Source organism: Sphaerodactylus townsendi, linkage group LG04 (genome assembly GCF_021028975.2).
Source record: "Sphaerodactylus townsendi isolate TG3544 linkage group LG04, MPM_Stown_v2.3, whole genome shotgun sequence".
NCBI classification, from domain to species: Eukaryota; Metazoa; Chordata; class Lepidosauria; order Squamata; family Sphaerodactylidae; genus Sphaerodactylus; species Sphaerodactylus townsendi.
Window position 1 is genome coordinate 155,200,339 of NC_059428.1, and position 71,388 is coordinate 155,271,726.

The 71,388-nt window shown below is 48.0% G+C and overlaps 1 protein-coding gene across 2 annotated transcripts; it reads right to left on the reverse strand.

The window, feature by feature from the left end:
• Nucleotides 1-2,571: 2,571 nt before the first annotated feature.
• On the reverse strand, nucleotides 2,572-47,465 carry CPPED1 (calcineurin like phosphoesterase domain containing 1). Of its 2 annotated transcripts, none has more exons than XM_048495278.1 (4): nucleotides 47,304-47,465; nucleotides 39,822-40,040; nucleotides 14,295-14,717; nucleotides 2,572-2,755 (listed from the first exon to the last, which is right to left on the reverse strand). In XM_048495278.1, exons 1-4 carry the CDS (start codon nucleotides 47,359-47,361, stop codon nucleotides 2,577-2,579), a joined length of 879 nt encoding a protein of 292 aa, XP_048351235.1. In that variant the 5' UTR covers nucleotides 47,362-47,465; the 3' UTR covers nucleotides 2,572-2,576. The 2 variants fall into 2 exon arrangements, with proteins under 2 accessions (XP_048351235.1, XP_048351234.1); XM_048495277.1 differs by lacking the exon at nucleotides 2,572-2,755 and adding an exon at nucleotides 4,555-5,010.
• Between the last annotated feature and the right edge of the window lie 23,923 nt (nucleotides 47,466-71,388).

Below are 71,388 nucleotides of genomic sequence, written 5' to 3' on the forward strand. Positions count from 1 at the left end.
CGGTGATGAATGGCTCCAGAAAAGAAAATATTAGCATTTGCGGCAGGAGCCAATGTGGTTTCCGGTGTGTGTCGACTCCAGGCAAAACTTTGCCACCCTGCCTGTTGTACCCAGAGAGAACCTTAAAGGCTGGTGTATGTCCCTGATTTATGTGATTCTTACGCAGACCCAATTTGGAGGCGGCAGAGGGATACAGGTTGCTTAGCTCCATCCTAACTGCGTGGCCTGTTCTGTGTTGTATTTGTTGCAGATCAGGTGTTTTATTGTCTCTTCACTCTAGCACACAGGTGTCAAACTCGCGGCCCTCCAGCTGTTATGGACTACAGCTCCCATCATCCCCTGCCAGCATGATGCTGGCAGGGGATGATGGGAACTGAAGTCCATAACATCTGGAGGGCCGCGAGTTTGACACCTGTGCAAATAGGGCTGAGATGTCTTGTTCTGCCCTGCATGCGCACGTGCCACCAAGGGAGAACAGGGTGGTAAGCTTTGAGTTCCCCCTGTGCACAAAAGTGGGGTATATAACTACAAATAAATGTGTCCAGCGAGGCCCACCTAGCACCCTCGGCCGAGCCAAAAACACCTCTTTTCACCCAGCCTTTGAGCTGAGGAGTTCCATCAGTTGGAAGCTGTTTTTATGGTCTCCTTTCAGCTGGTTTAGTGGGTGATTTTAGGCTGCTGAATATTGTTTTAGATGGCTTCCTTGCCTCTGGCTCGTTTTTATGGCTTGCTGGAGCAGCCATCATTCTTGTGACGCTTGTAATGGCGTTGTTGAATCTTTTTCACTCCGAGAGGCTCCTTGAGCGGTTGCTGGAGAAGCCTCGTATGTTTTCTAAATAATAATAATAATGTGGAAGGTACTGGGCGTAATCCTTGACATCTCCAGCCACAGATGTGGGGGGGGGGAAATCTTCCTCTGCCTTGATTTTCATAGAATCATGGAGCTGGAAGAGACCCCAAAGGCCATCCAGTCCAACCCCCTGCCATGCAGGAACACACAATCAAAGCACATATGTTCATCCAGCCTCTGGAGCACCTTCCCTATGAGGAGAGGCTGCAGCGTTTGGGACTCTTTAGTTTGGAGAGGAGACGTCTGAAGGGGGATATGATTGAAGTCTATAAAATTATGCATGGGGTAGAAAATGTTGACAGAGAAATTTTTTTCTCTCACAATACTAAAACCAGGGGGCATGCATTGAAAATGCTGGGGGGAAGAATTAGGACTAATAAAAGGAAACACTTCTTCACACAACGTGTGATTGGTGTTTGGAATATGCTGCCACAGGAGGTGGTGATGGCCACTAACCTGGACAGCTTTAAAAGGGGCTTGGACAGATTTATGGAGGAGAAATCGATTTATGGCTACCAATCTTGATCCTCTTTGATCTGAGATTGCAAATGCCTTAACAGACCAGGTGATCGGGAGCGACAGCCGCAGAAGGCCATTGCTTTCACCTCCTGCCTGTGAGCTCCCAAAGGCACCTGGTGGGCCACTGCGAGTAGCAGAGAGCTGGACTAGATGGACTCTGGTCTGATCCAGCTGGCTTGTTCTTATGTTCTTCTTATGTTTAAAAACCTCCAAAGAAGGAGACTCCACCACACTCGGAGGCACTGAATTCTGGGGAGCTGCTGCCAACCAGAATATACCGTGTTGAGCTAGATGAACCAATGACCAGACTATACACATAAGGAAGCTTCCTATGTTCTGACAGCTTCAGATACTTTCTTTATGACTTGCAAGATGAGGCCAGCCCCTCTGAAACCCCCTCCCATGTTTATGATGACTTCTGCCCAAAGAAAGGAGCCTCGTGGCTGCAGTGCTGCGGTCAAAGGCCCACTCACGACCTGAGTTCGGTCCTGGTGGAAGTCGGTTCCAGGTAGCCGGATCATGGTAAACTCAGCCTTCCATCCTCCCAAGGTGGGTAAAATGAGGACCCAGCTTCCTGGAGGTAAAGTGTAGGTGACTGGAGGAGGCACCTACCTGTAAACATAGCCTGCCTAGTAAATGTTGGCCACCCCACGGGTCGGTAATTATCCAGTGCTTCCCCCTTCACTTTTACCTGTCAATACAGCAAAGCCAGAAGCTATCTCTCCTTCATTTAGTGGACTTTTCTGAGATCAATCAAGAGCCAGTGTGGCGTAGTGATTAAGAGCAGGTGCATTCAAATCTGGAGAACTGGGTTTGATGCCCCACTCCTCCACCCGAGTGGCAGAGGCTTATCTGGTGGACCAGATGTGTTTCCGCACACTGACATTCCTTCTGGGTGACTTTGGGCTAGTCACAGTTCTCTCTGAACTCTCTCAACCCCATTTACCTCACAAGGTGTCTGTAATGGGGAGAGGAAGGGAAAGGAGCTTGTAAGCCACCTTGAGTCTCCTTACAGGAGAGAAAGATGGGATATAAATCCAAACTCCTCCTCCTCCTGCTCCTCCTCTTCTTCTTGACCTGCTATACAAGGGATCAGCCTCCCCTCCCGCTCGTGTGATATCTGAACAAGGAAAAAGGAAGATAGGAAAAATAAAACAGGAGCTTTACTTTTCGTTCACATGCGAAACAGGTCAAATGGCCATTCATTTTATTCTGTTCGAAACTGCTCCGGCTCCACCCGAAACAATTGCTGTGGTATCGCGGGAAGCTTCATATGCACATTTTTAATAGATTTCCTTTGCCAGGAGAAAAGAGCTCTGGTTTTTGTTGCCCTCTCGGTGCTCAGGTGTGGACTTGCATCAAGCGCAGGAAGCCTGGTTTTGAAACCTTATTGTAAAAAGTGAATATGTTATGCCGGTTTGCAAGGGGATTAATCTCTGCAGCGCCTGAGCCATCCCAAAAGGATCCCGGTTTTTATCCAGCTTTTTTTTGGAGGGGGGGGGGGCTGGGATTGCTGGCTTTTAAAGTTTAAAACGCCGTCCGTTTTCTGCCTCGGCTTCCCCGAGCCCGGCAGCACCTTAGAAGGCTGACAAAATTTATTCCACCGTAAGCTCCAATGAGTCAGACCTCTCTTCATCCGATTCATCATCGGCAACAGTATGTCCTAGAAGATTAAAACGTTCCCCCAGCATTTTAGGACAGACTGTTGCTGATCTAAAGGTTACTGTTCTCTTACAACAGCACTTACAGAAAGTGAGATTCCCACATAGGGGCTGAATTAGTATCCGTCTAAGGATTCTTTTTTTTCTCCTTCTTCACCGGGTTTGAATAGGGACTGAGATTTCCATCTTCATCCTAGGTACTAATAGGTCTTTAGAGATGCGAATTGGTTTATCGTGTCTTTTTTTGCATGTATTCTATCTCACACCGCTGATTGCCTGGTTCCCAGACTTGTCTGGCCTTGCACTGCAGGAGCAAGCGCAGCAGTGCAGCCGGCTCTCTTTGCATGGGGCAAAATGGTGGGCTGGCTGCCGCTGATACCCTGGGGGGGTCCCAACCAGGATGCAGAGCAACAGAGAAAGTTCCCGGTCCAGGCATGGCTGCAGCATTCCTTCCCCAGAGCAGAACCTAGCAAAAAGAATAGTGCGATACACTTCTTCCTTGCCAATGTGGTGTAGTGGTTAAGAGCAGGTGGATTCTGATCTGGAGAATCGAGTTTGAGTCTCCATTCCTCCACCTGAGTGGCGGAGGCTTATCTGGTGAATCAAATGTGTTTCCGCGCTCCTACACTCCTGCTGGGTGACCTTGGGCTAGTCACGGTTCTTCGGAGCTCTCTCAGCCCCACCTGCCTCGCAAGGTGTCTGTTGTGGGGAGAGGAAGGGAAAGGAGCTTGTCAGCCACCTTGAGTTTCCTTACAGGAGAGAAAGGGGGGGGGGGGAGAAATCCAAACTCTTCTTCTAATGCGATGCTCATTTGTCCTTTTTAAGGAAACCCGGATTATCCATGTTCTCTCCTGCTTCCCCTTTAACTCCCTTGTTAAAAATCCCTGCTTGAAAGCCGGCGAAGTCTTGGGATGTGAGCCCCCCAGGAAACCTGTAAGCCTGTAAACCCCCCACCCCACCCCACCCCAGAGTTAGACAGTAGCAGTCAGCAGGCTCACTTCACTTAGCGCAGGGGTCAGCAACCTGCGGTCCTTCAGATGTTCATGAACTACAATTCCCATCAGCCCCTGCCAGCATGGCCAATTTGCCATGCTGACAGGGGCTGATGGGAATTGTAGTTCATGAACATCTGAAGAGCCACAGGTTGCTGACCTCTGACTTAGCAGAATCAGGGCCACATGCACTCACCCAAGGCTAGAAGGTTTTTTATACAGACATACCCCAAACAGCTCAGGAATCGCAGGCACATGCTTGGCCTCTTGCACAAATTCCAGTTCAATTCCCCGGTTCAAAAGCCCTGGGATGCAAGCCCCCAAGAAACCCCGAAGGCTACCCTATATATCCAGCATTATCTTTGAATGAGCTGGCGAACCATTACACCACTAGAGATCTTGACTGGGCCCGTGCAGCCTCTTGTATGTTGAGTTGCCCTCCAGGCAGAGCCGTCCACCCGCATTTGTGAGCCTGTTTATTCTAACTAGACGAGGACAGGGCAGTCTTAAAACATCACAACTACAAAATCAATAGCACTGCCGTTACTTTTATTGTACAACTCAAGATTTACATACACCACAGAAGTGAAACTGAACTCTCTTTTCTCAACCTTCTACACTAGTGTTTAGGGGGATAGATGCTTACTGGTTAGTTAGTTCCTAAGGTATTAAACAGTAGGGTGGAACAGAGTGGAACTATACAGCTGAATTACCCTGTCTGGACTGGTCAAATTTGTTTTGGCACAGGAAGAAAGGGACTAATTGTGCTTCATTAGATCCATCAGATCTTTCTCGATCCCTTGACTGCTCAGTTTGTCTAAACTGTAGTATCTGTGGACAATCTTTTCAGCAGTCACCACCACCACTCTGAGACCGTGGGTGTCTTCTCCCAGCTGGCATCCTATAGCAGACGAAACAACCATCTCGAGATCTTTGTAGGACCCTCCAGCATTTCGGTGGTAATGCCCAGAAAACACGGCCTTAATGCCTGTTTTTTTAAAAAAAGAGTTGGTTACTAGGCACGCTCGGACAAAAGAGATTATTTTATACTTCATTTTATGCTCATAATGTCACCATGTGACCCCGATTCAGTGTTGGCAAGGCACTTGCACAGCCTCTAAAATTTACATCAGTTGCTTGTGACAATTTGAATTGACATCTCTAATAGCCATTTGTGAGTCAATCTGGATGGCTTTAAAAGGGGCTTGGACAGATTTATGGAGAAGTCGATGTATGGCTACCAATCTTGATCCTCCTTGATCTGAGGTTGCAAATGCCTTAGCAGACCAGGTGCTCAGGAGAGGGAGCAGCAGCAGCAGAAGGCCATTGCTTTCACCTCCTGCCTGTGAGCTCCCAAAGGTGGGCCACTGCGAGTAGCAGAGTGCTGGACTAGATGGACTCTGGTCTGATCCAGCAGGCTCTTCCTTATGTTCTTAAGGCCATTGATTTCACCTCCTGCAGGTGAGCTCCCAAAGGCACCTGGTGGGCCACTGCGAGTAGCAGAGTGCTGGACTAGGTGGACTCTGGTCTGATCCAGCAGGCTCTTTCTTATGTTCTTATGGATACCTAAATGCATTGATTAGGGCTATGATGACAGAAAGCAGATTTTTCTCCAAACTTGGGGCATACATGAGAGGGTTTAAATCTCCCAACAAAAGTGTTATGTGTACATGTGTAGACAACAGACAGAATAGTGCAATATGCTGCTTTCCTTGGTGAAGCGGGGCTCATATGTCCTTTCTGAGGACTACAGGTGTTCTCTTCTGTTCTGCCTTTAATTCCCCAGCTGAACTCCCTAGTTAGAAGTCCCTGCTCGAAAGCCCCAGCGTAGAAGCTCTTGGGATGCGACCCCCCTCCCCCAGGAGTTAGACAATAACAGTCAGCAAACTCACCTCACTCAGCAGGATCACAGCCACATGCATTCACCAAAGGCTAGAAGATTTTCATATATACATACCCCAAACAGCTCAGCAACCACACAACCTCAAGTCGGCACACAAATTTTGCAATGATGGCTCTGGTGGGTTTTCCGGGCTGTGTGGCCGTGGTCTGGTGGATCTTGTTCCTAACGTTTCACCTGCATCTGTGGCTGGCATCAACAATGCCAGTCCTAAGGATTGAGGGCCTCTCTGGGACACAGGGTGTGACAGACTTTCCTCTGGGATACACCTCTGAAGATGCCAGCCACAGATGCAGGCGAAACGTTAGGAACAAGATCCACCAGACCATGTCCACACAGCCCGGGAAACCCACCACAACCGTGAAAGCCTCTGCAGTGATGGTTTATGTAGCAGTGACGGTTTGTGCAACAATACCATCTGTTGGGGTGAGCCAGCTTAACCCAGCAGAGCCTCAGACAGAGCACAGGGATGCCTGCGCCATCTGTTGCCCTCTGGGCAAGTGAGCTCACCTGTCACAAGACCCCCGTGACTCACGGTCATGGGATGCCCTGGACAAAGGGACAAAAGGTACATACCCCGAGGTATGGATTAGGCCCAGACAGGAACGTACGCAGCCCCCATGAGTCATGTACTGTACAATATTCTCCGGCTCTCCCGCTCCCTTGGGAAACCCTAATAAAAGGTGCCAGGGACCAGAGCTCGGCAGATTAGCTAGATTGACCTGCCGCTGGCTTCTCTCCACCGGACCCTGATATCGCTGCATCCCTATTCCTTGTGACGAACGTAATGACTTCAACCATCCCCTTCCCCCCACCGGTGCCTTAGTCCAGGAAATGCTCTTCCTGACTGGCCATTTTTTAAGTGTGCCTCTGTCCAGAAAAATCCTGTGTCTTTGAAAGGCTGCCTGGGGGGAGCCAGATCGGCATTGTAGCTCCTTTGTAATTGCAAGAAGTAGCCACAGAATATATAAAAGCCGTGTTAACGGGAGCAGTGAGCACGGCTCTGACAGGTAACATTAGTCTTGTCTCAGCCAGCTATAAAGAACCATTTTCCCACTTGACAACCTTGAGCTTCAGAGACAAAGTGGAAGAGGGGGAAGCCTTTTACTGGGTCGCCGTCCTTTCTGAACGAGCTAATGTCTTCGCCGTTCCTTCTCGCCTGCATTCTCCAGGGCGGAAGCTCTTCAAGCCGCCCAACTGCTCACCATTTGCGCAGCACGTTACAGCACATTTAGACATCCCAAATCAAACCAGGGGATTTAACGCCAAGTTGACGGCTCTCTTGTTTCCTGGTGTGCAGCGTTGGGCAGACGCTGAACGTGCATGCCTCTGTGTTATCAAAATGCTAGAAATTCTCAGTGGGCGTTTAGATCAGGGGTCTGCAACCTGCTGCTCTCCAGATGTTCATGGACTACAATTCCCATCAGCCCCTGCCAGCATGGCCAATTGTCATCCATGAACATCTGGAGAGCCGCAGGTTGCAGACCCCTGGTTTACATGGATCTAGGGCAGTGGTTCTCAACCTTCCTAATGCTGCGACCCTTGAATTCAGTTCCTCATGTTGTGGTGAGCCCCAACCCTAACATTTATCCATTTTACAGATGGAGAACACTAATGCAGAGAGTCTTAGGTGACCCCTGTGAAAGGGTCGTTCGACCCTCAAAGGGGTCCCGACCCCCAGGTTGAGAAACACTGATGTAGGGTTTATTTTAGCGACGGTTGATTCGCCAATCTAGCATTTGGTTCCTCGATGGTTACTCCGGCCTTGACAAAATGCTCATTTTGCCACCTTTCGTCCGGCCTGGTATCTGCATAGCTGAGAAGTGGCACAAGGGTGCGGCAGGGGATGCCACATTTGTATTGCCCCTCTCTCTCACCCGTCCCCTTCTCTCTTTTTGCCTTCTAGTGCGAGGAAAAAGGAGTCAGAGGATGAGTGTCGGAAGAAGAGGAGCGACTTAACATGCATGTGTTAAGAGCAAGAGCCGGGGTGCGTTAGAGTGAGAAGGAGCAGTAACAGAAAGCTCGCAAGTGAGAAGAAGAGAAATGGTAAGAATGAAAATGGGGAGGGGGAAGGTGTGCGGCAGCTTGGGAGCGCAAGAGTGAGAGCTCTTTGCATGATGCACCATACTTCTGACCTACTTATGAATAGGGCTGCTGACTGTGACTTGGGAAACTCCTGGGTAGAGCCCTGGAGGGCAGGATTTAGAGAGGGAAGGATATGATGTAATTCCATCGAGTCCACTCTCCGAAGCTGTTAATTTTTCCAGGGGGGCTGGTCTCTTAAGAACAAGGAGAAGAGTTTGGATTTATACCCCACCTTTCTCTCCTGTAAGGAGACTCAAGGTGGCTGACAAGCTCCTTTCCCTTCCTCTCCCCACAACAGACATCTTGTGAGGTAGGTGGGGCTGAGAGAGTTCCCAAGAACTGTGACTACCCCAAGGTCACCCAGCAGGAATGCAGGAGTTCGGAAATACGTCTGGTTCACCAGATAAGCCTCTGCCACTCAGGTGGAGGAGTGGGGAATCAAACCTGATCCAGATTAGAATCTGCCTGCTCTTAACCACTACGCCACGCTGGCTTTCTTACAAATAGTTTGGAGAATTTGTGAACCTAGTATGGAGATCAGTTGCAGTTCCAGTTGTTCCGGTCTCGCCTGGCCGTTGGCACACGTGCTCAGTTGGCCATGGAAGCTGGAACCCTAAAAGAGGCCGTTCCATGGTGCAGAAATAAACGGTCCGTATCATCCTTCGTCAAAGAATTCTGAAACTGCGGATCCTCAGCTGCAGCTCACCTGAACTGGGCTTCCAAACCCACGGTTTGTGCTTTATAACCCAACAACAAACCAGTTCAGCTATCCCAGCAGAACATCTAAGGCCAGCTTCCACCTTTGAAATGCATCTCCTACGGTTCCTACCTGAAGCATCTGAGCATCAAAGGAAACTGGTTTCCTTAAGAACATTTTTCCAAAGAAACTTTTCTCTGTCCCTCCGTCACTGTTGGCCTTTCAATAATAACAAGCCCTCTAACTCTAAGATTACTTCTTTTTAAAAAAATTCGACACCAGACGCTTATCTTTATGGCTTAACGATGAAAATGAAGGAAGCGCAAGATTTTCAAATTTATAAATATTTATGATAAGGACACAATTTTTTTATGTTTAATTAGCCCAACTGTTAGGGACACTTCTAAGTGAGAAATGTAACTCAGCACTTCACACCAGATGTAGACTCGGCAGCCCAGGATTTAGATCTGTGGCTTAAAAATGAACGAGGAGCTGGAATCAGATGGGGGAAGCATATCACACAACCAATGTTTTAATTGCAAACGAGGGTTAACACTGTATTGTCGACGGCTTTCACGGCCGGAATCACTGGAGTGTTGTGGGGTTTCCAGGCTGCGTGGCTGTGTTCCAGTGGCATTTTCTCCTGACGTTTCGCCTGCCTCTGTGGCTGGCATCTTCAGAGAAGCAGAAGATGCCCGCTACAGAGGCAGGCGAAACCTCAGGAGAAAATGCTACTGAAACACGGCCGTACAGCCCGGAAACCCCACAACACTCCAGAGAGTAACTCTGACTATACTTGACGATAAAGAAGGGGGGCAGGTTCTGCACATAAATGAAAACCCCTTCCTATAGACACAATTGTAGGCGAAAGGTTCCTGAACTACCCAGTAAGAACCCTTCCCCCCACTTCCGATACCTTCTGAGCTGTAGAAATTTAAAAAATAAAGTTTAAAAGAACCCCCTCACGCATTTAATGTTTAGGGCCTCGGCGTGGGTCCTACCGCTTTGGATTCTCCTCTGCAACACTCCAATAAAAAGGCAAATCCAAGACAAATAGTTTAACCCATCCACCACCACCCAAAAAACACCCAAAGCATGTTTAGCTACTGCCTAGAACAGTGATGGTGAACCTATGGCACGGGTGCCAGAGGTGGCACTCAGAGCCCTCTCTGTGGGCACACGCAAACAGAGTCCCCCCCCACCCCAATCTAAGGTGGCCTGGGCCACTGGGCTCGATTATTAACATTAAACCTAAGACCTAGTTTTGGGGAAGCAGTGTAGGTAACCCTGTTAAAACCCACTGATTTTTATGCAAAGAACTAAATCCTTTACCTGGGAGTAAAGCGATCCTTTATCTGGGAGTAAGTCTGGTTGCTGGCAATGGGGCTTGCTTCTGAGTAAACCCTCCTAGGGTCATGATTCACCCATTGGAAGAGTTGCACGGTTGCTTCAAAGCAAAGCCACCAACTACCACCAAGCTTACTCCCGAGTAACGCATGCCCCGGAGCCAACCGTTTTTTCTAAACTAAAACCTCAGCATTCAGGTTAAATTGCCGCGTTGGCACTTTGCGATAAATAAGTGGGTTTTGGGATGCAATTTGGGCACTCGGTGTTGAAAAGGTTCACCATCACTGGCCTAGAAGAATAACCCGGTTATCACCTAGCAAACTGCGATTGTTGACCAACAGTGGATGTTTGATAGCACGGCACCATTGTGGAGAGAGAGGTCCTCCGGGGGTGGTTCTATAACTGAGGATACTAAAATGGTGCAGTACTTAAAGCGTCGGACTTGGGGGACCAGAAGTAATTCCCCATGCAGATGTCAAATTCCCTCTTTTATAGTGATCAGTTCAATTTTAACTTTGGATGTCTAAACAGAGAGAAAGGGTAGGGCTGACCCTATTTCAAAGGACAACTTGGAGCAACCGAAGGTATAATTTTCCTCCTCCATTCCTCATTCTGTGGACTCAGATGGCTACAAACCTTTAGCTTAACTGTAATTGAAAGCCCATGGCCAGATGTCTGTGACTAATGTAGTAATCTTTCCCCATAATTCCAAAAATCTCCTGGATAGCAGTTAAATGACTGTACTAAGATAAACAAAAAAAAAAGGGGGGGGGGACTTATTATTATTATTATTTATTATTATTTATTCCACTTTTATACCGCCCTCCCTCAGAGGGCTCAGGGCGGTTCACATCATAATACAACAAGTGGGTAACAAATAAAATACTAAAAATTCATCAGTTAAAAACAGCGCTCCTAATTCAGAAACCACTAAAACAGATCGCGCTCAGCTATTAGCTCCCCAACCCCCCTAAGAGGGGGACAGCGGATCTTAATGTTGTTAATGTTAATGGGCACCTATCAGCAGCCGGCCTCCCCAAAAGCCCGGCGGAATAACTCAGTCTTACAGGCCCATGGAATGCTTGTAGGTCCCGCAGAGGTCTGACAGTTGCTGGAGGAAGAGTATTCCACCAGGCAGGGGCCAGGGGCCGTAAAAGCCCTGGCCCTGGTGGAGAGCCAGCCGCATTGCATAGAGGGGCGAGGATCTCCAGTAGGATTGGCCTCCTCTGCCCTGACGCAGAGAACCGACGTGGGACATATGGGGGCCCAGACGGTCCCTAAAGGTACGAGGGTCCCAGACCGCTGTAAGGCCTTAAAGGTTAACACCAATACCTTGCAGAAGACGCATTCCGCAATTCAACTGGGAGCCGAAGTGCGGGCAGACGGTGCATGCACGGGCGGTGCATGTGATCTCTAGAGGCACCCCACCCGTGAGCAGACGAGCCGCCGCATGCTGGACCAGTTTCAATTTCCGGATCAGTCTCAAGGGTAGGCCCGCGTAGAGCGAGTTGCAATAGTCTAACCTGGAGGTGACCGTTGCATGAATCACTGTGGCCAGATCCGCCTGGGAGAGGAAGGGGGCCAGCCGCCGGGCCTGGCGAAGATGGAAAAACGCAACCCGGGTTACATGGGCCACCTGGGTCTCCATAGAAAGAGACGAATCCAGGTGGACCCCCAGGCTGCGAACTGAGGGGGCCGGTGCCAATGAGACCCCCTCCCACACCGGCGGCTGGAAGCCCTCCGCTTCCTACGCACTCTAGCCAAAGGACTTCCGTCTTCGCTGGATTCAGTTTTAACCTGCTCTGCATCAACCAACCAGCAACCGCCTCCAAACAATGCTGTAGAGCTGCAGGGGCGGCGTCTGCTCCCCCCTCCATCGACAGAATGAGCTGGGTATCATCACTTACCTAGAGGAAAATAAATAAACTTTCATTAAAGAAAGCCAGTCTAATTTCCTTACCTTGGATTCAGAAGAGAGGAATAAATATTAAGGTCTCAGAAGTTTGACCTTCTTAAATAGCAGGAGCCAGATAAATAAAAACAAACAAAAATATATAAAAATGTACTGGAGTAGATTAAGGTTTTGTTATTTACCAGATTAAGCCCTCAGTTTCACAACCAAGAATACACTGAAATTTAAACTCTGTGATCAACATATAACAGTGATGGCGAACCTTTTTGAGACTGAGTGCCCAAACTGCAACCCCAACCCCACTTATTTATCACAAAGTGCCAACCCGGCAATTTAACCTGAATGCTGAGGTTTTAGTTTAGAAAAAACCGGTTGGCTCCCTCTTCCTCCTCCCCACCCACTCGAGTAGGGGCCAGCCTGCTCTAGCCTCCAGCAAGTCTCACATGCACCGCTCTGTGCCTCTCTAGCATCTCTGCCTCCTCTGCCCCCCCTTCAGGCAACAGCCACCCGGAGCATAGGCACCAGGCCCGCCAGCCAAGTCCTCCCTGCTCACCGTGGTGCCCGCATGTTGTACTCAGTGGCCCAGGCCAGCCTAGATGTGTGTGTGGGGGGCGGGGTTGGTTGGTGATTTTCCACCCCCACATGACAAACTCTGTGTGCGCGTGCCCACAGAGAGGGCTCCGAGTGCCACCTCTGGCACCCGTGCCATAGGTTCGCCATCACTGACATATAAAGAAAGGAGAGAGTGGCCGCTCTGGGTTTTCGGGGCTGCGTGGCTGTGGCCTGCGTGGCGCACCTCTGAAGATGTCAGCTGTAGTTGCGGGTGAAACGTTCGGTGCAAAAACTGCTAGCCACACAGCCCGGAAAACTCACAGCATCCAGTTGATTCCGGCCGTGAAAGCCTTCAACAATACGTGAAATGACCAAGTCACCGAGCAGCTATGTATTGGTCCTGCAATATTTATAACGTTGAAAATTGAAAACATCGTGCGAGCCCACGGAAAGGTTCTTTAAGCAATTTTTTTTAAAGGGAGGAAATAAGAAAACGGAATGACTCTGTTGCTACAGAAGCTGAGCCGGGCAGAGTTAGCAGGGTTTTTTTTTTTTTAATCTGGGATTATTTCATCACACATTTAGCAAAGCCTTTATCTGGGTGAAGTGCTGAGCACTTCTGTTCTTCTTTTGGTCCGTTTGTTTAATTAATACAGACGTTTGACTGAATGGATACCTGAACACCAGAACTCATTTTGTACGGCAGTCCGGTTTCTTCACTCTGCCTCTTTGCTACCCACACTGTCCTGGAACTGCCTCCCGCAGTGGCGTAGGAGGTTAAGAGCTCGTGTATCTAATCTGGAGGAACCGGGTTTGATTCCCAGCTCTGCCACCTGAGCGGTGGAGGCTTCTCTGGGGAATTCAGATTAGCCTGTGCACTCCCACACACGCCACCTGGGTGATCTCGGGCTAGTCACAGCTTCTCGGAGATCTCTCAGCCCCACCTACCTCACAGGGGGTTTGTTGCGAGGGGGAAGGGCAAGGAGATAATAAACCCCTTTGCGTCTCATTACAGGAGAGAAAGGGGGGATATAAATCCAAACTCTTCTTCCTCTTCTTCAAACCCAGTTTTTCCCGGAAGCCGTGGGCCCAGGGCCGTCAACACTCTCTCTCCCCTAGTGAAACCGGCAGCCTCATCCACGAGACGGGCGCCCATCCATGGTGCCGCAGCTGCCGCTCCAAAGAGGCTTCCCGGCGGCGTGGGGAAGTCAAAGAGCCCCCCTGCTGCCCAGAAGCCACAATGGGCCACTCTGGACTTACACCAGCTGAAAGACTGGCTTAAACACAGACTAGGGCCGTGATGGCGAACCTTTGGCACTCCAGATATTGTGGACTACAATTCCCATCAGCCCCTTCCAGCATGGCCCATTGGCCATGCTGGCAGGGGCTGATGGGAATTGTAGTCCATAACATCCGGAGTGCCAAAGATTCGCCACCACTGGACTAGGGCCCACTGGTGTAGTGCCAGCAATTGGCCATGCAATTCGCCACCACTGGACTAGGGCCCACTGGTGTAGTGCCAGCAATTGGCCAATTGGCCATGCTGGCAGGGGCTGGTGGGAATTGTAGTCCATAACATCCGGAGTGCCAAAGATTCGCCACCACTGGACTAGGGCCCACTGGTGTAGTGCCAGCAAAGGCTGGAAGGGAACCAGTTAATGTTGGCTCCTCCTGTGGCTTGCCCCTGCTATGCTGGCGGCGGTGGTGCTGGGGCAGCATTCAATGCCACGTTTCAGCCCTGGGGGGCACAGCGCACCAAAACGAGGGAGGAGGCAGTACCTGCTTGGCGGAACCTGTCCAACAACTCCTGTCGGACCGACTTCTCCAGGTTGAAGTAATCCTGTTCTTCGTCAGGCGACTTGAGGAACAAGGGGATGTGCTGGAACACCACGGCGTGCTTGCACGCTCTCTTCCCTGCCAGGGCGAGCTGCTCGGCCAGCCATGCATCCTGAGCCTTCTTCTGTTCCGGGCATTTCGAGTGGTCGAAGTAGAGCTGAGAATTCAAGACAAGGAAGAAAACTCCCCCCACCCAGAAGGCAAAGTAATCGTCTCCCCACTGTCGGCAATAATCGTCAATAGTTTCCGGAGTCGGCACGTTCCCGAGGTCGTGGTTACCGCTGACAAACACCGCCGGGACGTCGCGACGGAGGCCTTTCAGAACGTTTTTCAAGTCACGGGTCTGCGCCTCTCGCCAAGGAGTCCCTGCAAATCACAACGATTAAGGCGTTATTTCCAGGCTTTTCGCTTCTTCCGGCTGCCTCGCAGTCGTGGACACCTGCCATGCAAATTATGCAAAGGGCTTGATTGCAGCGGCCAAACAAAATAAGATCGCCTCAAAGACGTTACCGTTCGGCAGCAACGAAGAGAAGCATCTTATTTGCGAAGGGGTTTTTAATAAAGTCGGCCGGCCTCCTCTTGGGAGGGAAACTGCAATAAACCAACACCAACACCCTCTTCCCAACTGCCTTGAGGTGATGTCAAGACAAACTTTAGATTGGAATTTTGTAGCATGGAAGGCTTTCAGCCTCATAGGATAGCCTGCATAGCGGAGGAAAGGAGACAAAATGAGATCTACCAGGAGGTCATTATCTTGCATGTACAACTCTGGTTAGTATTTGGATGGAGGACCGCCAAGCAATACCAAGGTTGCTATGCAGAGAGGCAGGTAATGGCAAACCCCCTCGGCTAGTGAAAACTGCATTAGAATCATAGAGTTGGAAAGAGACCACAAGGACCATCTAGAGGACCAACCCTCTGCCATGCAGGAATACACTATCAAAGCACTCTGGACATATGTTCATCCAGCCTCTCTTTTAAAACCTCCAAAGAAGGAGACTCCGCCACACTCTAAGGCAGTGTATTCCACTGTTGAAGAAGAAGAAGAAGAAGAAGAAGAAGAAGAAGAAGAAGAAGAAGAAGAAGAAGAAGAAGAAGAAGAAGAAGAAGAAGAAGAAGAAGAAGAAGAAGAAGAAGAAGAAGAGGAGGAGGAGGAGGAGGAGGAGGAGGAGGAGGAAGAGGAGGAGGAGGAGGAGGAGGAGGAGGAGTTTGGATATATATCCCCCCTTTCTCTCCTGTAGGAGACTCAAAGGGGCTTACAATCTCCTTGCCCTTCCCCCCTCACAACAAACACCCTGAGAGGTGGGTGAGGCTGAGAGAGCTCCAAGAAGCTGTGACTAGCCCAAGGTCACCCAGCTGGCGTGTGTGGGAGTGCCCAGGCTAATCTGAATTCCCCAGATCAGCCTCCGCAGCTCAGGCGGCAGAGCGGGGAATCAAACCCGGTTCCTCCAGATTAGATATACGAGCTCTTAACCTCCTACGCCACTGCTGCTCCTGTTGAACAGCCTTTACCATCAGGAAGTTCTTCTTGATGTTTAGGTGGAATCTATTTTCCTTGAACCCATTGCTCCTGGTCCTCGTCTCTGGAGCAGCAGAAAACAAGCTTGCTCCATCTTCAACTTGACATCCCTTCAAATATTTCAACATGGTTATTATGTTTCCCCTTAACCTTCTTTTCTCCAGACTAAACATACCTAACTCCCAAGCCTGCTCCTCATGGGCCATGCAATTCAGACCTTTTACCATTTTGTTCGTCCTCCTCTGGACCCATTCCAGCTTGCCAATATTCTTCTTGAATTGTAGTGCCCCGAACTGGACACAGTATTCCAGGTGAGATCTGACCAAATTCCAAATAAAGTGCTACTATCACGTCCCTCGATCCAAACACTATACTACTATTGATGCAGCCCGGAATTGCATTGGCTTTCTTGGCTGCCGCATCACACTGCTGACTCATGTTCAGTGTGTGGTTTGCTAAGGCTCCCAGGGTTGCAGCAAGTCAGCCGCAACTCGACAACGCTTTACACACACAGACACACAGGGTGAAAGAGCACAGCAGAGCAAAGAGAAGCATTTGAGCTTAGCTTTATCCCTTACTAGCTGCTTTTCCATTTGTGTAGATTTTTTTTCCCCCTGTGAGTGCCCATCTGCAATCTGAAGCAATAATGCTCAGACACATGCTGGTAAATTCAATACGAATTAGGCTGCTCTGTTTTAAACCAGGGGAGAGGACTTGGTAATCACTCAGCCATCCCCAAGAGTAAAATCTGAACTCCCTTGACATTGTAGTATACATTCTGGCCACTATAGCGTAGGAGGTTAAGAGCTCGTGTATCTAATCTAGAGGAACCGGGTTTGATTCCCAGCTCTGCCGCCTGAGCTGTGGAGGCTTATCTGGGGAATTCAGATTAGCCTGTGCACTCCCACACACACCAGCTGGGTGACCTTGGGCTAGTCACAGCTTCTCGGAGCTCTCTCAGCCCCACCTACCTCACAGGGTGTTTGTTGTGGTGGGGGAAGGGCAAGGAGATTGTCAGCCCCTTTGAGTCTCCTGCAGGAGAGAAAGGGGGGATATAAATCCAAACTCTTCTTCTGTGGCCAACTCTGCTCCCCGCAGATGTCCCATTAAGGGGGTATATGTGTCTGGGGGGTGAGAAGGAGAGCTAGGAGGACCAGGGATTCCTCACGTGGTCACTGAGGTTCAAAACCTTGTCTCATCTCTGCCCGAACATCTGCCGCTTAAGAAATAATCTCCCTCTGTGGGCGCAAATAAAATCTCAAGGCGGGAATTGACTGGCTTTTCCCGACCGTCGGCAGAAGTGGCCCCCATAGATTATTCTCCCCGAGCGATAATCCGTTTGCTAATAATCCAGTTTTTTAACTGACCTTGGCCACGCTGCAGAGGGCACGTGCGTAAGGGGGAAAAACGCATTCATAATGCATTAGCTTCAGATACCTCCATGGAGCCGTGCCTATCTCTGGGCGTGCGGGCGTGCGCTGGTGTTTTAATTTTAAAAAGGGGACTTGGCTTGAATGGACAAGGACTGCTCTTCCATTGGAAACTGAAGCCCACCTTCTCTGCCGCGTTCAAGGATAACGAGGCATCGTGGTTGGGGTTCATGCGGCGGTTTTTTTTTTTGAACACCTTGTGTAAATTACCCCTTTTGGATCCTTACAACAACCCTGCGCAGCAAACAGTATTTGGGAAAGACCACATGGACATGAGAACGGCTCACTTAAGGGCCGCCGAACGAAGAAGAGTAGTAGTAGTAGTAGTAGTAGTAGTAGTTTGGATTTATATCCCCCCTTTCTCTCCTGCAGGAGACTCAAAGGGGCTGACAATCTCCTTGCCCTTCCCCCCTCACAAAAAACACCCTGTGAGATAGGTGGGGCTGAGAGAGCTCCGAGAAGCTGTGACTAACCCAAGGTCACCCAGCTGGCGTGTGTGGGAGTGTACAGGCTAATCTGAATTCCCCAGATAAGCCTCCACAACTCAAGCGGCAGAGCTGGGAATCAAACCCGGTTCCTCTAGATTAGATACACCAGCTCTTAACCTCCTACGCCACTCTCTCTCACACGAATCTCTGGAGGTGTCGCTTTCACCAGAGATCTGGGCCAGGCTGATGATCCACTGAATCCACCAGCCTGTTCCACAGAGTGGCCAGCCAGATGTCCCCTGGCAGGCAGGGAGGGCTGAGGTCTCCCTCTGGCACCCCCAGCAGCAGCATTCAAAGGCTTAATGCGTGTGAACACGAAGCTTCCCATTTGTTGCCATGGCGAAGCATCAAAGGACCTATCCTCCATGAAACTGGCTAACCCCTCACTGTCCAAAGCAAACTGTACTACTCAGCGTTAACGGATGATACGCAAGAATGTTTAGAAGGGTTATACCCACCCACGCCCCCGCAGTGGATTGGAGGGGAACAGAAAACAAAAGTGAGCCAGTGCGGTGCAGTGGATAAGAGCAGGTGCACTCTAATCTGGAGAACTGGGTTTGATTCCCCGCTCCTCCACCTGAGTGGCAGAGGCTTATCTGGTGAACTAAGTTTGTTTCCCCACTCCTCCACGTGAAGCCTGCTGAGTGCCCTTGGGCCTGTCACAGTTCTCTCAGGGCGCTCTGAGCCCCACCTACCTCCCCAGGTGTCTGTTGTGGGGAGAGGAAGGGAAAAGCTAGACTTGGTTTCATGAGTGAATTTAACTTATAATGCAAAGCGGAATCATGGAATATAATTCTGCTTTAGCGTGAAAAGTCGGAAATTAGCTCACAAGGCAATAGCGAATTATTCAGTTTGTGCTAAGTATGAAGTAGTGGAGACTTGGGCCTGTGCAGGCAGCAGAATGAAGCGCTGGGAGAATGTTGCCAGATCTTTGTAGACAGAATGTACACAGATCTTTGCCTAATTCCATAATGATACAACTGAATTTCAACTAAAAAGCTGTTAAAAACATTTTCCCAGCTACAATTGTAAGGGGAAAAGATACGCTTCAACTCAGAGGTGGGATCCAACCAGTTCTCACCACTTCTCCAGAAGTGATTACTAATTTTTTTTCTGGGTGCTGAGAAGGGGTTATTAAAGCAACCTCCCTGCCCAATGGGGACTGGAGGTGCGTGTGTGCGGCGGCGCCACTGTTTGAATCCCACTCCCATCGGAACCTGTTATTAAAATTTTTGGATCCCACCACTGCTTCAACTGCATACCACAATCTCTCTCTCTCTCTCTCTTTCTCTCTCTCTCTCTCTCTCTCTCTCTCTCTCTCTCTCACACACACACACACACACACACACACACTCTCTCTCTCTCTCTCTCTCCTATCACAGCAAAAAAAGAGATTAGAGCAAAAATAAAAAAGCACACATCAGTTTTTTGCAGAGCAGTTCGATGCATTTGCTTGTACAAACCAAGTTGATATTGGGCAAAACTGTAAACTAATGCCTGGGCTGTATTTCATGCTTCTCTGTCTTGGCCTGATTGGCACAAATTAGATGTTACACTAAGCTGGTTGAAATCACTCTATTGGATTTTGCAGCAGCCGGATAATTGCTGCCAAGTGCTTGCGTATGTGTGCGTGAGAATGCAGCGAATCGACAAAAGGAGACTTTTTTCTTGTTTCCGGTGGTATCCGGGACCCCTTGCTGAATTCTACCCTAGAAAGACAACTGGCTCGAATCCATATTGGAGTGGCGAAGGCCTTCATTTTGTTTTATTCATTAGTTGTAGCCTGACCTTCCCCGTAATGGGCTCGGGGCAGCTTACGAAAATATTCCCTAGTTAAAATTCCGCACTCAGTTCTCATCATGCTTCCTCCTATTTTCAGACCACTCGATGGAATAAGGAGGTTCAAACCTTTTCCAGTAGTGAATTTGGACAGCTTGCTTTCTCTCTGTAAAAGCACCTGTTTTTTTGGGGGGGGGACCAATTCAGGATGGAGGGCGCCAACCGGGATAGCCCACGCTCGCCCGATCTCATCTGATTTCAGAGGCTAAATGGGTTTGACGTTGGCTAGCATTTGGATGGGAGACCTCCAAGAATTAGCAAGGTCATGACCCTGAGCCAGCCAATGACAAACCACCTCTGTGAGTTTCTTGCCTTGAACCCCCCCCCCCCCACACACACACCAGTGGTCTTTATAAGAGCCAGCGTGGTTGAGGCCCGGTGGCGTAGAGCAATCACCTTAACTAGGTGTAATGCCCTGCCTTCTTCCTTTAGCCTTGGACGCCACCTTGGAATTCCACATAAAGAAAGGAAATGCCCGTGTGGCATGGGTTCTGTGGAAACAGTATCTCATATGCTTTTTATGAGATAGATAGGAAGAAGCACATAATCCCCTTCCTGCATGGAAGAGAAGGCATTAAACAGAAGGTTATATATCTTTTAAACAGCCACAACTACGAGCTGTTGGAAGCAGTGGCTAAATTTTTAAATGGTGTTATTTTAGCTCGTCAGAAGTAAAGGCTGTTATTATCTTGCAATGTTAATGTTAAACTATTTAAATGCCATTAAAGGTATTCGAAATCGAAATCGACTATAAGAGCCAGCGTGGTGTAGTGGTTAAGAGCAGGTGGATTCTAATCTGGAGAACTGGGTTTCGTGTAAAGTATCTGCTCTGTCTCAGCTTGTAAAGTTGGGTGCTGGATCCTAAGGACTGGTGAAGGTATCTAAAATGAGTCCAAAGGTTAGAAAAACAGTTTATAACTCTGGGATGCTTTCCTCCGTAACTTAAGTGTGAAATTTTATCAGTTTGAGCACCTGGTCTTTGCAGCCTTGATCGAAGAGTTGGAAGGAGAAGGGAAAAAGCCACGCTGAGCTCTTTCCAACACAGCGCTTCATCGGAACCCACCACATACCAAGATGCCAGGGTCTCAATTTAGCTGGCAATTTTGCAGAAGGTGCGGGAGGCAAATATGGTTGGCTCTTCCACGGATGTGCACATTAGTGCTAATATAAAAACCCTAAACAAATGCACTAATGTCAATAAACTAGACCACAGGTGTCAAACTTGCGGCCCTCCAGATGTTATGGACTACAGTTCCCATCATCCCCTGCCAGCATGATGCAGCATGATGATCTGGAGGGCCGCGAGTTTGACACCTATGAACTAGACAGACACAATCTAGAGGACAAACGGGGCAAGTCACAGCGTGTTAAATACCGGCATAAAAGTTATTCTAGGGAAAACGTACACTTAAAAACCTATTCCATTTTCGACCTGAATAACATTCTATTCGTTCAAAGCAGAAATTCCCCTTCGTTAAACGGTGACCTTTTTGGTCGGGGAGGGGGGGGGGTCCTTTCCAATCGCAGCGCTTCTGTTTCATAAGATTGGCCGCTTCAGCAAATGCTCCCTTGAGCGATAACCCCCCCCCCCCCCCCAAGGGACTTTCAGCCGGAGGTGGGAGCTCGGCGACTTGTGCCGTAAAGTGGAAATGTTCTCTTGGAGGGTGTTTAAAAGTATCAAGCACTCTTTTACGGTTTAAGTGTGTCATTTAATGGAGACAAGCTTAAAAACACGGTATCGAAAATGCTGCTGGTCTATGAATTATTCAGTTCATGAATATGTAAACAGCATATCAGTGGCCTTAACACAGTTTGTATTTTATGTGTGTATGGATCACTTCACGTACCAAACCTGCTATCTACGAGCGTGTGGGTGTCAAGTGCCGCAGCCAACTTATGGCAACCCAATAGGGTTTTCAAGGCAAAAGACTAACAGAACTGGCTTCCTCTGCAAAACAACCCCAGACTTCCTTGGTGGTCTCCTATCCAAATGTTAGCCAGGGCTGACCCTGCTTCTAAGATCTACCCAGATCAGACTAGCCTAGGCCGTCCTGGCCAGGGATAACTATAGAGTGGGCCAAACTCCCGAATCACTTCAGTGGTTGTTCTTAGGGGAGGTCTTATAGGCCTCTTCCGCACATGCAGCATGACTGACAGACAGACAGACAGACAGATGACCTAGCTGTAACTGCTGCAGATAGGTAGGTAGGTAGGTAGGTAGGTATTTAATTTATGTACCGCCCTCCCCCGGAGGGCTCAGTGCGGTGCACAACACAATAAATAAACAATAACATAGCAATATAGTAGGACTAAACATAGTAACAATACCATTTACAATAGCCCTAACAATAAACCAACAGTTCAGCAGTTCAATAAGTATACCAATTCTATACCAGGTTAATAAACTTATAACAAATTAATAAACTTATAGCAACAGCAGCATAACAGCAGCATAACCTTTCATGACAACAGGGGCATAACAACAATACAACAACAGTATAACAGCACGACATTCCATAATAGCATAACAATAATACATTAACAATTTCAATGCAACGTAACAGTCTCACAACAACCAATGCACTTTCAATCCACTTTCAACCCACTTTGCAGCTGGATTTTTACTGTGCAGAATAGCCAAATCCACTTGCAAACGATTGCGAAAGTGGATTGAAAGTGCATCATTCTGCATGTGCGGAAGGGGCCATAGCTCAGAGGCAGAGCACCTGTCTTGCACACAGACAGTCCCAGGTCCAAACTCCAGCACCTCTCATCAAGGAAACATCAGATTCAAGGGGCAGGAAGAGACAGAAATCCCATCCAAAACATGACACGTATGCAGGCCTGCAACTGAGCCAATACAGACCAGATTTCTACCCACTCTTTCTTGCGCAAGTGTGCAATGTGTAACTCCATTCAGTCCAGCCCATTTTTATCTCACCCTTCCTCCAAGGACCTCAGGTGTAGTAGTGCACTGCCGTAATCTCCAGCAGCTGGTGGTAGAACGTGCTGGGGACGCTAACGGACCTCGGGCTGCCTTTGCCGGTCGCATCGCGACCCTCCCCACTCCTCATCCCCCCATGAGTCACGGGTCATGAACTGTCTGGCTCAATCACCGGGCGCAGGGACAATGGTCTCGCCCCCAGGTGAGGATTAGGCTTCAGACGTTGCATGCGACGCCTTCCTCCGGGTGATCGTAGCTACAGATAGAGACCTGTACATCGCTATGATGATCTCCCCGACCTCCTCGGGCCTCCTCGCTCTCCCGAACTCCCCCCGGTCCTCCCTCCTCATGTTCCCACTATAGAGTAATACCGGAATAAAAGGTGCCAGGAACCGGCAGACGGGAGACTCGCTAGGGAACACGGACCCTCCTGTCTCCCCGGCTGCTGGCGCATCTCCACCAGATGTTATCTCCGCGTCTCGTCTCGTTCTTACGCTGACCGCGTGGGTCGACTACAAGCTGGTGCCGAAACCCGGGAATCCTCGAACCTCCACCCTGCTCACCGTCGGCTTGGGAAGGGTCACGCTGATAACCGAAGTCCGCTTTGATCGGCGCGCATCCAGGGACCACCGCGCTTCGGTATCGCCTTCAATCCTCTGGATCGGGCGCATCCAGAGACACGCTGGCCCTAGGGACACTCTCTCTCGTCCGGACGGAACACCGGTGAGTATGGGAGCTTGCAGCAGGGGCTTATGACAAGCATCGCTGATTTAACTGAAAGCTGCTGGACGAAATGCGCAGGGTCCCTCGTGAAGAGGAGGAGCTGGCGCAAATTGGTTGAGGAGGATTGAAGCTCAGTGTCCATGGTACCCAGAGGGGGGTACTGGAATCTTAAGCGACTGGGAAAACATCGGCGACTCTTCAAGACAGAGCCTCGCCACGCCGATGTCGCCAAGCTACCTGACGTGGAGACAATGTTTTGTCGCCATCAGCCTGCAGAGACCTATGGCTCCCTTGCTGTAGGTCACTCCTCTCGTAATCTTTCACCTCTTCCAATTTCCAACCCCGGAATTTTCTCTATCCACTAAATTGGACACTGTCCCTCCTTCTGCCCCCCTTGCTCCCTCACCCATTTTCAAACTCTCCCGCTACTCAGTTCCCTCCCCTTGTTCCTCGCCACTTTCATTTTCCTGGGCCACTGCATCCGCCACCACATAATGGCGCTGGTTTCCAAAACTCTCAACAGAACGTATTAGCCACGATCTGCAGAATAGAAAGAAACCCTGACGGAAGATCGATGCCGTAGATTCTTGCATTGTGCCCCTCGGCCCACTCTCACAGATACTGAGGGGAGGGTATGCCATTCGGGCGGGTTGTCGAAAATCGCCCTTTAAGCTATAACATCCTCACTGAGCTCCTCAGCAGCAAAGCAATGCGCGGGACGTAGGGAGCCACTAGCCCCTACGCGGAGAGGCATGCTGGAGGCCATCGCAAGGGAACCACCTAATGGTTCCAGATTCCACTGGAAGACCACCTTTCGTGATGCCCTCTCAGCCCTGCACAATTCTAGGGTCTGGGAAAGCGAGTTCCGCCAGCAAAGTGTTTCAACAGAGTAGCCACCTCTGGCGGCGCTCTCTTTACACAGCCGCTTCAGCTTTAATGGTTTGGATGCCTTCGCCAACCCCAACGCATCAGATTGTCCTGCCTGAGGTACACCCCACGGGTCGCCTCTGGAGTGCTTCATATAAGGCATTTGTTAAGGTCCCCAACGCCGGCCAGCCAACCCAGAGTTTCTCCTCCATCCGTAAAACCCCAAGAGCCCCATGCCGAGTTTGTGAACAGGCTCCAGGAAGCTTCAAGAGGGGCAGGTAGGATAGCCAGGGAGGCCTAAAACGAAGCTCCTCATGCGCCTCTCTCGCAAAGTGAGAACGCTTCCACGGAGTGCCGCAGGGCGGTATCACGGGCCTGGGCAAAAATCCTGAACTGGCCGACATGCTAAAGGGTTTGCCAGGACATCGGATCCTCCGCTCACTAAGCTTGCCACCTCACAGCAAAATTCTCCACCGGCGGGAGGCAGTCTCAGGATGACTGTTTTAACTAAGGTAGATCCTCGACACACTTCCTAAGGGAGTGTAGGTAGCCCGGTGGGGCTTCCAGCAACCCCGGGCTGGAGGGAGGGTCCTCCCCCCAGGAGGAGAAGGCCACCTAAAACCCAGTGCCCGCGCTGCCAGAAAGGTTTCCACTGGAGAAACGCATCGCCCGTCTTGAAACTCCCCGCCTGGCGTCTTCCCAGCCCAGGACCAAGGAGTGGAGAGTACCAGAGCAGACCCAAAACACCAAGGGGCCCTGCCTAAACCACCCCCCTCTCGTGGCATCTCGCTCGCATGCACTCTCAGCCCATCTCCTTTAAGCTCCCCCACGAGGTTCTCGCCGCCTCAACTCCAGTATGACGAGCCCTTCCTTACCGCGACTACTGGGTTGGTGCTGCTAACGTCCTCTGCCGCTGAACAGGGACTGTTCATCGTCCCCGGAGTGATCGACTCCACGCACTAAGGGACCCATCCATCTCCAGGTCTGGACAAACATCCCACAGGAGTTGCCTGTCGGAGCCAGTCAAGGCTCAGTTGGGATCCTCTTGCCCCCATGCGCTGCCCGCTGCCGCACCCAATAAAGGCTACGGTGCCCCAGTAGCCAACAACATGGCGCAGGGCCAGCCTACACCAATTGCCGCGGTGGAGACGGGCCTATCGGGAGCTCCCGCCTACATAATTGGAGAGCTCTATAGAAGGATGTAAGTTCAAGGGCCTGGTGGACACCGGGCGCTGATGTTACTCTCATCAGGGCAGCCGAGGGTCTCACCCAGTGGCCGACCGGTATTTTGCCCGCACATCTGGGGGGTGGGGGGGAGACAAACCGCTAGACGGAGCATCCATCACTCACGGTCAAATAAGTCTAGGCCTCGAAGCGGCAGCTCGGCAACCGCCCCATCATTTTAGACATCCACGCCAATCTCTGGGGAAGGGACCCCATGAGTCAGGGTCAAAACTAATTTGGTCTGGGATGTGGTAAGTACATCACGGATCATTGATCCCAACTGTGACCCTCAGAAGTTCACTCTCTATCTCCGTAAGGAAACTGTTTCCCTCTCCCCTCCTTTTCTCTTTCTGTTTTTCAACCAGTAGAGGCGGGAGGGCCACTTGGCTGACTGGCCCTCCCTGGATTAAAATCTCGGCCCGTCCTGATACCGCAGCACTGTCAGGACAGGCCCCAGCTTAAGGGGTTGCTGCAAACACAGATCCACTCATGATTTGGGTGGGTGGTAAGCTGCCCAGCGCTTCACGGCTGTGCAAGGCCAGGCGTCACGTCCGAAGCCGCCCCTTAAGGAGCGGTCTCAAGGACGGTAATTCCCCAAGATAATTCGATTGGCTAAAATTTTAGCAATTCATCCAGCTTCCTGCATTAGCTACCAAGGTCACGGTAAGTGCAAATCCCTTTGCAAAGAACCCCCCCCCTTTTCTCTTCCTTTGTGTGGGCGGTGAATTTGGCTTCTAATTGCCTGATTGTTTCATTCCTCGGATGCACTCCATCCCCCCCAAAAGGTGCTTCCTAGCCCCCCTTTGTGTTGCTGATTAAGCATGGCATACTCCACAATCCCCCCCCAGGGACCAGCTTCTGTTCCTCTCTCCTCCCTCGAGGGCTCGGACCCTCACCTTGACGCACTCCTGATGACGCTCTTGGAAGCCACTCTCTCATCTCAGTCGCCTACCTCCTGCCCTCCCTGTCAAACAACCAGCAAAGAGGAGTAGGCGTCTCCCAGGGAGGATTGCATCTAGGAGGATTATTGCATTGTGCAACCTTCACAGGCTGCAAAACAAGTCTTCTTCCTTCTTATATATTGGGAATTCTAAACACTAAACTCGGGATCCCGATCTCCCGCTTATCCGCTTTAGAACTGAGCCTCATGGGACTAGACCCCCCCCCTGTAACCTGGGAAAAGGGGTGTGTGTTTCAGTCCCTCTTCCTACAGGTTCCTGTGGACTCCGATTCGCCCAAGTGACAGGGCTAACCCATGGAATGGCAGCCAGGGAGGAAACCAACCCTAATCCTGAGATGGAACGCATCTCTCTAGAGGGATCCTGCCTAGCGATCTCAACAGGAACGCTGTCACAATGCCCAAAGACCCGAATGACCTGGGGAGACGCTGGCATGGTCACCACCAGCTAGGCTCCTAGAGTCGCTGGGCCAGTAAGACCACCCCGAGACACCCGAGAACCTCTGTGTCAGCTCTCTTATGTATCATCACCGGCCAACTCAAGGCCACCGTCCTTTTCCTGCTGTTGCTCCCTCCTGTCACTGTATGCGATCGGCCACCCCCTGACGAAAGGCTTTCACCAGACCCACATCTCGGAGCACCTTGCTGCCGCTGCCAACGTCCCCATCCTTCTGCCTGGGCCAGTACCTAGGAGTCGGGAGCCTGCTAAGCTCCTGCCTGCTCTCTGTCCCAGAAGCGCCCGGAGACTTCCTAGCGGAGTCTGGGCTAAGCCCCTTCATGAATGCCTCATCCATCAGGTACTCTATGAGCGCCGACTGGGGACCTGTCGTCCAATGATGAGCCAGCGTGGGTGTAGTGGGTAAGAGCAGGCGGGCTCTAATCTGGAGAACCGGGTTTGATTCCCCACTCCTCCACCTGAGTGGCGGAGGCTTATCTGGTGAGCCAGATGTGTTTTTGCACTCCTACATCCCTTCTGGGTGACCTTGGGCTAGTCACAGTTCTTGGGAACTCTCTCAGTCCCACCTACCTCACAGAAGGTGTCTGTTGTGGGGAGAGGAAGGGAAAGGAGCTTTGAGACTCCTTGCAGGAGAGAAGGGGGAAGGGGAAGGCCAAAACAAGAGGTCTGTCCGCCTTTACAACCGACACAGCCAGTCACTAGGATAGGAGGATATTTTTAAGCATTGCCAGCCTGTTGAGAAGCGGCCATTGTTTCTCTGCTTTCAACGCAGCATCCGATTAAAGCATAACATCCAGCCCGGGGAAGTGCTAATAAGGTGTCAGGCTCGATAACAATCGCTCATGTTTCCTGTTACCAGACTGTCTCGGCCCGGGCAGCGCGGCTTAAACCTAGCGGGGTTTTCGGCATAATTTCTCCCATCTGGCTCCTGTTCCTTTAACTATAGCTAGCTTTTTATGTCTTTAAAAATATCAATTTGTGTCATTTCTACTGAGCCGTATCATATTCATTATAGTTAGCAAATTGAGGTCTTGGAAGTTATCCTGGCAGGTTCGTGAGCGGCGGGCTCGCCCGGCAAAAAGCTCTGCAGCCAGACGGAAGCTAGAAACACTTGTTTCCCCAGGAAGTCACCTGTGTTAACAGAATGTGGCAATCACCATTAAAGGTATTTGCTCCACTTTGAGGTTTGAACATTGGGAGATGGGCCAGGATCTCAAATCTGAGCTGTCAGCAGAGACAGCTTGCCTTTGCAACCGGCGCTACTTGCAAAATATCCTTTCTAATAAAGATTTAGCTTCTCAGGGAGTGCTAGAGTTCTACTGAACTATGGCCAGTCGTCTTGGGGAATTCCTAGAGCAGTGGTTCTCAACCTGTGGGTCACGACCCCTTTGGGGGTCGAACGACCCTTTCACAGGGGTCGCCTAAGACTCTCTGCATCAGTGTTCTCCATCTGTAAAATGGATAAATGTTAGGGTTGGGGATCACCACAACATGAGGAACTGTATTCAAGGGTCGCGGCATTAGGAAGGTTGAGAACCACTGTCCTAGAGATTCAGGTATAGCCTGAAGAAGAAGAGTTTGGATTTATACCCCACCTTTCTCTCCTATAAGGAGACTCAAGGTGGCTTTTAAGCTCCTTTCCCTTCCTCTCCCCACAACAGACATCTTTTGTGAGGTAGGTGAGGCTGAGAGAGTTCCCAAGAACTGTGACTAGCCCAAGGTCACCCAGCAGGGATGTAGGAGTGTGGAAACACATCTGGTTCACCAGATCAGCCTCCGCCAGAGGAGTGGGAATCAAACCCGGTTCTCCAGATTAGAATCTGCCTGCTCTTAACCACCACACCATGCTGGCTCTCCAAGGAACACAGAGTTTGTGGAAGGGAGAGAGAGGATAGTGGGGACCTGCCAAAACTGCCATTTTCTTGAAGGAACTGATCTCTACAGTAGAACTGTAGTACTTCAAGGAACTGATCTCTATCATCTAGTTCAGGGGTAGGGAACCTGCGGCTCTCCAGATGTTCAGGAACTACAATTCCCATCAGCCCCTCCCAGCATGGCCAATTGGCCATGCTGACAGAGGCTGATGGGAATTGTAGTTCCTGAACATCTGGAGAGCCGCAGGTTCCCTACCCCTGATCTAGTTTATCCTTGTCTTCTGTGGCTGGCGATAGTGCTTCATGGCTAATACCCATCAATCAAGGTCTTTTAAAGGGGAGATCTTAGGAATGGAAACTAGGGCTTCCTCCATGCAAAGCTGGTCTCATACGACTGAGAAGTGCTGTGGTGTGTCTAGACCAGTGATGGCGAACCTTTTCGAGACCGAGTGCCCAAATTGCAACCCAATATTCATCACAAAGTGCCAACCCGGCAATTTAACCTGAATGCTGAGGTTTTAGTTTAGAAAAAAATGGTTATCTCCCTCTTCCTCCGCCCCACCTGTTCAAGCAGGGGCCAGCCTGCTCAAGCCTCCAGCAAGTCCCACGCACACCACTCTGTGCCTCTCTAGCATCTCTGCCACCTTTGCGCCCCCCCCCCCCCCGCATCTGGCAGCAGCCACCCAGAGCACAGGCACCAGGCCTGCCAGCCAAGTCCTCCCTGATCACCGCAGTGCGTGCACGTCGTGCTCAGTGGCCCAGGCCAGCCTAGATATGTGTGTGTGGGGGGGTGATTTTCCTCCCCCACATGACAAACTATGTTTGCGCGTGCCCACAGAGAGGGCTCAGAGTGCCACCTCTGGCACCCGTGCCATAAGTTCGCCATCACTGGTCTAGACAGATCGCTGGACTACCGAAGCTCAGTACTTTCTACACAGCTTGGCTCTCAGACAGAAATAAATCTGCCCCCAAACCCAAGGTCCTTCAGCTGGGGATCGAACACAGATCTAGGGGGGCTGCCCACACCCTTTGCAGAGAATTCACTCACTGGGTGAAAAGTACAGCCCCTTTTCTTTTTGGCAGCCAGTGGATCAGGTTGAATATATAAGCAGAATTATTGTCTTTTACTATTTGGATGGGAGTCCGCCCAGGATATCCAGGCAGAGGCGTAGTGCCAAGGGGGACGGGGTGCACACGATGCACCGGGCGCGCACCCCTGCGGAGGCATTCCGGGGGCGGGATGGGGCATTCTGGCGGGTGGAAGGGGGTTTGGAGGGGCGCAGGGTGCGCACACCCGCCACACTTCCCCCTCGCTCCGTCCCTGTATCCGGGGTTGCTAGGAAGAGGCAAGCAACGGCAAACCACTTCTGAACCCCTCTTGCCTTGAAAACCACGACAGCCTTGAATTGACTCCGACTTAGTGGCTTTTCCCGCCTCCGCCAATTACTGACGAATTGTGAAATATAGCCATTTTAATCTTGCCCGAGCAGTTAACAACCATTTATCAGGCATAATCTCAGCACACCTGCGCACGATCTCGTAGAACCATACTGAGAGCCAATCACTTATCTGTAGAGTCATCTCATGATAAAATTATAATGATGTTTGAAGATAGGGAATGTCACTTCGCCTATAAAAAGTGTCACACGGAAGAGTTACTCAGGGAACTCTTGAGTGGTGTCTTGAAGAAGGTAAGTGAGTTGGGTAGAGGGCTAAACCTAAGCCCTTTACAGCGTTCCAAGTTAGTGGTTTGAAATCTGATCAGCATTAAATCCCGTTCATTCAATCATGCTTGAGAAATGTTAGTAGAGCTGATTGACTGTCAGTGATCTTTAGGGGTTGCTTGAGCACAGGATTGTCTGGAGCCGCCATATGGTTTGCATTGTAGAGTTCTCCTGATGTTTCGCCTGCATCTGTGGCTGGCAGGCGATACATCAGGAGAAAATGCTAACGAGAAAATGAAGCCACACGGGCCCGAAACCACACAACTTCCCTGTGCGATCGGGCCTCGTCGTGAGCCTCTGACTAAATACATTCTGAAAGTTAGTTGGTTGTGGTGGGCTCTTTTCCAAGCTGTTTGGCCATGAAAGTCTAGGTATTAGCAGCAGAGGTATCTTTGCGACATCAGATACAGGACCACAATTGTCTATCAGCCCCGCTAAAGCACGGCCAATTGGTATATTGTTATAATGCTGGCAGGGGCTGATGGGAATTGTAGTCCATAACATCTGGCGTGCCAAAGGTTCGCCACCACGGGTCTAGTAGATCTTGTTCCTAACGTTTCGCCTACATCTGTGGCCGGCATCTTCAGAGGTGTTTCACAGAGAGAAGTCTGTTTCACACTGTGTCTAGTGAGAAGGGAAAGTTTAGTGGGGTACATTTCCTCTGTGATGCACCTCTGAAGATGCCAGCCACGGATGCAGGCGAAACGTTAGGAACAAGATCTACCAGACCACGGCCATGCAGCCTGGAAAACCCACCACAACCAGTTGAATCCGGCCCTGAAAGCCTTCGACAACACATTCTAGGGTTAATTTGCTCTCTTTTCTATTTTTTTATGCTCTTGTCTGAAAAAAAGAGATTGGTGTCTTTTCCCAGTAAAGATGATTAGTTTGCTGGAAGCTTCTGCCTGGTTTGCTGGCGCCTTTCCCGCAGGCCCTTATACGCATTGATCCCTTGAAGTCTCCGACACGGCTCGGCTGGTGAGGATAACATAAGAAACTTCAGCCTCCCAACTTCTTTATTAAAACCTCCCGTTTTTTGACAGCTGAAAAGCAAAATTCTGCCGCTGCATATGGATACAGCATTCACTCTGTCTTCCGGCACATACTTCATCAGAATTAAATCGGCGTTCACTGGATGATTTTCCAGGGGTTGGACTGAGAAGATGGTAAGGAGATTATGAAGTGATGCCTATCATCCGAGTAGAGCTCCCCGCGCAAAAGAACGTAACAGATTCAATTGCATTAGCCGAGCATGGCAAATGTTTTTGGTCCGTGGGTCAGCAGTGAAATCTTCCATGAAGGACAGCAGAAGGGAGAACATCAAAGTGTACCCTGGGAAAAGTCAACCTCTATCTAGCATAAAAAATATTTTGGCACTACTGATCATGCAGTCCAAGATTTTCATAGAATCATAGAGTTGGGAGAGACCTCAAGGGCCATCAGGTCCAATCCCCTGCAACGCAGGAACACACAATCAAAGCACTGCTGACAGATGGCCACCCAGGCTCTGTTTAAAAACCTCCCAAGAAGGAGACTCCACCACACTCCGAGGTGGTGCATTCCACTGACAAACAGCCCTGGCTGTCGGGAAATTTTTCCTGATGGAAATCTCTTTTCCTTCACCTTGAACCCATGACTCCTTTTCTGAGTCTCTGGAGCAGCAGAAAACAAGCTTGCTCCTTCACGAACATGACATCCCTTCCGATATCTAAACATGGCTGTCATGTCACCTCTTCACCTTCTCTTCACCAAACTAAACATCCCCAGCTCCCTAAGTCTCTCCTTGTAGGGCATGGACTCCAGACTTTTGACCACTTTGGTTGCCCTCCTCTGGACCCAAGTTTAAAGCGCTGGAAGTCTTTGGCAAGCGGGCCAGTCATTTTGGACTTCAATCTCACTTGAACCTTGATTGTGCCAAAGCTTTTGCTTTTCTCAGACCCATTTCTAATAAGTATTCCGGATCTAGCCCAACAGTTAGTAACCTATTTATAATTCCGGTTGACCCTAATGGGTATGGGACCAATGCAAGTAAAAAGGGAATTAAGCCAGTAGGATTTAGGCCAGGGGTCGGGAACCTTTGTCACCCAGGGAGCCATTTGGACCCATTTTCCACAGAGGGGAGGGCAACCTTGGTTTCCAGATACTTTGTTGACATTTGAAAATGAGGATAGTTCCTGTATATGGGGCTGGCGGGTTGCCTTTACACTTTCTATAGAGTAGACAGTTGTAGTGTGTTGCTTGTGGAGTCCATGAGGTGCTACAGAGAAAATTGTATTTTATTTGTGTAGAGAACACATTTTGAACATTTTTTGTAAAAGTGGTGCGTGACTCGTGGGTGGATTCTGGCGCACTGGAGGGAGCAGAAGATGTGGAGGGAACCTTTTTTGTAGCCGGATGGCTCAGTGGCGGAAGCTGCATGCCTGCTGTGGCAGTCATTAGGCCACAGTTTGCCTTGGGCAGTTGGGTGAGACTTGGGGACACCAGGACCTCTTGAGTTGTCTGGCACGAGTGCTCCCCTCTTCTTGACTTTCCTGGCACCCACCTTCTCCTCCTCCGCTTTCCTGCACCTCGCCCTTTTCTTTCTCCTGCTTTCTCATGTCCTTCTCCTCTTCGTCTCGGCCACTCAGCACACTGACCTCTTCTCCAAGGCAGCCCTCCACCTTTTTTATTCTCCTCCAGAGCTTGCCAAGTCCCTCTCCACCTCGGCTCCCGTCTGGGTGCTGGGTTCCTCCTCCCAAGCTTCCCTCCCTCCTCCTCAGCCTGCCTGGGTCCAAGGCCAGTTCCAGCGCCTGCTGGTGCCCTCTTATGGCTGTGGCTGTCGTCCCGCTGAGCTGGCGCTGCTCTCCTGCCGCCCACCGCCTCTAGCCGATTCGCCAAGTCTAACGGGCTCCCACACCTTCACGCCGCCGCCAGCTGCCCTGTCTCCTCCCTCTGGTCCCAGCCAGCTGGCTGGGGCCAGGCTCGGTAGCTGCCTGCCGCTCCCTGCTGCTGTCGACCTTAGCAGGAGGAGGGCTGCTGCCAGGCCGCCGCCCCTCCATGGTGCTTCTCTACTCTGCTGGAGCCTTCCGCAGTCGGGGATGATGACCTCGGGTGAGGTCCGGGGAGTGGGAGAGTCCCTGTCTCCCCGACAGCTGTGTTGTGTCCGAGCCACTGTGCAGGGCTGGGAGCCCCGAAATGCTATCGCCATCGGACCTCACCCCTGATTTAGGCGAAGTGTCAACCGCCTACAATCCTTACAAAGTCAAAGGAGCTGGGCGGGGGGGCGGGGGTGTTAGAGGAAGCTTATAGACAGAATGCCATTGTAAAGTAAAGTTTCCCCTTCAGTCATGTCCAACCCTGGGGTACCCCTGCAAGCAGTGATTTCATAGGAAAGCTGCTTTTGTGGGGTAGTTTGCCATTGCTTTCCCCGGCAATTCTTTACCCCCTAGCTATGTGCTAGGTCCGTGGTGGCGAACCTTTGGCACTCCAGATGTTATGGACTACAATTCCCATCAGCCCCTGCCAGCATGGCCAATTGGAATTGTAGTCCATAACATCTGGAGTGCCAAAGGTTCGCCACCACGGTTCTAGGCAGTAGCTAAATGTAGCCAATTGGCCATGCTGGCAAGGGCTGATGGGAATTGTAGTCCATAACATCTGGAGTGCCAAAGGTTCGCCACCACTGTGCAAGGTACTGAGTTGACCATGAGCCAGCTGCCAGGATATCTGACCCACAGGGGGCTCGAACTCCTGACCATGTGAGTGGCAGTGCAAGCACTTAACTACTACGCCACACGGCTCCTAAACGCCATTGTACACAGGGCTAAACCAAGGATGGGGGAGGGTCAGCAAAATTGCCCCCATTTCCCTGTGACATAGGAAGCCGGGCAAAGCAAGTTTTCCGTTCTCACAAGCGGGAGGGATGACATCACCCCACGCTTCCCCCCACCCCACCTTGCTGCAGATTTTATTCATATGCCCGAGAGTGCGAAACACTTTTCACATCTCCAATGCTCCAGTGGCAAAGTGAGAATGTGTCCCCTTCTACGCCTTAACAGACAAGCGACCATCTTTCCCGATTGTCAACAAGTCTGAGGCGCCGCGCTCTAAAGCTGTCTGAGCAGAAGCCCCAGCCTCTGGCATCCATTAGCACATTATAGTGATCCCGTTCTGCTGGTCTTTTTAAAAATTCTCTCCCCCCCCCCCCCTTGGAGAATCCGTCTCGCTCAGCCATTAGTGGCTTCAACAAATCGTTCACCTGGCGATAAATGAACACGGCCATGGCATGCACTTGTATTCATACTTAAATCTGCCAGTCCATAAAGCCGGGGCAATTTGTAAAAAATAATGAAGTGCCTGTCCTAAAGGGCATGCCTTGCGCCAGGGCTTCCAAGACAACATCTATGCTGGGAGGCAGACGGCATGCTGACAGCACATCAGAACCGTCCTGTGCCAGTTAGCAGGCGATGCTCTCACGCACGTAATGTGAGCTGGGGGTGGGGGTCTTTTCAGCGGTGGTACCCCATTTATGGCATATCTACCAAGACTGATTCAAGGGTGCCTATGCCCCCGTTGAAATCCTCTTTATTCTCCACAGATGTCAGCATAAAGACGACTAAGAGAAATAGAAGGGCCTCCCTAATCACAGGAGATTAAAAAAAAAATAATGCCATGGCCAATGGTACAAAATGAGGTTTATATATATGTAAGGAGAAGAAGAAGAGTTGGATTTATAACCCCCCTTTCTCTCCTGCAAGGAGACTCAAAGGGGCTTACAAACTCCTTTCCCTTCTCCCCACCCACAACAACCACCCTGTGCGGTAGGTGGGGCTGAGAGAGCTCTGAAGAACTGTGACTAGCCCAAGGTCACCCAGCTGGTGTGTGTTGGAGTGTACAGGCTAATCTGAATTCCCCAGATAAGCCTCCACAGCTCAGGTGGCAGAGCTGGGAATCAAACCCGGTTCCTCCAGATTACAGTACACCTGCTCTTAACCACTACACCACTGCTGCTATATAATATTAATACTCTGTTAAAATTCTCTAGGCGTTTCTCCCAAGAGGCTTCTTCAAGAGAATCTGTTAATCTTTTGGTGGTGTAAGATTTGTAGCCAGCTTTGAAAACTTTTTTTTAAGTGGAGTAAAATTCTTAAATAGAAATTTAAAAACCACACAGCCTCTGTTGCTCATTAGACTGCCAGCAAAAGACCCTGTGTTCCATAGCAGAAAGCCTGTTTGGCGTATACAAGGTTCCTGGCACGCCCAGTAAGAAGAATTTAAGATGCAAGTGTTGGGAAAAATGCAGCTGCAGCTTACAAACACCTTGCGAGGCAGGTGGGGCTGAGAGAGTTCTGGGAGAACTGTGACTAGCCCAAGGTCACCCGGCAAGCTTCATGTACAGGAGTGGGGGACTCTCGAAATTTTGTTGGTCTCAAATCTTGTTGGTCTCAAAGGTGCTCCTGGGCTCAAATATTCTACTGCAGACCAACACAGTTACCAACGGCATTTCTAGGAAAAATAAAGCCCGGGACAAAATCTGAGTTTTCCTCCCCCCCTTTCCCCCGGAGCTCTCCCCCCATCCCAATTTCACAGAGGAGTGCCCAGATCTACTGCCCAGAGCCAGCAAACATGGCCCGGGCCCAGTGTGCCCCCGCGTGATTAGATGGCATGCGCCCGGGGACATGTGGCACCCCATGTCCCTCTGTCAGATACGCCCCTGCAGCCACCCACCCCAAATTCCTGCAATCCCACCCCCAAATCTACTACCTCCTTTCTCCAGCAAGCACGTGGAAGAGTTGGACCTGCTGTACGGGAGCTCACCTACTCAAGTCACAAAAGGGTTGGAAACTAGGAGGGTTCAGGCAGGACATCTGCCTCGACAGTCACAAGCTACAGTCTAAACCTAGCACTGTCAAAGCTGGCACTGCCAGTTTTGTGGCGAGAAAACAATAATTTACTGGGGGCAGGAACACCCCAGTATTTCTAGCAACACTCATGACTGCCAACCATCTCCTGCGAAATGCTCAATTAAGCTTCCACAATAGCAGACTTTTAACTATTCTCGGTCGACGTGGCCGCACGCGCGCCGCAGAAATCAAGACGCAAACTTCTCACCCTAATAGCAATAATAATCCAAGGACAGGCCACTTTTAATCACCGTTTTTACTGACGCACCCGGTGCCTCTGATTACTCAGCGCCTTTAATGGCTCGTAATGGGTGGCAAACGCTGCAGCTTGATTGCATCCCAGTTTAGCTGATAAGGATGCTATTTATCGGGCCGGAGCTGCTGGAAGCCCAAGACTTTGCCATGTTCTAAGGCCCTGACATCAGAGCAGCTGTGCTTTGGAGCTTGCTTTGCGGCATCCATTCTGGATTCAAATAGGCAAGTGTGTGTGTGTGTGTATCCTCTATATATACACACACACACACTACTGCAGACCAACACAGCTCCCAGAGGCGTATATGTTGGGGGGCACAGCGCCTGGGAGGCTCCCGAGTACGGCAGCCATTCTGCTTGGAAACGGGTCTCACAGCGCCCGGGAGGCTCTCGAGTACGGCAGCACCTTGCTTGGAAAAGGACCCCCCAACACCCAGGGGGGTGCCCGAGTACAGCAATAGACTGCTTGGAAAAAGGCCTCTCACCTGCAACTGACCTCTCCTTCCAAAGGTGGTTTCGAAGAAACCTGCTGACATTGCAGACTCTCTGGCTCCAATGTGTGCACGTGAAAATGCCAATTCTCCTGCTCAAATCCCCCTGTGCTCTTTGCCCCATCCATTGTGTTGTGCTTCCCCCCTGTTTGTTTTTCCACCTGTAACTGTCAATAAAAGGGCTGGGGAGAAGACACTACGGCAGAGTTGCCCGCTGGCTTCTCTCACTCGCCAAAACAACATGCTGCCTCTATTGCTGTAAGACAACACGTATATATACCCTGTTTCCCCGAATCTAAGACAGTGCCTTATATTAATTTTTGCTCCCCAAGATGCGCTGTGTCTGATTTGCAGGGGATGTCTTATTTTTCCGCTCCACAGCTGCATGCTCTGGTGTTCTGTTTGACGGACATGCTTCCAAACAAAAACTTTGCTACGTCTTCCTTTCGGGGGATGCTTTATATTTAGCTTAACCCTTTAACCTCCAGTAGGTTTTGCTGTCATGGAGCTCTTCAGCGCTGCCACTGATGGGCTTGCAGTGGCAGCTGACCCAGCTGGTGAATCATCCTTCTCAGCAGCTCCTTAGGATGATTCCCAGATGCTCCCAGATGCATGCCCACTGAGGCCCCTTCCGCACGTGCAGAATAATGCACTTTCAATCCACTTTCAATGCGCTTTGCAGCTGGATTTGACTGTGCGGAAGTGCAAAATCCGCTTGCAAACCGTTGTGAAAGTGGATTGAAAGTGCATTATTCTGCACCTGCGGAAGGGGCCTGACTTAGTTCCCACCAATGAGGGGCAGCTTTGAGTTCTGGATGCAAAGTGCGGGAACAAGTAGAGAGATGGAAATAACAGTGTTAACAGATGCCTCTCAGTTTCCACTTTAATTTAGGTCATTTTCTTCACTGCAATCAGTGGCTGGATTATTTCTGCACCCTCTCTTTTGCTCCTTTCTAATTTTGGAAAGCCCTTGAGAAAAGAGCAGCATTTAAAACAAGTGTTAAGTACTGAAAAAAAATAAGACTGAAAACATAATGAGTAAACCCCAAAAGTTACAAATAACCAACCCCACCGGGGTGTTGTGTGGTTTCGGGGCTGTATGGCTGTGTTCTAGTAGCATTTTCTCCTGACCTTTCGCCTGCATCTGTGGCTGGCCTCTCTTCAGAGGATTCTCTGAAGAGGATGTTGCATTATATGCAACAAGGCCTTGTAGCTAAAATAGAATTATGTATATGCAGCAGCAGCCACGAGTGCAAAATTAACCACAGGACATTAAGTGGCAATGCATGGGGACAGATAGAAGAAGAAGAGGACTTTGGGTTTATATCCCCCTTTTCTCTCCTGAAAGGAGACTCAAGGTGGCTTACAAGCTCCTTTCCCTCCCTGTCTCCACACAATAGACACCTTGTGAGGCAGGTGGGGCTGAGAGAGTTCAGAGAGAACTGTGGCTAGCCCGAGGTCACCCAGCAGGAATGTAGGAGTGTGGAAACACATCTGGTTCACCAGATAAGCTTCTGCCATTCTGATGGAGGAGTGGGGAATCAAACCCGGTTCTCTAGAAAAGAATCCACCTGCCCTTAACCACTACACCACGCTGGCTCTCATAGGGGAATTACCTGCAACAGAGGCATACTGCAGCCTTTGAAATCATTGGGAATAATTCCAGTGGCATAATTCTATGGAACAGTGGAATATTATATGAATTGGATGGTATGCATAAAACCAAACAGGAAGAGAGGGCTCTCAGTTAACCTGTCTCGGCAGAAACTTATGCTGAGACACACTCGCATTTCCTCTTTAAATACAGGTTCAAATGATCTGGAGGAGGAAGGCCTCCAAGACCTGTGCCTAAATGAAATTGTTGCGGACAATTGACTTGTTTTGGTTTTACAGTCCAAGAAGAGGAGGAAGTTAATATATTTGGACTGTATGATGCGTTAAGGGCTCACATTCCCCAGCTTCTACATCCTTAATGGTTCTTTGTATGTCTGACTGTATGTTTAATTGTAGGTGAATATGTTAAGTGCGTGTGTTTGGTAACAAGCATTTGGTATACTGCTGCATTCATGTCTTTGTACTTTTTGTCTCTGGCCAGCTGAAATGCTGCATTTTGTGTGAGTTTCAGAGGGTGGCCCGTGGCCGGGGTGGGTCAGTAGCACCACCTATTAGGCATTAGAGTAAATAGCAGTAGTCTGTCAGGTATAGTTATAAGAAGAAGAAGAGTTTGGATTTATATCCCCCCTTTCTCTCCTGCAGGAGACTCAAAGGGGCTTACAATCTCCTTGCCCTTCCCCCCTCACAACAAACACCCTGTGAGGTAGGTGGGGCTGAGAGCTCCGAGAAGCTGTGACTAGCCCAAGGTCACCCAGCTGGCGTGTGTGGGAGTGTCCAGGATAATCTGAATTCCCCAGATAAGCCTCCACAGCTCAGGTGGCAGAGCTGGGAATCAAACCCGGTTCCTCCAGATTAGATACACGAGCTCTTAACCTCCTACGCCACTGCTGCTCCTATCAGAGATCCTTGGATCAGAGGGAGGCACAGAGAGATCAGAGTGGATGTTTGGAAATCACACTAGCACAATGAGCGCACTGCACGCTTTATATCGAGGCTTGTGTGTTAGCGGGATATATTTTGGTATTTTAGGGTATCAACAGTCACCCAGCAAGCAAAGCGAAATGAAAGGCAGATTATTTTGGAGGACTCCCAACAAGACAACCCTACACAAACATGCTTGGGAGGCTGCATACTCTCCAGAGCTTTCCAGCCCTGTGGTAGCCCCTAAGGGTCCGCCTGATTACCTGGCATGCCATGCACGAGATCTCCACAGATCACAAAGAACTTAGGCTTCGGATCCAGCTGGTTGACGGCCTGTACTGCTTGCTGCGTGAGCTTCAGCTCTTGGTCCCATTCGTCCCCTCCGCTGTCACAGTCGCCGATGGCGTAGGCCTTCATCAGCCCGAACTGAGGGTCCGCTCCCTGGATGAAGTAGAAAGGGGCCTTCCATTCCTTCTCCACGTCTAAAAGGGACAGGGAGGAAAGAAGAAGGAACACTCGCCTTAAGCGACTTTCAAAGGGAGCAGCGTCCGTATCACCATGAAAACTGTTTCAGGTTGGTGTCCATGTCAATCTGTGGTGTGGTGGAAGGAGGGGCCGAAGCCACAGCTGATTTATGGTGACCCCGGAGGGTTTCCAAGAGACGTTCAGAGGTGGTTTGTCCTTGCCTGCCTCCAAGTGGGCTGAGAGTGTTCAGGGAGGACTGTGACTGACCCATGCATAGAAGAGGGGAATCGAACCCATTTCTCCAGATAAGAGTCTGCCGCTTTGAACCGCTACAGCATGGTGCAGTGGTTAAGAGCAGGTGGATTCAAATCTGGAGATCCGGGTTTGACTCCCCACTCCTCCACCTGAGCAGCAGAGGCTTATCTGGTGAACCAGATGTGTTCCCGCACTCCTACGTTCCGGCTGGGTGACCCTGGGCGAGTCACAGTTCATTCAGGACTCTCTCAGCCCCACCTGCCTCACCAGGTGTCTGTTGTGGGGAGAGGAAGGGAAAGGAGCTTGTTAGCCACCTTGAGTCTCCTTACAGGAGAGAAAGGTGGGGTAGAAATCCAAACTAGCCCACTACACCACGCTTGCAGACTATGTTTATGGGACGGTTTGCCAGTGCCTCCCCCAATCATCTAGAACAGGGGTAGGGAACCTTTAACACTCAAAGAGCCATTTGGACCCGTTTTCCATGGGAAAAGAAAACACTTGGAGCCACAAATAATTTGTGACATTTAAAATAAAGATAACACTGTATATATTGGGGTTTTTTTTACCTTTTACTCCTGCAGGGCAGGCAAGGATGGGGCCAGCGGCTCGGCCTCGCTGGCCACCGGGAAAGCCACCACTCGGGCCCAACGGGCAGGCGAGAGGGGAAGCTCATGCACCTGCCCAGCCTGGGCTATGCGGACAGTTGGTGCACCCACCCTGCTGCCTGCAGGGCGGGCAAGGATGGGGCCAGCGGCTCAGCTCGTGGAGCTGCAGTGCAAGGGCAGAAGAGCCGCATGCGGCTCTTGAGCCGCAGGTTCCCTACCCCTGATCTAGAAGAAGAAGAAGACTTTATCTACACTTTGCCCCCAACAAGCTGGGCACTCATTTTACCAAACCCAGAAGGATGGAAGGCTGAATCCATCGGCTACCTGAAAGCCAGCTACCTGAAATGGACTTCCGTTGGGACTGAACTCAGGTCATGAGCAGAGCTTCAATTGCAGTGCTGCCGTTTATCATGCTCCATCACGGGGCTCCTATTTTCTTTTTAATGTAATACAAATGTACTTGTGACAATGAACTGTGTTTTCCTGTCTACGCGGAACGTTTTTTTTCAGTTGACTTCGGGCAAAACTCGCTCCGCTTCTTTGATAAGAGATAATGAGTTCACACTGGAACCTTGTGACAATGAGTTTGTTGTTGTTGCTTTCAATGAGTCTATGGGATAACCTAAATGGGGGGGGGGGTATTTGTACTACTGCATTGCAGCAGCTGTCAATAGCCACCTCGAACGGTCGCGAAGCGGGTTTTAGGATGCTGCTTGTCGATCTCGCGTTGAAATGATTTATTAGTCATCCTGAAAGGGAGCTTTTGCATTGAGTTTTGTTCAGTAACATTTACACTGTATCTGGACATTCCTTGTGATAACATTTCAGTGTAGACTTTGTGTAACTAGGTGACTCCATCTGTCACCAGATTTTTTTTTTCTTCTTGTGGAATGGAAGGGACTCTGTTCCAAACTAACAAGACCATCTGCAGCCACTCGGTTGCCAAAACGAAAGTGGCACTATCTCTCGCACGTACTCTGGACCAGGGAAGATCTGGCTTTGTTTGGAGAGATAAAATATTTTCCCCTTGGAAACCAAGAGGGAAGACATCTGCAAGGATTTGCGGAGCGCTGTTCTCTGGAACCTCAAATTTGGAATGCGTGAACCATCCAAAAAAGCCTGCAATTTTAGCTCTGGCTTCTGCCACAAAGACTGGAAGGTACACAAAAACCACGCCCTTCCCTATAGCTTGTTGCTGTCACAGAAGTCCCTTGACAGCGCTGCCTTGGCTTTTGTGATCCGTGTCTAGAATCCAGTGGTGAACGTAAAAGGCTACCTCGCTTCAAGGATGTCAGAAATGTATACTTGCCCCACCCTCCAGCGGGGTGTAGTGTTTAAGAGCAGGTGCAGTCTAATCTGGAGATCCGGGTTTGATTCCCCGCTCTGCCACTTGAGCTGTGGGGGCTTATCTGGGGAACCGGATTAGCTTGTGCACTCCAACACATGCCGGCTGGATGACCTTGGGTTAGTCACGGTTCTTCGGACCTCTCTCAGCCCCACCCACCTCACAGGGTGTTTGTTGTGAGGGGGGAAGGGAAAGGAGATTGTAAGTGAGTCTCCTTACAGGAGAGAAAGGGGGGATTTAAATCCAACTCTTCTTCTTCCATTTTTGTCCATGCAACAACCTTGTAAGGTAGGGTAGGCCGAGACTGGGACTTGTGCAAGTCACCCAGAAAGTTTTAATGGCTGAGGAAAGTCAGATTTCCACGGGTCTAGCTTAATAATTAAACCAGCACTCGTGGTTTTTGTTTAATTATCTTTAATTAACCTTATCTTTTGGTTTTAGTTTCAGGTCATTGGCTTGTGAGCAGTATTAGGATGAGGCAAATGTTCCTGGCGGTTTTATGTTTTCATTTCCCCCCCTTTTCCGCTGGGTGACGTCTTTGCGAAGGCATTAATCCTAGTCACAGTTTAGCGATCAGGATTTATGTTTTGAACACACATTTATCTTGTTTTCTGTTTTTATTACCACTTTGTAGCATGGTGTACCGTGTACAGTTTGTTGCAGCCTGGTAGAGTAGCTGTTTTCTTCTGAATTTCGGCTAATTGAAATCATTCTCCCTCCTGTTTAGAAACGCCAAGTCTAATAATTAAACCGTACTATCTCTTTCGGTGCTCAAAGACCACTCGCCAGGCTTAAAATTTCCTTCCTCCCTAGATTTAACCCTCTGAGCCCAAGGAAATTCCGGAAGGCGGTGCAGGCCATCTTCTATTTCATAGAATCATAGAATCGTAGAGTTGGAAGAGACCCCAAAAAGGGCCATCAAGTCCAACCCCCTGCCATGCAGGAACACACAGTCAAAGCACTCCTGACAGATGGCCATTCAGCCTCTCTTTAAAAAACCTCCACAGAAGGAGACTCCACCACACTCCAAGGGAGTGCATTCCACTGTCGAATAGCCCTGGCCATCAGGCAGTTTTTTCCTGATGTGTAGGTGGAATCTTTTTTCCTTCCCCTTGAACCCATGACTCCTGGTCTTAGTCTCTGGAGCAGCAAAAAACAAGCTTGCTCCCTCACCAATACGACATCCCTTCAAATATCTAAACAGGGCTATCATGTCACCTCTTAAGAGTTTTCCCTGGTAATCCCTTCAAATATCATTCCTTCTCCTGGGCCTTCAGTATTAAGTCTCCTTCAAACATTGGTTCAGGCTGCGGCCTAGCTAAAATGGAATGTTCCCTGGTTGGAGCTCAAGAGGACCAGGTGTGAGGAATCTTCCATCACCCAGTCAGCTTCCAAGGAAAGGGAGAAAAGTCCTTGTGGAGAGGGGGTGGTCTTAGTGGCAGGTGGTCCAGTCACGATTACCTGGCATCACCAACCAGGCATGTGATTGGCTAACCAGCCTGGGCTTATGGACATTTACCTCAGTCCAGCTGAACCTGTCTTGTGGGTGAGTCTTGCCGACTGGGAACCTGATGGATACACCTTTTGACGGCTGAAGGAACTTAGCTTGTGCGGTAACATCTTGCATTTGAACCCTGTGTAGTCTTTTTTAAATTGGTGCTTTTTATTTTCTTTCCTCGCTGTTCTTTCATTTGTTTTCCTGAGGAGTTTTATCATTTGTTCTCTTAACCGGCCTTAGCAAGAGTGCTCTTAGACTAGGCTCTCTTGACACGTACCATAATCTCTTTCAAGTCACGGAACAGATAAAAGTAAAATAAAATAAATGTAGATAAAATTGGCAGGTTTTTGGGAGGCCATTTTATGTTCTAGCTGCTTTTCTGCTAACAGATACTGGCTTAAAACAGTAAAATTGTGAAGGCGTTGATATTTCTGCCCCACAAAGTGTAGCCAGGGTAGAATTCCCCCTCAGGAAAAACTTAAGGGGGAATCCCTCACAACCTCCACGGCTTTATCAGGTATTTGTCGCCCTTGAATAAGTGCATACAGGTAACATGCTTTTCGCAGGGCCAAGAAAGGACCAGCTGTCTCTGCAGTCAAGACTCCCCATGTATCTGCTGAGGTTATCTCAAGGTCCTTGGAAGCAGGAGAATGCATACCTTGTCATGATTTATTAAATCTCAGATCAGCTCCCTGCTTAATAATAAATCTAAAGCAACTCTTCTGCATTTCCTGAAACCATAAAATTTGCAAGGAAGGGTCTTGTGTGGTGTGGGCTATCAGACGAGGAGATTTCAGTTCAAATCTGAACTCATGCACAGAGCTGGATAATCTTGTTCCTTTACCTATCTCACAGAGCTATTGTGACGATAAAATCAGGGAGGTGGTTTTTAGAGGGTGTGTGTGTGTATTAGACCAGTTCTTCCTAATACCTTGCTTAATAATAAACCTAGGTTTTGTCAGTGTGGGTGATTTGAAGTGAAGTTGCGATCAGCATCTCACTCTAGGACTGGGGAGGCCTGGCTGAAGCCCTGGCTAAGAAATTCACTGGCTGCTCCAGGCCATTTCTTTGCACAGCCCACCTCACAGGGCTGTTGTGAAGATAATAAAGATGCCAAGCTGACAATGGAAGGCTTGTTTAATAAGAAATACTTTTCTGCAGATTTTGGCTGTCATTGTATGGCCTGTGGAATCATCACCTGAAGACATTTGGCACAGCAGTTTTGGGAACAAGCGTTTTCTGTAATGAGTTGAAGTAGCTGAACATGCCTCCACTGTACCAGAGCAAGCTCAACAGATAACAAGATTTTTTAACAGACACTCTAAAGCAGGGGTCCCCAAACTTTTTAAACAGGGGGCCAGTTCACTGTCCCTCAGACTGTTGGAGGGGCGGACTAAAAAATTTTATGAACAAATTCCTATGCACAAATGATTGTAAAATGTTTGATTTCACCTTTCAGCCTTTCTGTCATGGTCTATTTTTAGAACAGTGACCAAAGTATGTCAAGTACAGGGTGGGCTCCAAATATTGTTGGGGAGGCTGTGGAATACCTTCCCCTGTAAAAAAAAAAAAAAGCAGAACTTTCCCATTGAAACATTCCATCTAACCCAGGATCAGGTATCTTCCTGGGTTCTTTCCTCCCTAGCAGCCAGCGAGTGATTCACCAGCCTGGCTGATGCCAATGGGAGTGAGGCGAAACAGAAAGCCTGAGAGCAACACATGGAGTAGCCGAGAGGGAAGGGCGGAGCAGGCGTTGCCACATGTAAGGTTTCCAACTCTGGGTCAGAAAATGCATGGAGATTTGGGGGTGCCATCATGTAACTGCAATCAACGGCCGTTGGGGCCAGTTCCTCCTCTCCCTCGACCCCCACTGCACATGAATGGAGCCATCGCCGCCATGCCTGGTGGGCCGGATAAATGCCTTCAGGGGGCCATATTTGGCCCCCGGGCCGTAGTTTGGGGACCCTTCTCTAAAGGTACGCTGATTTTTCTTTGGTAAAGGATCTTTCAATTTTCTTAACATAATACTAGTGGTTTGGCAGTAACCGACTACAATTAAAAACATATTTCAATGACTACAAATCATGTAGAATGTGTATTTTGAAAATAGTAGAACACAAAACATTATTTGCTATGGCACAACCATAGAAATTGACTTCATATATTACTGGAGGACCAGTCAAATCCAGTAATGTAAAACTACATTAGTTTCTGATTCCAGGAAGAGTTTTCTCTATCTGCGGCTGTGCTTCAACTCGCCTATTTTTTTCCCCTTTTATTTACTTGTATTTTACTTTATTTTATTTACTTGTATTTTACATGTGTTTAAATTGATTGTATTGCTTGTTTGGAGTTAGTTAAAGTTAGTTAGATGATTTGCCTTTCTGGTTTGTTTGTAGATGAGATGGAGTTAGATGATTTGCCTTTCTGGTTTGTTTGTAGATAAGATCGGCTACATTCATTTCTAAAATCTGTTGAACAAATTATTGAATAGACTGCTATCTTTGGAAATGAATGAATATATGGAGCTGCCTTTCTCTGCTACCAGAACTTTCAACCTTCAGTCTTCACTACATCATTGCAATAAAGAAATAAAAACACCATATACCATTCTCAATAAATTCCATAAACAAAAAATTCACATACGTTAACGCCTGAGATTACTTATTTCTAACCTCAGAATTGGCCGCAAACCACAAAAGATTCGTTTTTGGTCGCTGCTGCTTAAAAAAGTTCTGCATTTACATGAAAATATCATGCATGAGTCTTTCCCCCCTGTAATGCAATGTTGTAGTGGAGACTGAGGGACCAGTCCCCCATAACTATACATTGCGCTGACACTTTATAGACAGTATATATTATTGTCAAATATATGTATGTATGTAGATTTTTACTTTCTCTGGGTGCTCTCTTTCTTTGGGCTTTCTGTATTTCATTGGAGCCACAGCATGATTATTTCTTATCCTAGACTATTTTTTTTAATTCCTTCAGTATTATTGACAATTAACACAGATCCATCTTGGAAAAAAAATTTATTGTCAAATATACTGAGAGTTTTGGAGATCTTCAGTCTTGCGCCTGCCAGCTTTTCCCTGTGCAAACTGCCTTGAGCTTTGCTTCTGTTGCACAAACTCCCCAAGTAGGTCAATATGGTGAACTCCAGGTGGCAGCTGGAGGTTATGAAAGATATCGAGAGTTTTGGGAGATCTTCAGCCTCGCCAGCAAACTGCCCGACTTTCGCTACCTGCAGTTTGACAACCTGAGATCCTTCCCTCCTCAAACTGCTCCCCCCCCCCCCAAATCTTCAAGGGATCGCAAGAGGGTCACCCCGGGCCAAAAACCTTCCACCCAGGACTGCAAAATAATAGTCACCAAAAAAACAGTGCATCGTTTTAACGTTTGAAAACCGTGCATTTTTGCCATTGCCATTCCCCCCCATTGGTGCGCCGCCTATTCTGGTCCCCCATAGGCCCCCGGTCCGCGCGGATAAGAAGCCGGGCGGAACCGATCCTCCCCGCAGGAACGTTCCGCCCGCTCTGCCTGTCCCTCTCCTGACTCTTAGCCGCCCTCCGTGTACCTTCGCGGAAAACGCTCAAGGTCCTGCCTCGGGCCTTCTGGAAGACCTCCTCGGCCATGGGGACTTTGCTTTAAGCCGGACAACCGGAGCCGCACGAGCGGGAATGTTATTTCCCTGCAAGTGGAGGCGGATCCTGCAAAACCTGAGCCACGCCTGCTTTGGGGCACGGGCGGGGCTTGGTGCCAAGGAGGCCGGCCTTGGGCAAAGGGGGCGTGGGGGTATTCTGCTAGCCTAAAATGCACGAGGGAGAGAAAAAAAACACACCTTATTTTTCAAAAGTAACGCTTCTGAACTGGAAACGTGCCGAGGTGGCGCTTTTTAAACCGTGTTTTTAGACGTCCGTTGTGCAGGGGATCAGAGAAGTCGCCACGAGGCTGGGAATGGCACAGCATTGGACACCGAGGAGGGAGCACTGGGCTAAACTTCTCTCTCCCAGGGTTTTATTAGACATGTGCTGACAACACCTTCTGGGAATATGAGGAGCATTGTTTTAGACTACTGCCTTTGTATGCCTTCCAATGAAAAATTTATTTATTTATTTAGTGTTTAGATTTGCACAACAACATCAACACATATACAGTTTATAACAAAAGATCACAATAGTGACCACATAAACAATTATTACATTTACTCAAATCCATTAAAATCCATTAAAACAGCGGTCAATACAATAATAACAAGCGTCCCAGAACCCAATTTATTAAAAAGCCTCCCCACGTTTATATTATTATTTTTTAAATTTCACAGACTGCCCATCCCCAAAGGGCTCTGGGCGGTGTACAGTAAAAACAATGCACAATAAGATACAAATTATAAGCATCAAAGTATTGTCGAAGGCTTTCACGGCCGGATTCAACTGGTTCTGGAGGGTTTTCTGGGCTGTGTGGCCGTGGTCTGGTGGATTTTGTTCCTAACTTCCCTTCTCAGACACAGTGTGAAACAGACTTTTCTCTGTGATACACCTCTGAAGATGCCAGCCACAGATGCAGGCGAAACGTTAGTGACAAGGTCCACCAGACCACGGCCACGCAGCCCAGAAAACCCTCCAGAACCAGTATAAGCATCAAACATTAAAACCCTTAAAATCACAACAGCAGCATTATCATAAAGCCCATATTGATAGGTGGCATCCGATCCTAAAGCCGGGAGGGGACAGACCGATACGGGAAGGGTGATATCCGAGTGAGTAAACTTAATGATGTGTGTCCGTGCTATATAGAGCCATAAACATGTGATGGGCAACTGAACCACAGGACCTTCAACCTTTTGTCACAAAGAGCACAGAACAATCCCTTTCATTCATCTGTAGTGTTTGCTGTTCTATACCTTGATGTTTTATTACCCGCTTGCACCCAGTTAAAAGCAGACACGGTGCCTCACTGTTGTAAAAGCTGGCTGAGGATTCTTTTTGGCGGTTCACCGACCAAGTCCACACAAGCGGTCGCTTTAAAAGATGGTTTTCGATTCCATTCATCGATATTGCGCACAGTAGTTCCCGCTTTTGTTTCCTCTTTGCTAAAAAGCGATTCGGCAATTTGGGGTACCTCTGCAACGGATTTCTTTCACTCAGCAGTGCTGTTTCAAGACTCGAGGAATGTCCCCTGTCTGTTTTAGATGCCAGCCGTACTCTCCAACAGTTTCCAGGCATAGTTTTTTAAAAGGCATAAATGCGCTTGCCAAGGCAACAGGAGCAATTTTGCTTCCAATCAGAAGAGGAAAGGTGACAGGGTTTAATTTATGTATTGAACAGCTCCTTGGATTACACATTACAGGTTTCAGCCTAGTACCTAAAAGCCTAGTGCCTGAAAGCTAATATCTGCTTCAGATACCCTGTGGCAAATGCCCTGTGTTAGCAAGACATATTTACTGAGGTAGCGCTTTGAAGAACTCTCTTCTTAGCAATGTCTACCCGGGAACCTTCTCTGATAAGCCTTTGGTGAGAGGTTTTAACAGTGCTTTTTAAGAAGGAAATAAACCCAGACATTTTGGGGAGAGAGTGTTGGGTGAACATTGGCTTGATATAGTGCAGTGGTTCTCAACCTTCCTAATGCCGCGACCCCTTAATACAGTTCCTCATGTTGTGGTGACCCCCAACCCTAACATTTATCCATTCTACAGATGGAGAACACTGATGCAGAAAGTCTTCGGCGACCCCTGTGAAAGGGCCATTCGACCCCCAGGTTGAGAACCACTGATATAGTGCAATTAACTTAATTCTCCTTGTATTTTATGCCACCCTCCCAAGCAGCTCAGAGCAGCATCCTCATTTCTACTACTCTCTTGCATTTTAGCTTTGCGACAACTCTGTAATGTAGGTTAGGCTGAGTGGCTGGTCTAAGGCATCATGGCTGACAATTTGAACATGGGTCTTTTGCATCTTGGTGCAATGCTCTAACCCAGTGGTTCTCAACCTGGGGGTCACGACCCCTTTGGGGGTCGAATGACCCTTTCACAGGGGTCACCTAAGACCATCGGAAAGCAGTATTTTTATATTTTATATATACCAATTTTATGGTTGGGGGTCACCACAACATGAGGAACTGTATTAAAGGGTCGCAGTACTAGGAAGGTTGAGAACCACTGCTCTAACCTCTAGGCCAGCTATCCTGATCCTCAGCAACCCTGTATTTGTGTACCTGAATAAGGCAGTAAGAAGGGTTTTTTAATGCCACCATTTATCTTAATGCCTAGCATATATGGTTTTCTCTCTCCCCCAACTATATCCTCACAGCAGCCCTGTGAAGTAGGCTAGGCTTGAAAGTAGCTGGTTTGAGATCACCCTAGTCAGCATTGTGACGGCTGAATGGGAATTGGAACTCATGTCTTTCCTGGTTAATATTCTGATGACTATTGCACATGGTCTCCTCATGAATCATAGAGTTGGAAGAGACCCCAAGGGCCATCAAGTCCAACCCCCTGCCATGCAGCAAGACACAATCACACTCCTGACAGATGAACATCCAGCCTCTCCAAAGAAGGAGACTCTACCACGCTCCGAGGTGGTGCATTCCACTGTCGAACAGCCCTGACTGTCAGGAAGTTTTTCCTGATGTTTAGGTGGAATCTCTTTTCCTTCACCTTGAACCCATTACTCCTGGTCCTAGTCTCTGGAGCATCAGAAAACAAGCTTGCTCCCTCACCAACATGACACCCCTTCAGATACCTAAACATGGCTACCATGTCACTTCTTCACCTTCTCTTCACCAAACTAAACATACCCAGCTCCCTAAGGCTCATTCCGCACATGCAGAATAAAGCACTTTCAAACTGCTTTCAGTGCTCTTTGAAGCTGTGCGGAATGGCAAAATCCACTTGCAAACAGTTGTGAAAGTGGTTTGAAAACGCATTATTTTGCGTGTGCGGAAGGGGCCATAGTCTCTCTCCGTAGGGCATGGATTCCAGACCTTTTACCATTTTGGTTGCTCTCCTCTGGAAATCACAGATGAAATCATCTGTGGTTTGGTTTCAATGCTTGGGCACTGAGATCCACATACCTGCCTTATTTTTTTAGCTGAACTACACGTGACTACTGATTCAATCAACCCGAAATGTAAGTTTTAACTTGCCAATAGCATAACAGCAGGAACGAGAAAATGTCTCCATTTGTTTTGGAGGCTGCAAAATTGCACCAGCTTTCTCCAGAAACCCATGCAGTCGAGTGTCATAAAGATAATTGGGAATTTTATTGTGCGTTTTCTTTTGTGATTGTTTTCTTTTATTGACGCTCTGAGGGGGATAATATGCAATTTGTTGGACTTGTCTTCACTTTATCCCTTTATAATGCCCTTTACTTGTGACCTTTGGTCAAGACACTAAATTATTTTCATTGGAACGGGCGACGTTACAATTGCAGCTAGCCATTTGAAACCAATGAGGAGCCCTTACAGAGTAAACATAGACAGATGGTTCTTGCAGGACCGGAACAAAATTAGCAGCCCTCAGAAGGAATGATTCAAGGGGTTTTATTCCGGGGATAGAGGTCACAGGATTGCAACTGAAAGACTATCCGATTCCTAGTTTTCACTTGCAACAAGACATACACAGAGCCCTAAAAAGCTAAAATTCAAGGCGTGACATATGTCACGATAGAAAAAAAGTAACTGCAACTGATTAGAGAAACAGGCAAGACCCCAAATGGAACTTCTGCTCCTGCCCACAGTTGCAATTGATTAACAGTCCTCCCCCAACACACCTACTGGGCTAGCTGACTGTGACCATACTTGGTTCATTTTGATTTTGACAGACGCATTCCACCATATTACAACCATATTTTGACAGACGCATTCCACCATATTATTGGCATATAAAACAGGACAAAATTTTAAAACAAAACAAGGTTAAGAAATGCAGTTAAAACTACTAATTTCCAGTATAAAATTTGCAACAGTTTCACAAAAGAGCACATCAGAGCTGTTCAGGAGATTGGGTATCTTATAACACTCATGCCACTGAGAACATTGCAAGAAAATGGAATTCATGTATTTCATGCGTATCTTATTGTATTTAGGGCATAGTAACAAAGAATGGTCAAGTGTTTCAACCGTAGTCATATCACATGAACAAACTCTTTTAGAATGTTCCATATTCTTAAATCTTTCCTTCAGCAGAGCTGATGGCAGCACATTACATCTTGCAGTAGCCAAGGCTCTCCTCTGGGTGGGATTAATCAGCAGACGAAGATATGCTGCCATACTTCCACGCTCGCATGGGATTAATAATGTAGTCGGAGAACAGGTTGTCTTGGCAGCAAGAGTCAAATTATGAAAATCACAATCCAAGAGCCTATTCTTAACTAGTCTGAAGGCTTCCACCTTTGTGAGCATAAGGAGTGATTCCACCATATTTTGGTTTTGGCCTGCCATATTTTTATTGGGAGCCAGTGCATTGTAATGGTGAGCATGTCAGGCCATGATCCACATGTCCCAAGTTCAAATTCCTACTGTACTGTGGATGCTCAGTAGCTGTGAGTTCCTAAGTAGAATCACCCCATTCTAGTCCCAAATACTACAGTGGACTTGGAAGGCTGAACTCAGAAAGATCGGCGTTGTGAGTGATCGTCTGCCATTAATTCTCTTCCAGTCTAACCTGAACCACAAAGTTGTTGTGAGGCTAAAACCGCAACGGAGTGAATGATGTATAAGCCGTTTTCAGCCCACACTGGTGGGGAAAGTGGCAAATAAATATCTAAATAAGCAGCAACTTACGATTCTTTTGTTTTGATTTCTTTCACACCAGTTAAATGTCATTTAATGGGTCATTTAAAGAGCTCACACCACAGATACACAACAGACACGTAAATAATGTCGGAAAATATGTACACGGGACGGGGGAAAACACCCTGGGGAAACAGAAAATGGTGCAAAGCAAAGAGAGGGGGAAAATTGGAATAGGGATGTTTGAAATGTGGTCTTATCCCTAACATTCACAGATTGTCCAGTGAGTATTCTGGTGTCTTAAACTGCTTAAAGCAGCAGTGGCATAGTGGTTAAGAGCAGGTGCATTCTAACCTGGAGGAACCGGGTTTGATTCCCTGCTCTGCCACCTGAGCTGCAGAGGCTTATCTGAGGAATTCAGATTAGCCTGTGCACGCCCACACACGCCAGCTGGGTGACATTAGGCTAGTCACAGTTCTTCTGAGCTCTCTCAGCCCCGTGTACCTCACAGGGTGTTTGTTGTGAGGGGGTAAGAAAAAGGAGTTTGTAAGCCCCTTTGAGTGTCCTACAGACAGGAGACCTTCTTCTTCTTCTTCTTCTTCTTCTTCTTCTTCTTCTTCTTCTGCTTCTGCTTCTGCTTCTTCTGCTTCTTCTTCTGCTTCTGCTTCTGCTGCTGCTGCTGCTGCTGCTGCTGCTGCTGCTGCTGCTGCTGCTTAAGTCATCTGGAATTCATGGAAGCTGGAAAATCCTGAAGTTGTAAACAACTCGCCCAAGATTCTATTGACTACTGGCATGCCCTGATCTACATGAATACATGAGGGAAGGGGATGATGTAATTCCACAAATCAGACCCTGAAATACAAACATTTACATCGCCACACATGTTCGCTAGACACCAGAGATTACAAAAGACTGGTTAACCCTGGTGAGGAAAGCGAGGGAAGCCGCTAACTGATAAAATATTCATGCACTTTAAAACCAAAGTATCCCCCACAGCTGGCAAATGGATTACAGCTCTAATAGTTGCAGATACAGCCTTGTGTGAACGGCTTGTGCTTAACACACGCACGAGGAAGCGAAGGGCACGGATACATATTTTTGAATCCTGCCGCAGCCGTATCTGTCTCTCATCAGGGTTTTTCTTTTTTTGGCCTCAGCCCAGAAATAGCAGGTCCGGTTAAAGCAAATTATAATTTGCAAAGCGGAAGGTTCCTTCGAGAACACTTCTGCACCAGATTACAAAGCCACGGGGTGCTGAACTGTGTCTCGGGGCCCCACTGTTCTGCGATACGTGTCGCTTCCCTTCTGCTGCTCAGCAGCTGCAGTGATGCTGGAGTCACATGGGGACGAGGCAGATTTGCAGAGGAGAGGTTTTTCAATGGCTATTAATCATAATAGCAATAAAGAAGAAGAAGAGTTTGGATTTATACCCCACCTTCCTCTCCTGTAAGGAGTCTCACAGTGGCTTACAAACTCCTTCCCTTCCTCTCCCTGCAACAGACACCTTGTGAGGCAGGTGGGGCTGAGAGAGCTCCAAAGAACTGTGGCTGGCCCAAGGTCACCCAGCAGGAATGCAGGAGCGCGGAAACACATCCGGTTCACCAGATAAGCCTCCGCCACTCAGGTGGAGGAGTGGGGAATCAAACTCGGTTCTCCATATTAGAATCCACCTGCTCTTAACCACTGCACCACTCTGGCTTACTTGGGGCCTCTTTCACTCATTTTTTCCAGACTTTTGACTGAGGAAGATGCCATTCTTTTAACACCCCCCCCCCCCCTTTTGGCCTGCTTCTATCTTGAGGATAGGTTTTATGAGTAGAACTTTAAGCAGCTATGTTGTTTTGTGTTGTTTTCATGCCCCCAACTTGTTTTTATGTCTTGTTACACATCGATAATTCTTACATCGTATTTATTTTTTCACCTCTGTGCCCTTTCTCTGGAGAATAGACGTTCATATTTTCCAAACAAATATATTAGGAGGGCTGGAATAAAGTCCAAACCCCAGAACAAACTTCTGGACGAATTAAAGAATCAAAGGAAGAAACTCGGTGGGGATTTTTGAGTATGCTATTGTTTCTTTTTATAGCCTGCTACCGTAAGCCTTTTTGATCCAGTCATTTTTGTTACTACTGTTCCAATTGATTTTTTTAGTTTGTTTAACACTATTTTTAAAGCACTGAGCGGAGATATGCCATTCATATGTAATTGATGTAAAACTGCCGTTTAAAATGAAGTGTTCACTGTCACCACAACAGAAAAGCGTTAGGGGAAATGCAAGATGACGCTCAAGCCAAAATTGACTCATTTGTTGTTGTTGTTGTTGTGTTGTTGTTAATTCAATTTCAGTATACTGCCCCATCCCCAAAGGGCTCTGGGCGGTGTACAACATAATCATCATAAAATACAAACAACAAGAACAAATAACAAGTAACAAATAGCAACAAATAAGTTTGATTCCCACCCTAAATAAGTGACATGGGTTTCAAGGCAGTCTATCAGGAATGAGGAATCCAAAAGCATCTTCAGATATTAAACTCAGTGTTAGGCTGAAAAAAACAGCTCTGCAATAGTGTGGAATTTGAATGTACACATCTGGGCCAGATGTTTCCATTCTTGGTGACAGTGACAGCCATATTTGACATTAACTAGGCAGTATTTGCAGGGGCAAAATTTCCTCGGGTAATGGGAGAACGAGTGAACGTGAGATGCTTGAAGTGCGAAGTCTGAGATGTTTAAAGATGTGAATAAGTCATCTTCACATAGGAGCGGGTCATCCAATTTGTCAACTCGTCCCAGCTCCCAAATACTCCATGACAACTCATGAACATTGTCAAGTGCATCTAGGTTTCATATCACGTTGCATGGAAGTTGTTGAGTTTGTCAGAGCAAAGGGGTTTTGTGTGTGTGTGTGTGTGTGTGTGTGTGTGTTCTTTGCCAGGGTGTGGATTGAACTGGCATTGATTGTTTCCACAGCTAATCCACACTAATTGATTTTTGTCTGAGTCATTTTGTGTGGGCAGGCTCCATTTGTTCAAGAAACCTATAATACATTCCTTGATTCACTGTAATGAGGCAAGTGAGGGGAATGATGTAATGGAGCAAGGCCCGTTGACAATGACCCCGTTTGGTCTTTGTCTGTCAAACTGCCATTTTGCTGGAAACAAGTTTTGCACTGTAAAGATTGCCTTCGGTGTTTGCCTGAAGGAGGCAGACGTGCCAGAGGAATCTTTTAATTAGAAGTGTTTTGCTCCAGGTGCTTAGCAATACCTGCTTTTCGATGTATACAGAAGGTTACCTTTTGTTTTACTTTCCTTTAGGTTGAGCCCCTTCCGCGCATGCAGAATAATGCAGTTTCAGTCCACTTTCACAATTGTTTGCAAGTGGATGTTGCTCTTCCGCACAGTAAAATCCAGCTGCAAAGTGCATCGAAAGCGGATTGAAAGTGTGTTATTCTGCATGTGCGGAAGGGGCTGGAGTACACATTAGCAAAAGACTGACTACAATTCAAGGGTAAATGCATGTATGCGTATATCTTAACCTACTGCATCTGTGTATGGTTCTCCAGTTGCACAGTGGCAGATAGGAAGGCGCTCCAAAGGGTGATCACTACTGCACAGAGGATTATCGGCTGCCCTCTCCCCTCCTTGGAAGAACTCTATAATTCCCAAAGCCTAACAAAAGCCCAAAATATTCTGAGAGACCCGTCTCATCCAGCACTCTCTTTTTGAACTGTTACCATCCAGCAGACGACACAGGTCTATCAAAACTAGGACAAAGAGACTTAGAGACAGCTTCTACTCTAGAGCTGGGGCTATGCTAAACTCTGCGGCTTCGTGTTGATGTGTTTGGGGCTGTTTAGGGATGGGTGGAGGAAGGAGAAAGTGAGGATGGGGTATGAGTCTGAAATTGTGTGCATCAAGGAATGCTGCTGTGTAAATTTCGTTGTGCGTGCACAATGACAATAAAATGCTTATACTTATGTATATGAGTGTGTATATGTATGTATGTATATATATAATATTAGTGCATGTGTGTATATATTAGTGTATACATGTATATATTAGTGCAGATAAACGTACGGCTTAAATCAATAAAGCTGTTCCATGAAAGGAAAGGAACGGGTACAGAGGAGAGCAACCAAAATGGTGAAAGGTTTGGAATCCATGCCCTACGAGGAGAGGCTCAGGGAGTTGGGTATGTTTAGTTTGGTGAAGAGAAGGTGAAGAGGTGACATGATAGCCATGTGTAGATATTTGAAGGGAGGTCATGTTGGGGAGGGAGCGAGCTTGTTTTCTGCTGCTCCAGAGACTAGGACCAGGAGTCGTGGGTTCAAGGTGAAGGAAATTCCACCTAAACATCAGGAAAAACTTCCTGATGGTAAGGGCTGTTAAACAGTGGAATTCACTACTTGGGAGTGTGGTGGAGTCTCCTTCTTTGGAGGTTTTTAAACAGAGGCTGGGTGGCCATCTGACAGGAGTTCTTTGATGGTGTGTTCCTGCAGTGCACGGGGTTGGACCTGCTGACCTTTGGGGTGTCTTCCAACTCTACAATTCTATGAAAGGAAAGGAAAGGGTTTAGGTTTATATTTCAAACGCCTTGTTCTTATTGAAATGATCCACTTGTGTCAGGGTCTTTGGAGGGGGGAAGAGGCTCCCACGACAGAGTACTCCTCCACACCCCCAAAAAGAGTGTGAGAAGAAAATAGAAAGACCGTGTTTTGCAGCAACATTTTGATAAAAAGCTGAAAACAAATGGAGAGGACATTATAACACTGAAATAAATACCCGCGTGCAGGAGTAAGGAGCAGGCAATCTTAATGGAGAAGTGAAAACACAAGAAGCTGAGGTTTTGGTGGGAAAGCGAGAGGGTGTATCATTTCATTCCCTCCCTTAAAAAAGTCCCGCCACACAGAAAATGATGTTGTGAGGTTCTGTTGTGGTGTTCTCCCTGAGTTGCTGGTTGTAATGGTGCAGGGCTTTCCCCACTTTGCTTGAAAGTACATTGAATAATATGAGTGTCCCCTACAGTCTAAAGCAGCACAAACCCAGACACAGCTTATAGGTACGAGTGATGCTTGTGTCTTTTGTCATAATGGCCACACATGCTGTAGTGTGTTGATCGCACCATGGGCTCAGTTTAGGGTTAGGAGGGAAGAAAGTGTTTAATGGGTGTACTCATAAAACATAAGAACATAAGGAAGAGCCTGCTGGATCAGTCCAGAGTCCATCTAGTACAGCACTCTGCTACTTGCAGTGGCCCACCAGGTGCCTTTGGGAATTCCCAGGTACTCATAAAAACATAAGAACATAAGGAAGAGCCTGCTGGATCAGTCCAGAGTCCATCTAGTACAGCACTCTGCTACTTGCAGTGGCCCACCAGGTGCCTTTGGGAATTCCCAGGCAGGAGGTGAAAGCAATGGCCTTAAGAACATAAGAAAGAGCCTGCTGGATCAGACCAGAATCCATCTAGTCCAGCACTCTGCTACTCACAGTGGCCCACCAAATGTCTTTGGGAGCTCACAGGCAGGAGGTGAAAGCAATGGCCTGCTGCTGCTGCTGCTGCTGCTGCTGCTCCGGAGCCCCTGGTCTGCCAAGGCATTTGCAATCTCAGATCAAGGAGGATCAAGATTGGTAGCCACAGACCGACTTCTCTTCCATCAATCTGTCCAAGGCCCTTTGAAAGCTATCCAGGTTAGTGGCCATCACCACTTTTTGTGGCAGCATATTCCAAACACCAATCATGCGTTGCATGAAGAAATGTTTCCTTTTATGAGTTCTAATTCTTCCCCCCAGCATTTTCAGTGTATGCCTCCTCATATCTATGAACTGGGTAGGGTCATATTCACGTTGTTCTGTGGCGGCGTGCCCAAGGCAGCTGACCGCTACTGCCCCGTAGGTCTTAAGGGAAATCCCAAATTCTAGAACACAATTGGCACAATCACCTTATACTAGCCGCACATGACTCAATGGTAGCATCCCTGCTTTGCGTGCTCATGACCAGATTCTGTCTCTGGTTAAAAGATCAGGATAGCGGATGTTGGGGAAGATCCCTCGCTGCATGAGATTTGGCAGAGCCGCAGCCTGAATAAACCACACCGAGCTAGCTGGACTGGCATTCTGATCGCACGCAAGGCAGCTTCATATACATTTGCATTTTTTTTAAAGATCTGCAAAGAGTACTTTAAAAAGCTCAAGGCTTCTATTAATAACATGGATGTGGAAGAATGGCGCCCTGATATTTGCCCTGGATCGCAGCTTGGCAAAACGACCAAGGCGGGAGTGAAGCAATAGTCCCGTGGTGGCGAACCTTTGGCACTCCAGATGTTATGGACTACAATTCCATCAGCCCCTGCCAGCATGGTCAATTGGCCATGCTGGCAGGGGCTGATGGGAATTGTAGTCCATAACATCTGGAGTGCCAAAGGTTCGCCACCACTGCATAGTCACTTCCAAAAGTGTCACCCTTTCCCCTTCCTCTCCTCCCCTTCCCTTGCATGCCACCCCTCCCTCCCCTCGCCCTCCCTCCAGTAGGATGGGTGGGCCAGGTCCAGATGCCAAGCTTGATTCCCCGCTCTGCCGCTTGAGCTGCGGAGGCTTATCTGGGGAATTCAGATTAGCCCAGTAGGATGGTGGGCCAGGTCCAGATGCCAAGCTTGATTCCCCGGCCTGTCAGCTGAGCCATGGAGGCCCCCTTGGACTAGTCACAGTTCAGATTAGCCTGTACACCCAAGCCCCACCTATCTTACAGGAGAGAAAGGGGGGGACATAAATCCAATTCTTTTTCTTTGTGCGTAGCACAGGAAATATCGCTCACTTTCCTGATGCCGGGAGATTATCACTTTTTTTAAAAAAAGTACTTTTGTGACAATGCATTCAAAACCAGCAAATTAACCCAAGTACCCTCTTTTCCAGATGGGCTTGTACAATCTGAAGATGCTTTCATTGCTGTCAAACGGAGGCGAGAAGATGGATCTGAATAACGCACAGACAGGAGAGGCGTGATCCGTTCAACAAAAGGCGCAGCGAGGAAGTCTGGGTAAATGGCGCTGTTTTTGTTTCTGCTGGGTGACCTTTGGACTACGCCCCGAATCCCCAGGTCATGCTTCAGCCCCACCTATCTTACAGGAGAGAAAGGGGGGACATAAATCCAATTCTTCTTCTTTAAAGTGTATAATAAGGGAAATATCGTCACTTCTCTCCTGATGCCGGGGAGATTATCACTTTTTAAAAGTACTTTGTGACAATGACCACTCGGTTTTGAAATGAATGCATGGCCAGCATGCTTAATTTTGCACACAATTAGAGAGTAAGATTCCTCCCATTGGGCAAAGTGGGTAGTTGTTCCCAGGGTGCCCCTTGTGGGGTGCAAAACTGCAGGTCTGCTCTAGGATTTTGTATTTCAGTGATTTCCGCTTGGCCTGCAGACCCCTCTTTTCCAGATGGGCTTGTACAATCTGAAGATGCTTTCATTGCTGTCAAACGGAGGCGAGCAGATGGATCTGAATAACGCACAGACAGGGAGAGGTTGGATCCGCTCAACAAAGCAAGAGCGAGGAAGTCTGGGGCTGCTTTTTCCTAGGCTAGCACCACCAAAATTTCAGGGATGTTTCGGGAGATTCTCCAGATGGTATCACCCAGGTTTGGTGAGGTTTGGCCCAGGTGGTCCAAAGCTATGGACTGTTTGAGTATCTCTGCAACTCGGTTTTGAAATGAATGCATGGCCATAAGCATGCGACTTTGCACAATTAGAGAGGCATTCCTCCCATTGGGCAAAGTGGTATTGCCCAGGTGCCCCTTGTAAGTGCAAACTGCAGGTCTGCTGGTGGGATTTTGCATGCAGTGATTTTCCTGCTTTGGCCTGTAGAGTGCTAGTTTGTGTATTAAACCACCAAAATTTCTTTGTGGGATGTTTCGAGATTCTCCAGATGAGCTCACCCAGTTTGTGGGAGGTTTGGCCCAGGTGGTCCAAAGCTATGGACTCCCAAAGGGGGTGCCCCATCCCCCATTGTTTCCAATGGGAGCTAATAGGAGATGGGGCTACACCTTTGAGGGTCCATAACTTTGGACTCCTCCCCCACTGGGTCCTCAATGGGAGTTAATAGGAGATGGGGCTACTAATTTTTGAGGGTCTGAGGACTGGACCTCTCAACCCTGGGAGGTATCATCGGGAGCGTCTCTTACTGATACCTTCCAGGCCTTTTGTGAAGTTTGGGTCCAGGGTCCAAAGCTATGGACTCCTGGGGCAAGTGGCTCCATCACCTTATTGTTTCCTGAGGTAATTTCATCGGGAGAGAGTCTCTTACTGGTACCTTCCAGGTTTTGTGAAGTTTGGCCCAGGTGGTCCAAAGCTATGGACTCCCAAAGGGGGTGCTCCATCACCCATTGTTTCCAATGGGTGCTAACAGGAAGATCAGCTAAGAATTCCTTTGAGGGTCCATAACTTGAGGGTCCACCCCTTTGGACCCCCTGAACCAAACTTCACCAAACCTGGGTGGTATCATTAGGAGAGTCTCCTAAAGGTACACTGAAAGTTTGATGCTGCTAGCTGTGGTATCATTAGGAGAGTCTCCTAAAGGTACACCTCGAAAGCTTCTGATGCTGCTAGCTTAACAATTGCACTCTGACCCCAGGCACCCCTAAATTTCAAATTTCTCCAGTTTTTTTCATTTTAAATTCCTCCTTTTGGCATGGATTTAAAGGAGAATCTGATGTCTCTATTTAGTCGATTGAAAAGTGATGCTGTTTCAGGGTGGGGAGAATCAACCCCAAAAAATAGCAAATTCCTCCTTTGGCATGGATTTGAAGGGAGAAATCTTGAGGTCCCTCATTGAAAGCATGTTTCAGGTATAATCAACCCCAAAATAGCACTCAATTTTCTAAATAGTTTCTGCATATTGCATATTATTACATATGTTTATTATTATTACATATTATTATTATTATTATTATTATTATTATATTATTATTTATTATTATTACATACTAGGTTACGGTTATTATACACACACAGCACGTTATCAAGTGTCTGAATTCATCTCTGAATATCGAAATCCTTCCCAAGGAATCCCTAGGATATTAGAGGTATTTAAGCAGAACATGTGTAGTTCTAGAAGTGCTGCTTTCTGCAGCATGTGGACTGATGTTCTGTCTAAGTTTAGGCTTCCAGATGTTTTTCAAGATTTCTGTATCTTCCTAGAGCAACTAACTACCAGTAATACCATGTTCTGCCAGTCGCCTCAATTTCAATTTGTGTCCCTGTATTTTGTGATCTTTCCAGCTTTGTCCCTGCCCTGCTTGTCAACTGCACTATGATCCAAACATGTTTTTCCTCTACCAATTGTTATGTTCAAAGGTGTTAGGTGTCTGTCTGTCTGCATTCTAAAGTCCCAGAGTATTTTTGCTTTCATTTTCAGATCTTCTGGGTTTGTGCTCGCACTCAGGTCTTGCTACAGGGTAGCCTTAATTCTTTGCAAAGGTCTGAGCGCACCAATAAGCAACACAGACGCCCAGATAGTCAGTTTGGGCTATTTTCTACAAATACAGGATGATGCCCATGTAGTTTCATCACCCCTCTTTGCAGAGATCGCACTTTGGGTCATTGTAGGATCCTTTTCAATCTGTGGTCTTTATTGTGACATTTGTTCCTGGAATGCTGCCCCAAGTGTAAAAATCGTGGCCTCAGTTTCCTAGAGTCTCCTCTGAGCCACCAATGTTTTCCTTGCTAAACCTCCCTAATGTTCTTAAAGTACTGCCCATGAGGGGCTCTATGAAATACCCTGCTCCTTTCTGTGTTTTAAACTGTTGACCTATACCTTTGATTCTTTGCTTTCAGCATCTCAGCCCTAGGACCCTTTCAATAGTTCTTGACTTTCTTTGATGTGCATATTCTGTCGTGGCCCTTTTCTCTTCTCTCACTGATTGCTTGATGTGGAGCAGCCCCTCTTCCTCCTTCTGACCTTGCTAGGGTAGAGTCTGTCACATCACTCTGATGCAGTGCCTGATTGATGGTCATAATTTTCCTTGTTTTTTCTGTCCAGGGATGTCCACCCTGCCGAACCAGTTAATTATGCCAGCAGTAATTATTGCGCAACTTCCAAGTATTAATTGGCTCCTCATTGTAGTTTCCTCCCATTTAAATTGATTTCCAAAATTTTCAAATTCTATAGCCCTTCCTAATTGCCTTTCTTTCTCTTTGATTCTGCATGCTTGATGTTCTCTGCTTCTGCAGTATCCCCTGGGCATTTGTAGCTTTCATTCACTGGTAGGTTCTTTATTTCATGGCATTTGCATATACCCACACCTCGTGCATGTTGAAGTTTACCTTTTACTGAGTTCCAAAGTTGCACACTCCCTGTATCAAGTCCAAAGTCCATTGCAATGTCAGTGCTAAAGACTCTCACTGTGTCTAGTAGTGACTCAATCTCTGCTTTGATTTTCCATAGAGCTTTAGGTCATCCATGTATAGAAGGTGTGCAGTACTCGGTGAGTTTCTTCTGCTGTCTGACATCCTTGACCTGTTTTCTCTTCAGGAATTATAGAAATGGAACTATGAAAAGGAAGGAATAAAGGAGTAGTGGGGACAGAGAGTCTCCCTCGAATATTCCCCTTCTGACACTTTCCCTATTCCTGCTCCATTGATTATTAATTCTGTTTTCCAAGTGTGCATTGCATTCTTGACCACTTCCTTTGATGTTTTCACTGGACCCACTATCTCCCAAATGAAGCATCCAACTGTGTGGCAGTATTTCAATGCTTTCCTGTAATCAATCCAAGCTACATGCAAGTTGGTTTTCCTTCTTTGCAATTCCTAAGGATCATTTTATCTATGAGCAGTTGATCTTTGTTCCCCACTGTTTCGCTTTGTTTCCCTTTGTTCCAAAGTTCCCTTTCCTTCCAGGTGGTCTTGTATTGTACTGCTACGCCAGTAAGCAGCTTAAAGGTTGTTGGTAGGCAAGGATTGGTCTGTATTATTAATACATATTATTATTATTATTATTATTATTATTATTATTATTATTATTATTATTATTATACACATAACAGCACAGCACAAGTGTCTGAAATTCAGTTCTGAATATCGAAGTCCTTCCCATGACCCAGGATATTAGAGGTATTTATGCAGAGAATATGTGCAGTCTTTAGAAGGCTGCTTCTGCAGCATGTGGGACTGATGTTCTGTCTAAGCTTCTAGGGCTCTGATGTTTTTCAAGATTTCTTGGGATTCCTCAGAGCACCAACTACTAGTGGGATTACTGTTGTTCTTTGCCACAGTCGCTCGACTTCACCTAGGTGGTCCTTGTATTTGTGATCTTTCCAGCTCTTGTCCCCACTGTTGGTCAACCTGGCACAGCAACATCTACGATCCAAAACATGCTTTTCTACCACTGTTATGTCTGTGTTGTTGCGTGTCTGTCTGTCTGTATTCTAAAGTCCTAGAGTATTTTTGCTTCTTCATTTTCTGTGATCTTCTGGCTTGTGCTCTGCACTCAGGTCTTGCTACAGGGCAGGCCTCAGACTTTTTGCAAAGGTTCCAGCGCACCATTGCTGCCAGCCTATTGTGACGCTCGGTGACAGTTTCAGCTTATTTTCTTACAACAGACATGCCCATGGGTTTCATCACCCTCTTTGCAGAGATCTGCACTTTGGGTCATTGCAGGACTTTTTCAATTCGCGGTCTTTTATTGCATTTGTCCCACGTTTGCTCCTGGGCAGCAAAAAATCAGGCCTTCAGCTTCTTTAGAGTCTCTTTCTGAGCCACTCCCATGTTTTCTCTGTTGTCAACCTTCCTTCAATAAAATTTTAAAGTATCATCATGGAGGGGGCTTGTTTAGCCACTGCTCCTTTCTGTTTTAAACTCTGTTGATTCCTAAGTACTTTGATTCGCTTTTCTCAGCATCTCTGTAGCCTTGTGGACTTTTCAATGCTGGCTCACTCTGACTTTCTTGGATGTATTCTGTCAGGCCTCTTTCTTCCTCTACTGGGATTGCTTGATGTGGAGCAGCCCTCTTCCTCCTTCTGACCTTGTTAGGTAGAGTCTGTCTATATCAATTTGGATGCAGTGCTCGATTGATGGCCTGCAATTTTCTTGTTTTTCTGTCCAGGATGTCCAATCTGGCTTGTGTCCAGTTAATTATGCCAGCAGTGTAGCTGAACAGGCACCGCCTCAAGTATTAATTGCCTTTATTGTATTTCCTCCATTTAACTTTGATTTCCTGTAATCTTTTCTACCCTTCTAAGATATTCCTTCCACTGTGCCTTTGACTTCTGCATGCTTGATGTTCTCTGCTTGCAGTATCCCCAAGCATTTGTAGCTTTCATTCACTGGTAATTTTTTATTTCTATGGCATTTGGCATATTCCACACCTCAAGATGTTGCAAGTTTACCTTTTTACTGAGTTCCAAAGTTGCACACTTGTCAAGTCCAAAATCCATTGCAATGTCAGTGCTAAAGACTCTCACTGTGTTCAGTAGTGACTCAATCTCTGCTTTTGATTTTCCATAGAGCTTTAGGTCATCCAAGGGTTAGAAGGTGTGAAATTTTTGGTGAGTTTCTTTGGTTGTCTGATATCCTTGACCTTGTTTCTGTGAATTATAGAAAGCTTTTAAATCATAGCAATAATGAAGAGTAGTGGGGACAGAGAGTCTCCTTGGAATATTCCCTTCGGATGTTGACTTTCCCCTATTCCTGCTCCATTGATTATTAATTCTGTTTTCCAGTTGCATTCTTGACCAATTTCTTGATGTTTTCACTGACTCCACTATCTCCAGGCAATGAAGTATCCAACTGTGTGGCAGTGAGTCGAATGCTTTCCTGTAATCAATCCAAGCTACATGCTGGTTTTCCTTCTTTGCAATTCTCGTTGACTTCATTTTATCATGAGCAGTTGATCTGTTCCCCTTACTGCTCATGGTTTCCTTTTTTGTTCTGGGGGGCAGCAAGTTCCTTTCCTCCAGTGGTCTTGTATTGCATCACTAATATGCCAGTGTTGCTTTAAAGGTTGTTGGTAGGCAAGGATTGGTCTGTATTATTATTATTATTATTATTATTATTATTATTATTATTATTATTACATATTATTATTATTATTATTATTATTATTATTATATTTATAAACTGCCCTCCCCCGAAGGGCTCAGGGCGGCGAACAAACAAATAGATAGAGCACAAATAAAATCAAATTTTTAAATAGTTATTAAAATATGGTTCTATAGTAAATCGTCCCCATTAAAAGTGTATCTATCAAAACAATTACCGATGGCGTCCTACTCGTAGTCCCCCTAAGAAAAAGAGGGGGGGGGGGCTGATTGGAACAGCTCAGATCTTGCAGGCCCTCACGAGAAATTCATTAAAAGATCCCTTGGAACTAGCTGTAGGGGCTGGAGGAAAGGCGTTCCACTCAGGCAGGGGCCAGGATGTTGTAAAGGGCTCTGGGTCCCGGGTGGGAAACCAGCCGCATCATTGAGGGGCCAGGGATCACCAGTAAATTTGCCTCTGCTGAGCGCAGAGGCCGATTTGGGACATATGGTTCATAGTTTAAACACCATTGAAAGTGATGCTGTTTGGGGGTGGATTCCAGCATCACTTGTTTAAACGCTAGAGGAGCCGGAGGTTCTCCTTTTAAATCCACCTTAAAGGAAGAATCTCGGGTTCCCAGTTTAAATAACATTGAAAGTGATGCTGTTTCCCCCAATTGGGGATACTGGATACAACACCATAAAATGTTTTCATAGCAGTAATAAAACATTTTGAAAGCATTTTGAAAATGTTTTTTTAAAAAATATTTCTGCTGTGTGGCATGGCCTATCGCTTTGTTCAGATTTGTGAGTTCGGGCATGTTCCATAATGTGATGGTGACTTTGAAATGACCTGGTGTAAAAAATCATTGCTTGGTCACAGTGGGGGAGGGCGGCTGCCCATGGGGCCCCCCCGCCAAACTCCAGTTTGCCTAGATACTCCACTGGGCGTTGCTACAAGGGGGCCGGGGGGGTGCGCGTTGCACCGGCCATCAAACTCAGGTTTTGCCCAGGGCTCCAGTTTGCCTAGTTATGCCACTGCTGGGGACAGACACAGTAAAGGTAAAGTTTCCCCTTCAGTCGTGTTTGACCCTGGGGTACCACTGCGAGCAGTGATTTCATAGGCAAGCCTCTTTTGTGGGGTAGTTTGCCATTGCTTTCCCCGGCTATTCCTTACTCCCTAGCTAGGTGCTAGGTACTCATTTACCGACCAAGGAATGGATGGCTGACTGAGTTGACCATGAGCCAGCTGCCAGAATATCTGACCCATTGGGGGCTTGAACTCCTGATCGTGTGAGTGGCAGTGCAAGCACTTAACCACTATGCCACGTGGCTCCTCACAGACACAGTGGCTACATTCATATGCTTTATATGAGCTGTGCTCCCATACTCCTTTGAATGTAGAGCGTGAAAGAAAACGTCATGATTTGGGAAGGCTTCCATCAAACAAGAAAATCTAATTAATGAGTAAGGTTGCCAGCCCCCAGGTAGGGGTTAAATAACTCCCAGAAATAAAACTGATCCCCAGACTACATAAATTGCTTCTTTATTTATTCAAAACATTTGTTTTACTTCTCCTGAAGAAAATGTGTTGTGTATCAAGTGTTGTGTCTTAAAGGCTGTGTGTGTGTCTAGTTAGTATTTTTGACACCAGCAGAATTCTGCACCCGGGTCATGCTGATTCTGAGCCAATATCAAGCTGCATTCTGTTGCTTTTATGTAGATTGTGTTGGATTCTCTATTGTTGATTATGCGTCCGATATGTCAGGAGAGGGACGTGGAATGGTATAGTACGGCTCGATCTCGTCAGATGAAAAAGAGGTAGTTTTTATTCCCTGCTTTTCTCAACCTCTAAGGAATCTCAAGCAACTTACAAGCTCCTTTTCCCTTCCTCTCCCCACAACAGGCACCTTGTGAGGTAGGTGGGGCTGAGAGAGTTCAGAGAGAACTGTGACTAGCCCACAGTCACCCTGTTGAAATGTAGGAGTGGTGAAACACATCTGGTTCACCAGATAAGCCTCTGCCACTCAGGTGGAGGAGTGGGGAATCAATCAAACCCAGTTCTCCAGATTAGAATCCACCTGCTCTTGTCCACTGCACCACATTGAACTCCAGTGAAGAAAACTCTACAGAGGAAGTCGATGGCAAACTGCCCCTCCTTCTCACTTGCCTTGAAAGCCCCACCAGGAGTTGCTATAAGTTGGCTGTGGCCTGGTAGCACTTTATACACACCCACGCACGCACGCATAGCATGCCGCGCTGCCTTGCACGCACTTGCCTGCGCGCCTGCATGAGAGAGAGAGAGAGAGAGAGAGAGAGAGAGAGAGAGAGATTTCAGTGCTCTCGCTACTGGCACAGGAAATACTGCATGCCCCACCTTTTATACCCGTGGTGGCGAACCTTTGGCACTCCAGATGTTATGGACTACAATTCCCATCAGCCCCTGCCAGCATGGCCAATTGACCGTGCTGGCAGGGGCTGATGGGAATTGTAGTCCATAACATCTGGAGTGCCAAAGGTTCGCCACCACTGTTTTATACCTTGCCCTGAGAAATTTCACCTAGCATTTTGCAAGGCTGGCAGCTAAAATGGAACTAGGGAAGGGGAGAATTCCCTCTTCCTGGTGGGTGCAGATGAGCCTTTGCTCCATAGCAGAGATGCCCCCTGACAGCCAACGGGCCTCTTGTAGGGAAGTGGTGAAAAGAATGGCCGTCGGATTCTAGCATGAGCAGAACTTCCCCACTTGCTCTCCTCTTGCGTCATTTAAATCGCCGATCTATTCGGCCAGCCCCCCCTTCCGTGCCCGCGCTCCACCGTAAAACACATTTCTAAATTAAACAAGCTTCCCCAATTCAGTTTCCAGTTTAATTTGGCCGCCCCTTCGGTTCATGAGTTTCAAATTTCTCAACACTCGAACTCAGTTGTGGCTTCACTGTCCTCGCCTTCCAGCAGAGAGATGTCAGGTACACGCACGCCTTGGAAATCGCCGAGGTGAAGCCACGCACGTACTGCCGGTGGCGCCGTGCGGGTGCCAGGTCGAATGGGCTCGACTCCCTGATGACTTTGGTGTAAAGGCTGGCTTTTGTGTTTCTCAAGGCACTTTAAAATGCATGAGTGCCAAATCAGGGCACCACCAGTGTGTCGAGATCTCTAAGCTGGAGGCAAGGAAAAGCTCTCTTCCTCTGACACTTCACAGGAGAAAAACAAGGGTATTGTCCACACAATTATCATGTCAAGAATAGGAACATAAAAGCAGTGCTGGATCAGGTCTATCCAGTCCGGAATCCTGTCTCAGTGGCTAACAGGAAGACCAGTAAGAGTTCATAGAGGCTGAGGCCTTCCCTCTGATGTTGCCTTGTGGCCTGGGAATCCAAGATATGCTGCCTTTGAATGTGGAGGTTCCTCGTGGTCACCGTGGCTAGTAGCTGCTGATAGAATCCATGAATGTGTCTAAACATGGTGAGCCAGCGTGGTGTAGTGGTTAAGAGGAGGAGGAGGAGGAGGAGGAGAAGAAGAGGAGGAGGAGGAGGAGGAGTTTGGATTTATATCCCCCCTTTCTCTCCTGTAGGAGACTCAAAGGGGCTTACAATCTCCTTGCCCTTCCCCCCTCACAACAAAAACCCTGTGAGGTAGGTGGGGCTGAGAGAGCTCCGAGAAACTGTGGCTAGCCCAAGGTCACCCAGCTGGCGTGTGTGGGAGTGTACAGGCTAATCTGAATTCCCCAGATAAGCCTCCACAGCTCAGGTGGCAGAGCTGGGAATCAAACCCGGTTCCTCCAGATTAGATACATGAGCTCTTAACCTCCTACGCCACTGCTGCTCTAATCTGGAGAACCGGGTTTGATTCCCAGCTCTGCCACTTGAGCTGTGGAGGCTTATCTGGTGAACCAAGATTAACTTGTGCACTCCAACACTTGTCAGCTGGGTGACCTTGGGTTAGTCACAGTTCTTTGGAGCTCTCTCAGCCCCGCCCACCTCACAGGGTTTTTGTTGTAGGGAAAGGAGGAGGAAAAGGAGATTGTGAGCCCCTTTGAGTCTCCTTGCAGGAGAGAAAGGGTTCTTATTCAAAGATCTAACTGCTTCTTATCCAAAGATCTAACTGCTTCGGTATCTAACTATACTTCAGCCATTGTGAGGTGCAAGATGTGCAGTTGCACACTGTATGGAGCCTCAGTGTTAATGTGTGTTTGCGCGCATGTGCACATGAGACCAGATGCATCCATTTTCTGGTCAGAATTTTGACTTCCAAGGAAATGAAGCATACAGTGTAGTGAGGTTTGGAACTGATATTTGAATTTTAAGAGGTGAAGTTTTAATTAACATCCAATCTGCCCCTGCCCCCCCCATCTTTCCAGTTATGCAAAAGTGTGCATCAAAATGCAGAGGAGAGGAATAGACACAAATGAACTTCGTGTCATTCTGCATGCTGTGATTCCGGAATTAATTTTCTCATATTTAAATCAAAGTTAGGGAGGGATTGAATGCCACGCGGAACGCATTTCCATTAACAATGACAAAAATGAAATGAAGTAACTCTGCTCACTGCTCTGCTGGCTACAATCCGGACTGGTATCTTGTTATTTCATTCTCTTGCTTCAAAATTTGGCCTGGCCTTTTTGTTGCAGCGTCTTTGTCTTGTGGGCTAGCGACTTTCTTTCACTTTTAAGCAAAAAGTGAAAACCAGTGCTCTCAGGATGTTACACTCTTAAGGTAATGATGTTGCTGGGCACAACACTTGCCAAAAGGGCTACTTTAGAGAGCCAGCGTGGCATAGTGGTTAAGAGCAGGTGCACTCTAATCTGGAGAACTGGGTTTGATTCCCTGCTCTGCCACTTGAGCTGTGGAGGCTTACCTGGGGAATTAGATTAGGTTGTGCACTCCAGCGTACACCAGCTGGGTGACCTTGGGCTAGTCACAGCTCTTCTGAGCTGTCTCAGTCCCACCCACCTCACAGGGTGTTTGTTGTGGGTGGGGAGAAGGAAAAGGAGTTTGTAAGCCCCTATTGAGGCTCCTTACAGGAGAGAAAGGGGGATTATGAATCCAACTCTTCTTCTTCTCCTGATATATATATATATAAACCTCATTTTGTACCATTGGCCATGGCATTATTTTTTTTATCTCCTGTGATTAGGGAGGCCCTTCTATTTCTCTTAGCTGAGTCTTTATGCTGACATCTGTGGAGAATAAAGAGGATTTCAACGGGTGCTTAGGCACCTTTTGAATCAGTCTTGGTAGATATGCCATAAATGGGATACCACCGCTGAAAATACCCCCGCCCCTTAGCTCACATTACGTGCATGAGAGCATCGCCTGGTTACTGGCACAGGACGGTTCTGATATGCTGTCAGCATGCCGTATGCCTCCTGGGTGACCTTGGGCTAGTCACAGTTCTTTGGAGCTCCCTCAGCCCCACCTACTTCACAGGGTGTTTGTTGTGGGGGGGGGGGAAGGGAAAGGAGATTGTAAGCCCCCTTGAGTTTCCTTACAGGAGAGAAAGGGAGGGGGCTATAAATTAAGGTGACCAGATTGTCACCTTTGTAAATTGGGACCCGGGCAGTGCAGCAGCCTTCCAAAAATCGGGACGGTTCAAAAAACCCGCAGGATGCGGGACAAATTGTTTTAAGGTGGGACTGTCCCGCCAAAAGCGGGACGTCTGGTCACCATACTATAAATCCAACTCTTCTTCTTCTTCTTCTTCTTCTTCTTCTTCTTCTTCTTCTTCTTCTTCTTCTTCTTCTTCTTCTTCTTCTTCTTCTTCTTCTTCTTCTTCTTCTTCTTCTTCTTCTTCTTCTTCTTCTTCTTCTTCTTCTTCTTCTTCTTCTTCTTCTTCTTCTTCTTCTTCTTCTTCTTCAAAAGGTCTTCCTATTTCAAATCTGATCACCCCCTTTGTTCCTCTCAGAACGCGAGGGATTGTTCCCCC

What these genes read in the sequence shown, in the direction of transcription:
- CPPED1 (XM_048495277.1), bottom strand. Translation starts at nt 47,361, where the DNA reads ATGGCCGAGGAGGTCTTCCAGAAGGCCCGAGGCAGGACCTTGAGCGTT. An exon ending in CTTGAGCGTTTTCCGCGAAG is followed by an intron (nt 40,041 to 47,303) that starts GTACACGGAGGG and finishes TGTCCCTTTTAG; the next exon opens with ACGTGGAGAAGGAATGGAAG. An exon ending in GGACAGGTTCCGCCAAGCAG is followed by an intron (nt 5,011 to 14,294) that starts GTACTGCCTCCT and finishes TTAAAAAAACAG; the next exon opens with GCATTAAGGCCGTGTTTTCT.